A 72,089-nucleotide genomic window follows, 5' to 3' on the forward strand; every position below is an offset into this window, starting at 1 on the left:
TATAGAAAGAGTCCAGGGGTCTTGCGTAAGCTATGTCGATGTTTTTGTTTTGCTTAGTAAGCTTAAAATTCTAACTTCTGGCATCAAAGGGGGATAGCAGTGGAAAGCACTTACAAATCTCTTCTGAAAAATGGCCAGGTTGATCAAACTTCCCAAGCAGAAAATGATGATGACGTTAAACAGAGGATATTGATACCTGCCGGGCAGAAGTTGGTTGTTTCTCGCTCACCCGGTGAACCCTTCTGTACCGCCGCACTTTTTCGGTTGTTTCGCGTAGTACGTTACATTTTGGTGGAGCATTCCTAGGTACGCTTTCCAACCTGCGCATTACGTCCAGCATCATACGGAACTCACACCGCTTCACCAGTGACCCAGCCGCAGTCTCCGCTTTCGCGGTGAGTCGCCTTAATTCGGGCCCCTTCCCACGCCCAGAAGGACGACGTAGTCTCGACCGCCGAGTCGAGCTTACATAGCCACTCACACGACGACCTCGGTGCCGATGCAGCCTAGACCGACCAGTCCAACTGTTATGACCACTGATACCAGCCCTCGACGCCCATCCTCTCGCACGCATCGCGAAGAACGCCAACTTTACAGGGCGATGTGTTCGAAGGCGCTGAGGATTGGCTGGAGAGCTTCGAGAGTGTCGCCCGCAACAAAGGTTGGAGCGACGAGCACAAGCTCAATAATGAATTCTTTGCTCTTAAAGAATTTTCCGTGACGTGGTTTGAAGACCACCAGGCTCACCTTCCCTCCTGGAAGACGTTTTCATGGAATCTCGTGGCCACATTCCCAAACGGCGACCGCCGGCAGAAGGCTGATGCTACGCCCCACTCCCGAAACAACGCATGAACGAGAGTGGGCGCATGTATATAGAAGACTAAGCTCGTCTTTTCAAGGGCACCAAACCCTACATCACGGAGAACAAGCTTCGCCATCTTATGCGTGAGGTTAAGCAGAAGCTGCTCGCTGGCCTTGTGCGCAGCCGAGACCGCACAGTTGCGTAATTTCTTACCGACGCGGCCACCATGGAAACGACGCTGCAACAACGGGCCCGCCATTACAGTCGGGACATTCATAGCAGGGTGCTCAAGGCCTTTTCGTCGTGCCTCGGTGGCAGTGCAGCGCTTTGCGCGAGCTAACGCGCTCCGTTGTCCGCAGGAACTCCAACTCATCCGTCTGCCATAGGTTGCGCCGCTGGCAGCGTCACCCAATTCGTCAGGGACGAGGTGTGGCAGGTTGAGCAGCCACCTCCTGTCCCCGAAGTGCCACCCTTGTTCGATGACAGGCCCACGTACGCATCCGTTATAAGCCTTGCGGCTGGCTGCTGTCCCGTCACTCCGATTTCTCCCGTGAGTAACATATTGTGACGCCCATGAAAAGGAGATACCCATTCTGCGTGGTCGACGTTGCTGGATAAGCCGAAGATGAGGAGAACGAGGTGGGTGGTGTCTCGTGCTCGGCAAAATACACCAGCAACCTTTGGAGGAAAGACCGCTGACGTGGGGACGGGTCAAGATCTTCCATCGCGAAGCCCTCCAACCTACGATTCCCCGACCGGTAGAGGCAGCGACAGTATCCTACATGCTGCATCCGATTTTCATGTGGCAGTTGATGGTACTGACGTTACCGCGCTGCTTGACACCGGTGCAGATTATTCTGTAATGAGCCGTGTTTTTGCTCGAAAGTTAAAAAAAGGTTCTGACACCCTCGACGGGCACCGACACTCGCTCCCCTGGTGCCCACCTAATTACCCCTGTGGGCCATTGCACGGCTAGAGTTGGCATTCGTGGTTTCACGTTCGTCAGTGAAATTTTCGTGTTCCTCGAGTGTTCCAGAGGCTTGATTTCGGGGATCGACATCCTGCAGTCAAATGGCGTTGTGATTGATTTTCAGGACGCCCGCGTCACATTCTCGACCAAATAGGCCGTAGCCCGCTTTGACTCCCGAGATCCCTGCCGCAACACTTTTCGCATTGTCGGGAATGACATCACGGTGACGCCACGCTGCAGTGTTCTGGTGCGCTTGCGGAACAACCCATTTCACGACTAGGTTTAGGCGGGCGGCCATACTCACTGCTACTTGAGCGCGGACTTGTCTTTGCAAGAGATCTCTCTAACTACGTGACGACCATGTCCACGTCCTCCTGAGCAACTTTTCAAACGAATAACAGCACCTCGTTCAAAGGCACGGCTGTCGCCTTCTTCCAAGTTGTGGATAAGGTTCCCAGATCGTGCACTGTGGGAGAGCCCACTCCAGAAAATGCTGGCCCACACCACGTTCTTCAGTCGGCCAAAACAAAAATACCGCCCTGCCATCGGTTCAGAAGGATCTTCTGTCTGACCTCTTAGCAGACTTTGCGGACTGTTTCGCTACGTGCTCAAAGTTCGGCCGAACTGCTCTCGACAAGCAGCGTATCATCAGTGATGAGACTAAGCCACCTGCCTGCAGCGCCGATACCATGTTTCCCCGATTGAACGCAAAGCCATTCAGAATCAGGTTGCCGAAATGCTTCCAGACGATTTTTTTTAGCCGCCCACCACCCCATAGAGGTTCTTGTCAAAAAAAGGACAATACTCAGCGTGTGTTAACTACAGGAAACTTAACGTGACAAAAGAGGTAGGTTGGCCGCTGCCAGGATTGATGATGTGATAGACCTATTGCGGGACGCCCTATACTCCTCGTCATTTGATCTTAAAAGCGGGTACTAGCAAATGGATGTGTAGGAGTGAGACTAGGCGAAGACGGATTTCGTGACGCCCGAGGGGCTGTACGAGCTCATGGTGTTCTCATTTGGTCTGAGCTCCACGCCTGCCATGTTCCAACGCATGATGGACACCGTTCTTTCCGGATTGAAGACGCAGTCTTGCCTCGTGTACTTGGATGTTGTCGTTATATTTTCGACCAACCTTTACCAACACTCGAAGTGGTTGAGCTCTGTGCTACAAGCGCTTAAAGACGCGCAACTCATCATCCAACCCGAGAACTGTAATTTTGCCCTTGAGCAACACTGCTTTCTTGGCCACGTTGCCAGCGCACAAGGTGTTTACCCGGACGCTGAAATGACCGCTGTCATCTCAGGTTTTCCACGCACAACTGAGAAGAGTGCCGTTCGCCGATTTTAATACCTGCACATCTAATATAGACGTTTTGTTCAAGATTTCTTGAAAATTGCTGAACCATTAACGTCACTGACTCATGACGACACGCCCTTCCTGTGGGTAAGCGATCAAGATGCTGCATTCGTCGAGCTTCGCAGCCGTAGTGTGGCATTCTGGCAGAGCGTCTATGAACACGCTGCCACGGACATCCAAACTGATTCCAGCCGTGTTGGCCTTCGTGCGATACTGATAGAGTAGTAAGACGGTGCATAAAGGGTCATCAGTTACGCCGGTATACAATTTACTGCACCGAGACCAATTACTCTGCGACGGAGAAAGGTGGCGAAAGGTTGATGGCGGGCCATCATCAAGTTCCGACTGTACCTGTACAGGCGACCCTTCCGCTTGGCAAGCGAACGCCAATCCTTAGCCTCAAGGAATCCCCAGGCCGCTTGGCTATATGGAGCTTACAAGTAACTTAGCTAGAAATATTTTTCAGGAGGTGTTATACACCGCCTGTAAAAAAAAAGAGAAAGTGCGGGCGCCCAAACAATATCTCTCATTTTTCAGCTTTAATGAACGCGAAGGGCAAGTTCTTTTGTTCACTGTGATATCTACATAAAAATACGAGCGCACGCAGGACGCCGGGGGCATGATTGGTAAAGAACCCGTACGAAAAATCGCTGCTACATAGAATTTTTTTGCTTAATATACAAAAAACACAGAAGCTTTTGCTCCACAACAAACTCGGTAGCTGCGGATGAATGGCATTTGCCAAAACTTCTACCGCATTCATGTCAATGTGCGTCCGACCGCAGAGACGATATGAAAAAGAAAGTTTTTTTTATTTTTGCTATAAATTATGATCATCTGAATAAATTGCAAAGATGAAGCAGTAGGCTGTCACTATGCACCGTCCGCCGGCCATCTTGGAGGCAGCCGGGCACAAGAGGACTCGAAAAAGTACTACTGGCCAGGTTAATCCCATCGGTGCGGGCCTACCCTATTGAAAAAACTCTGCGTGAGTTTGCACGAGAACAGTGATTTTTGTACGATCACGTTTATTTTGCACACGAATGCGCAGAAATTGTGCGTTACCTGTACGCATTTGTGCGTCCTGTGTGTACATGATCGCGTACTGTGAGCTGAAAGACGTACACGCACACTCTTTGTGTGTAAAAAATCGTGGACTCTCGTGGACAACTCTCTGTGCGTGGACATCTGCGTGCTGAGAGGGGGCTTGCCGAAGCTGTGCGTGCTTATGTGCACACTGAGCAAGCTCAGTGAGGCTGCGTGTGGCCATGTGTGCGTTTGCTTGCTTAGTAGCAACTTGTCGAGACTGTAAAGGCCCATTTAGGGTGAAAGCAAACAAAGTTCGAGCATTCAGTTAATGATTACTTCTCAATAATGAGCAATAAGCTCACGTTTTGCTGTTTTATAATTTTCGTCTTGGCGTAAGTACCCATTAATCATTTTCAACTTCAGCAAACAAATAACCAAAAAATTATCTTTTAGTGCAAAATGGTTCCCTTCGAAACTGCAGGGACCTGTACATGACAACATGCCCACTGAGCAAGAACTTGTCAACATTGCAAGTTCATTATAAAATAATGTAAAAAACAAGCTTCTAACGACTCTTACAGCATCCTTCAGTTCTTCCTTTAACCAATTCTGAAAGTTACAGATATCTTATAGATGCATGATGAAAGCCATCCAGAGCATTTATGTTGTCGCCCGTCATGCAGACAGCCATATTTCGAAATCAGAAGCAACACAACCATTTGTTGCTTGCACTCGAAAGGAGTCAATCAATGGAATAACTCTGAAAGGGCAACAGTGTCTGTTAGGTGCAACAAACAAGCTTGGGGATATAATCAGGTTCAATCAAACATGACGTGCAGAAAGCGAATTGTGAGCTGTAACAGGAATGTTACGAGGCAATTTCTAAAACCATTTCCAAAGCAATTTCCAAAGTCATTAGCATAAATTTACATACACGTAAAAAAGCCATGTAAGCCTACATGAAAAGACAGTTTTGAATTCACAGTTGGTGTCAAAAGTTCAGAAATTAGTGCCCTCTCTCAATTTCAGTGACAAATCACAGATCGATTAATTAATTCCCAGTATGGCTCCAGAACAAATCCAATGAATCTCAAATGTGCGAAGTATATATACCACACATGTTGCCTGATTAGCACCAGCATTGCATGATGCATGACGAAGTATCACACTCTTCATTCTTCTTCAATCTGTTTTGAAATTTGCACTACCACAAAGACCATCTGGATGGACTATGATTCCATCATATTGCTGAGAGTCACATTTGGAGACCAAGAGCAACACAACAGTGTGCTGCACATGAGTGGATATAATGCACTGGGACAACTGTGCACAGTAAGGAACGCTTGTAAGGCGTCAGGTATTTGCTTGGGGAATGTAATCAAGTTCAGTCATGTTTCATGTGTAGAAAGGAAGATAAAAGTTGTAGCAGAACTATGAAATCCAACATCCAATACTGAACTTCCCCACGTGATCTACACACACATAAAAAGCACGAAAGGATAAGCTCAGCGGTACTGTTAAGTTTGATGCCCTTTGAGGTTTGACTTGCGCGTCTGTATGCAACCATCAAATACCATCTTGAAGTTACCAGAATGCCCAAAACAACTTTGTTGAACTGTTCTACTCTAAACTGAAATACTTTTCCTTAAAACATTTTTTTTGCAACATGCTGTGTAGCTAATTATAAAATAAAGAAAAGAAGCTGATAAAATTTTCTCATCTCAAACGTACTGATAAGTACACAAATCTGAGTGCTTTCAAGAGAGGTGACGCACCCGGTATTCAGTGTCCAGAAGCATACATAATGCTGCAGAATCCTATAGCAAGAAAATTTCTTTTAGTTGACAAATGGCTATGTCTGGTCACAAAGTCAATACCAAGTAAGGCGCATATCCTAACCTGCAGTTACATGAAGCTGCACGTGCTTCATAGGCTGTAACTCCGCCAATAACTGCTACATATTTCCCGCCTCTAGCACGAGTGCGGAATCAATATACAGCATGGAAACAGCAGTTTTGTTGCTTTAGCTTCTTTACTATGCTGTTTAGGCAAGAGACGAGTTGAAATATTTGCATGGGCAGTTCTCGATTGAAGTAACGTAAAAAACATCCGCACTCCTTTCTGCTGAAGCGACTGGTGGACCACTTTTGCATGTCGCATCTCGTATGACTTGCTAAGGGTCCAGACTGACACACGCACTTCGTCAAACCTTCACAGAAAACACTCTTCGCTTTTGCTATAAGCTCCGGCCACAGGCAGTAAGTGTCCCGTCACCGTTCACATCGCAAAAGAAGGCAGCGCTCGCAGGCGGTCAGTTTGAGCTGACAGCGACAGGCGTTGCAGGCACACCGCCGACTAAGTTTCCAAGGAAGCCACACTGTAGAAGGGCGCCGTCTTGTAATCGAAACACACCACAGAAACAATGGCCACTGTCGCTGCTTATGAGCCAGGCATTTTTGCAACAAAGTTAGCAGAGCAATAGGCCGAAAGGTTCGACTCATCAAACGACGGCACCGCACTGCTGACCTCATTATCGTTGTCGACCAGACAACCATAACACATATGCCCCGACGGATCGCTTAATTGGGAGCTGCTACTACTCTTGGATGAGAGCGCGCCCACCGGCAGCACACACCGGTAATCCTTCTTCTTTTGCGATTCCAGCACAGTAACAGTGGCGCACAAGACCGCCCAGCAGCAGCACCAGAAAACAAGCGAAGCTCACGGCGGTGATCTCAGAAACCATGCAGCATGTCGGATAGGCTTTGGATTTGACGCGCTAGACCTTGCCCACATGTTGCCCACTCACGCACGCACGCACGCACGCATGTACCGACACGCATATTCATGCGTCCACGCGTCACAAATTTCTCAAGTTTTTAATGCTAATATGTGCACAAGAACTTAATTATTTTTGTAACGAAAGTTTCATTTGGTTTTAATCCTTTGCTATCGCACTGCCCAAAAGCATAGAGCCCGAAAGAGACGACCTGGAGGAATGCCTGGAGGCGATGCCTTTCTAAACGGGCCGAAGGAAGCCGGAACTGGCCGAAGCGCTAGCCAACGAACGCAGCGTCTGTATAGAGGCTAGAAGGTTTGACTAGTGTCGTGAACGCGCCAGCGGAGTGGAAATGATTTGCAATGACGGCTCACAGATGGCGCTGCCGCTGGCAGGTGTGTTGTGCGCGCGCTCGGCACCAATGCCGGGAAACGCGTTTCGCTACGCGCATCTCGCTGTAAGGGCTGCGATATTCGTCTGGCCAAAGCATCAAATATAATACGAGTGTCCATGTGTTCTGCGGTGCATGCGGCGTCGGTCAGCAGCGGTATTATCAGCAAACCACTTTCGAAGCTACTGCGTCAGGTGGACACAGACTGTTGAAGCCGCGAGCAATTATATTTTTGCTTTTTTATGCTTTGGTTGACCAATTTTCGCGGAAAAAGGAACGAAAAAGTCTGCAACAAGACAGCGACGAAGGGAAAGAAACGAGCACAACATGACATGCGCAAAAACAAGAAAGGCTCGTCATCCAAGAGATTGAGCTTGTCTGTATAACGACCGAGCGAAATTACGGCCTCACGTGTGGAAGGCACCACTCGCGGATGGTCGTTACAGCCCCGAATACATTAATGTAATCGCATAAATAAGGGAACAGAACACATTAGCACCCCGTCGCGGTGGCTCAGTGGTTACGGCTTTTGGCTGCTGACCCGCAAGACGCGGTTTCTATCCCGGCCGCGGCGGCCAAATTTCGATGAAGGCGAAATTCTAGAGACCCGTGTGCTGTGCGATGTCAGTGCACGTTAAAGAACCCCAGGAGGTGGAAATCTCCGGAGCCCTTCACTACGGCGTCTCTCATAGCCTGAGTCGCTTTGGGACGTCAAACCCCAATAAACCAAACCAGAAAACATTAACGCAATGTTTGTTTACAGGAACATTTCACTGATGCAGTTTCACTGGCACCGCTTCAGTTTGAGAAGCTTTTGCTTCTCGCGATTGGACGCCTTATCTTTGCTCATTGCCTTAGTAAAAAAATGCAACCTCGTCAAAACATATAACTTAAAGTAAGAGCGCGGCAGTGCTCGCTGCAGCCAACTTCTTGGAGTTCATGTCCTTGTAGAAAAAGTAAAAAAGACATCATGCTACCAGCATGCAGCTCGTTTCTGCTGAAAAAGGCACTGAATGCATTTTCTAGTGTATAGTTAGCACTTCAATGCGCTTTGAAGCGTTCACCAAACCTGGTCAGCCTGCCTCGTCAGTGAGATGCATTCTCATTTTTATCAGCCTGTAGGGGCGAAATAGCCAAGGCAGATGCACATGCGCGGTGCATGGGAATATTTTCAGTGATTTCCTGACAACCCAGCCAGCGACATATAATAAATGAGTCCTCTGTCGCTTTTTTTTTCTACACAGCCTTTATGGTCAAACATGCTGTCCTGATCTTGCCGCACTGCTGAAGCATGTGCGAGATTTCCCTCGTCCAAGAGATCATCGATTAGGCTTGTTGTCTGCGCCGCCTTTTCTTTCCTTACATCACAGGGCTGCAGAAGAGAACTCACTACCTCAGCTGGTAAATTTCCATTCCTTGGCGACTTTGCAAAGTTGTAGAAGACAAGGTTATTTACTATATGCAAAAACTGTTCTGAAGAGGTGTGGTCATTGCAGCCAAATGATTGTCTTACAATTCCAAATAAATTCTCCAATTTGTCTTGGCTCAAATTGGCTGTCAGGAGATATTTTTATTTTATAGTGATGACGCGCCACATAGTTCACAAGTGACAGTGTGCTTTTCAGCGTCACACGAAGTCCGAGGGCAGTCCCTGCACTTAGCTGAGCGGCGTACCGTTCCCATTCATTCAAAAAGGCTAGAAATTCTTCTAGAAACCTCGCACTTGCTGAGTCTGGGCGAAGCCCTTTGGAGGGTATCCTTGATGTCATGACAAATATCAAGCGTTCCATGAGCTTCACAAATCGCTCTGTTGGCTCAGTAGTACAGAAAATTGTGTCTAGCTTATCCTTGTAAAAAAAAAAAATAGTCCTTTTAAAACTTCATCACTGAACTGCTGGAAGGCTAGACACGCATTTTATCAAATGCGTTGTACATGCCAGGCAATCAGGAGCTAAGTGAGCGAAGCGGAATCACACGGGAAAGACGCACTCGACGAGCGACACGAGGAGCTGCGGCGGCGGCATCGGTCTTCTCGGCTCGCCTGCCGCGAACAGCGCCACCTACGCTAGCATCGAAACAGGTTTCGGCGCGGCGGCTGGCGAGGGCGCCTGCTCACGACACTAGTCAAAACTTCTAGCCTCTATAGCGTCTGGGAAGGGACAGCATGGCGGACAGCGTTGCTACGTTTGTCGTGGTCGGTCGTGGTCCTCCTTTGTGGTGCCGAGGGCGTGAACCATCGCTGGCATGAGCATTTGTCACTCTTCCGATATGTGATGTGCCGACAGCAGTGAAATTCGCTAAACCTGTGCTTATAGCGTGCGTCAGCGGGCTCGACGGATAGCGCGTCGTCCTTTGCGCGCCTTCACTGGAAACGCTATGCTGACGGCGGGGCTCATTTCCTCCATGGCGGAGCAGCTGGTGGGAGACCACTACCCGGGTGACATCTCGCATCTTGGGGGTAAGTTAATTTTCTTCGAACCTGTTCATTATTTCAAAGCCTTTGCGCACAACTGGCCACGTCAACACAGCTAGTACAGAGACGCGAAGACGCAGTGCCTATCGCGGCAGCACGCAGCGCTGAAAGGTTGTTTGCTGGCGGCACACGGGCATGAATGCGCGTGTAGTGTCAGTGGTCACACGGTCATGGTCAGTATGCCATGCAAATATGCACAGCTGATCCGATCGCGGGGTGCACGATATCGGCGCCGTACTGCCGCCGTACTGCCATTCATCTCTCGCCGAGAATGGAATATGTGCCCGCGAATAGATCTTCGGCCCGGGCTTTGCATTCTCGCCGCATGTTACGCTGTAATTGAAGTAACAGCGCTCGAGCAGTATAACTACGTAGACTGCGATTCAGCTGTATGCCTTAGGATTGAGCTTCCTCCTCTTTCACTTGCAAACCAGCCACATTAATAGCATTTGCTCGTCTGCTTCAAGGAACCTCGGCCTTCTAAGACACAAATTAAAACACGCTCCCTCTGAACTTAAACAACTTGCCTTCAACACACTAATTCGTCCGAAACTTGAGTATGCTTCCGTCGTATGGGATCCGCACTTAAAAAAGGATATAAAGAAACTTGAGATGATCCAAAGAAAAGCCGTCCGTTTCATTTTTAACGCTTACCATAGCTCTATCTCGCCATCCGTTCTGATGTCTACGAAGAACATATCCACTCTAGAAAGAAGGAGAGCACTCGCAAGGCTTAAATTTTTGTACTCATTTTACTCTAGTCAATTTAATATTAATCCTGCTCCCTATATATCCCCCCGTTCTACACGGCAGACACGCAATAGCCACAACCATAACCTTACCCCGTACTTTGCACGCACAAATACGTTCAAAAACTCATTTTTTCCCCGAACAATCACAACATGGAACTCACTGCCAGCAAATGTCTTTTCGGCTCAGGATGCCGCTGCTTTTGAAAAGAGTGTCTTATTGTATGTGTAAACTTAACAATATCATTGCCCTCTGTTTGGTTTTCTTCTTTTATTGTTGCCGGAACGCTGGATTTGCGTAGTGCTTGATATTATTTTTGCTTTTTGAATGTTGCCCCCCCTGCTTGGTCTCTATGACTGCAGTATGTGTAAATAAAAATAAATAAATATTTCACTTGTACTTTTATAAATTGTGTATTTAAGGTACGAAGCTCCGTATGATCCAGCTGCGTTCGTACTTATAGCCGAGCCAGTGTAGTCGAGCCTTGAATAGCAGAACGGTGAGATAAAAACAAATTGCTCTGAAGTTTTTCGCCTCTATTTTGGCATTCGCTTTTTCATACTTTGGCTCGGAGCTGAAATGGTACAGACAACTGCAAAATGCACACAAGTGCCCTAGCTCCATTTGGCCTAAATCCCGAAGTTGCAGTGAAATTTAAGGGTAATTGAGCCTTTAATATGTACGAAGAATAAACTTAATTGTTTCATGATTATAACCAATGGCGCAAATAAATCTGACTTTGACTTAAATATGCTGAGGTACCTCTCCAATACCTTATTTGATGTTAAAGGAAAAAGTGTGGTTTTTCTGCAATTGGCACTATTAATTCATCATACCTGTGAGAATGTGAAATCAGTGCTAATCATGCCAGATTTCAAATTGAGGGACGCATGCAGAATTTGAAGCAAACCAGCCTTCTACTGAAAATATCGTTCTGCTGTGGTCTGTTCTTTTGAATGGTGGCATGTATTGTAGAAACGATGCTGGATATCGATATGCAAGTGATGTCTCGTCTGAGGCTAGCTTGTGAATGACTGCCGTGGTTATGAATTTCTTGTTGCCTGGCCCACTTCGAAATGTGGTTAAACAGTCGTGTTCCATTCTGCGACCGGCTCCTTTTTGTGCCTTGCATTTTGCCTTACATGCTTGATTCTAGTCCATTTTTTGCACTGTGCTGCTGTTAAATGTGTCTTTTTACCTTGCAGCAAGCTCCACATAGCTTTACCAGCAATGCCTCTTCCAAGCTCTCCAGTATAGCTGTGCCAGCCTTTCACTTGGTGCTAGGATGCCCAGCAAGCAAGCAGGCTTTTGAGGTAAGCACTGAAGACATCTTCCGACACAAGTAGCTTTTATTTTCCTAGTCCACTGCTACTTGTGTGACCCCTCGTTATGTTGATTTTTGCAAGTTAGGTTGCCTATTAAGGGCTCTCTTTTGTTTTTCACCTGCTGCTGTGGGCTACTGCATTGGTGTTCGGCTACTGAGCCCAAAGACTGAATTGTGGTGGCTTCGTTTCGACAAGGCGAAATGCATATTTGCTCGTGTGTTATGCAATGTCAGTGCATGTTAAAGAATCTTTGGTGGTCGAAATTTATGCACAGCCCTCCTCTATGAATGGAGCTATTGTTCAACTTTGAGGCATTAAAAGGACACTGATGGCAAGCTGAAGTTGACCTGTGATGATGAAGTTCCGCATCCTAACCACAAAGACGACACTTTTTCTGAAAGTGGAGCTTTATAAGCCAGAGAAAGCAAAACATACAATTGTCATCAGCACCGGCTGATATCGGAAATAAATTGCGATGCGCTGACTCCGTTTTTTTTGGCACAGATTCCAGAGGCTAGGCTGAACTGCCATTCACCTCAGAACGGTTATCATGGAGTCCTTTGTGTAGACTTCATGAGTTCAAATCGAGTGTCGGGAAAATTTTTAAATGTAATTTTTGCGCCAATCATTGTGTTAATGGCCTTTGCGCTGCTGTTAAAACCCGGGATAGCAGTATGGTATCCCATAAAACTAGGTTCAGGACTTGCAGGAAGTGGTTTATCACATTCCGCTAGCTTGTGCAAGAAACTACTTCAGGGATATGTGCAGGTGTCTTTAATGTGTTCCTGAGTGAGCACTAACTCGTTAGGGGGAAGGCAGCTTCTAATCTGGCACTACAGTGCCAATGTCGTGAGTGTAAATCATAAGATGACCCATCAGTGTGTACGCCTGATTTCTGTGACACTTCAGTGGTGTATAGAAGTGGTAAACAAATCTGTAAGGTATTTGATGCATATCTCCAAGGCAATGGCTGTATGAGTAGCGAAGCCATTAGTCAATCTTCAACGGAAAGAATTTTCTCTTTTAGATGACGTGCTTGTATATCAGTGACAGTTATTTGTTGTCCTGCCTTTCGCTGGTGTGGGTCATGTGTGGCGCATCTTCATGCGAGCCTTCTTTTCCTTCACAAAAAATTCAATTGATAGTCCAACCTGTTTTCTTCTCTTTTCCTGTGTTGCATCTTTTGGCTGGTTTTAAATCTGTAACTGAGCTCAGACCGTGATAACTACAGCCGGAAAACAGGGCTACTGAATGTGAGCTTGGCATACATGCGTACTGTATGTGTGAAAGTGCAGTTTACAATATTCAGAAATGCTTGATAGCCTTACAAGAATCTAAAATTTTGTTGGTATTCCTATTTGTTCTCTGTTCAAGTGTCGAGAGTTTTTCCGCTTCATCGTGTGATTAGAGCCACTTTGGTACTTAAGCTGAAATCTTTTCTTTAGCCTGCATGTTTCTCACTTTTGGGACAGAAATGTGGAGGCTAATTAAAAGAGTTCAGCTTAAAAGAGTATAGACACCTAATCTTGGTGGCATGTTTTCTTCTCTATAATGCTGCGGAAGACACTACTATGCATGAATCACCATCTGGTATTCGCGTGAGACCGTTGAATAATTTATAATCAACTTTTTCTGCCATCCTGTTTCGGTGAACAATTTGACTATGGCTATGACATCAAAGAGAGGTTATAGGTCACTTGAGGCGTGGTAAAACTGCACTTATAATCGCTGCTTCATCATTTTAATTCGCTACAGCGCTGACACCAGCATTCCTTAAGAGCCAGAAGTACCAATTGTATTGCAGTTTTTCATGCCTCACGTGACCAATAACCTCGCTTTGACGTCACAGCCATCATTCAGCTGTCGAAACCGAAACAAATACAGCAGGAGAAAGAAATTTGATTATAAATTATTTAGCGGTCATAGGAGGATGCCATGTGGTAATTCATGTATAATACTTTATGCCTTATTACAAAGAAATAAACACGTGCCAAACAATAAGGACAGCAAAGTGTGCTATGGAAAGAAAAATGATAAGTCTAACATTACGAGACCAAAAGGGGGCGGAGTGGGTGAGGGAACAAACGCGGGTTAATGACATGCTACTTGAAATTAAGAGGAAGAAATGGGCCTGGGCGGGGCTTGTAATGGGAAGACAACATAACCGCTGGTCCTTAAGGGTAATGGAGTGGATTCCAAAAGAATGCAAGCATAGCAGGGGGCGGCAGAAACTTAGATGGGCGGATGAGGTTAAGAAGTGTACGGGGATATGGTGGCCACACCTAGCAAAGGACAGGGTTAATGTGGAGACATGGGTGAGTCCTTTGCCCTGCAGTGGGCCTAGTCAGGCTGATGATGATGGTATGTGTCGCACCTGCTGCTTCGTGCTATCAGCTGGCCCATGCTTGGCCGACCAGACTAGCCAAATTTGTGATGTGGGTTTTCTATTGCACCTGCATTTGTGTACACAGAGGACTTGAATGGTAGCAGGCGATCCTGTGCATGTGTTCACGCCACAGCACACATGACCCACACTGAAAGCTTCTCTGCCTTTAGTAAGACAGCTGCATCAGTCTGGGGCATAACGTATCCCAGTGCTAGAGTATGAGTAAATTGCTCTCGAATCTTAATCTGGTATCAGGTAGCATAGCGCAAAAGAAGGCTAGCGCGGCTGCCTAATATTCTCTTGGGCAGCTGTGTTGGATTTTCAGTGCCTGTTAGTGTAATCCGTGAAAGTTCACTGTAAACCATTCGTTTCGATGTAAATTAGGAAGTCCTTAGAGCCCTGTACTTTTTAATGATAACAAGGTAATGCAGTAATTCAATTGTACCTGTTCTCTTTCAACACAGTAAAGTGCTGCTGGGTCGAGTTCACAGTTTTACTTTGTAGGTGTGCTCAGGCTGTCATCATCATCATCAGCAGCAGCCTGACTACACGCACTGCAGGGCAAAACCTCTCCCATGTCTCTCCAATTAACCCTGTCCTCTGCCAATTGTGGCCACCGTATCCCCGCAAACTTCTTAATCTCATCCGCCCACCTAATTTTCTGCCGCCCCCTGCTACATTTACCTTCTCATGGAATCCACTCTGTTACCCTCAAGGACCAGCGGTTGTCTTGCCTTCGCCTTACATTCCCTGCCCGAGCCCATTTCTTCCTTTTGATTTCAAATAGGATTTCATTAACCCGCGTTTTTTCCCTCACCCACTCCGCCCGCTTCCGATCTCTTAACGTTAGACCTATCATTTTTCTTTCCATAGCTCGCTGCGTTGTCCTTGAATTAAGCTGAACCCTCATTGTTAGCCTCCACATTTCTGCCCCATAGGTGAGTACCAGTAAGATACAGCTGTGTTAGACTTTTCTCTTGGGGGATATTGGCAACTGGCTTTCACGATCTGAGAGAACCTGCCATATGCGCTCCACCCCGTTCTTATTCTTCTAGTTATTTCCCTCTCATGATCTGGATCAGCGGTCACTACCTGCACTAAGTATACATATCCTCTTACTACTTCTAGCACCTCGCTACCAATTGTGAACTGCTGTTCCCTTGCTAGGCTGTTGAGCATTACTTTGGTTTTCTGCGTGTTCATTTCTAGCCCCACAATTCTGCTCTGCCTGTCTAACTCATTCATCATGCTTTGCAGTTCATATCCTGAGTGGCTTAGCCAGGCAATGCCATCAGGGAATCTCAAATTACTTAGGTATTCTCCAGTAACTCTTCTCCCCAACTGTTCCCATTTCAGGCCCCGGAATACCTCCTGTAAACAGGCAGTGAATAGCATTGGTGAAATCGTGTCTCCCTGCCTGACACCTTGCCTTATTGGAATTTTATTGCTGACCTTATGGAGAACTATGGTAGCGGTGCAGTCGTTATAAATATCTTCCAATATTTTCACATAACACTCTTCTACACCCTGATTCCACAATGCCTGCATGACAGCTGTGGTTCCACCGAGTCAATTGCTGTCTGGTAGTCAATGAAGGCTATATATTGGGGTTGGTTGTATTCTGCCCATTTCTCTATCACCTGATTGATTGCATGAATGTGGTCTCTCGTTGAGTATCCTTTATGAAAGCCTGCCTGATCATTTGATTGATTGAATTCGAAGGTTGTCCTGAGTCTATTAGTGATTACCTTAGTAAATACCTTGTAGACAATGGATAGTAAGCTGATCGGTCTGTAAATCTTCAAGTCCTTGACATCTTCTTTCTTATGAATTAAAATAATGTTCGCATTCTTTCAAGCTCCTGATACGCTCGTGGTCACGAGGCAAGCGTATGCAGGGTGGCTAGTTTCTCTAGCATAATCTCTCCTCCATCCTTCAACAAATCTGCTGTTACCTGATCCTCACCAGCTGCTTTACCCCTTTGCATTGCTCCTGAGGCTTTCTTTACTTCCTCCCTCGTTACTGGCTGGTGTCCCATTGCTGTGCTCTACTGCCTCTCTCTGTAACCTTCTGATTACATTCACTACTGTAGAGATTTGTGTAGAACTCTTCGGCTACTTTAACTATCTTATCCATATTGCTTATGACATTGCCCTCTTTGTCTTTCAGCGCATACATCTGGTTTTTACCAGTGATTAGTTTTCTCTTCACTGATTTTAGGCTACCTCCATGCTTTAGAGCATGCTAGGTTTTCTCCATGTTAAACTTTCTTATGTTGGCTACCTTGCACTTATAATTAACTTCGATAGCTCTCCTAGTCCTATTCTATCTCTGAAGTTAGACGTCCTGATGCTTTGGCGTTTCTTCATCAGATCTTTCGTCTCCTGAGATAGCTTGCAGGTATCCTCTCGAGTGATCTGACCACATACTTCTGCAGCATGCTGCAATGAATTTAAATATGTATTTAAAGATAACAGTTAAGGTGGGAGATTGAGCTTTGAGATTTGCACTTCAACTCGGGAGTTATGCCGCTGCTACACAGAATACTTGATCGCCGTAGAGATATTTCATCATCTCGCACCAAACTGCTGTGGAGCCACTGTCACAGTTGATAATTTTGCTGGGAAGCTGTTGTAGCACTCACGCAGTTTTGAAAAGGTGGTATTCATTGTTTTTGTGCTATTGGCAACAGTGATAATCCGCTTGCTGCAGTGTTTTGTGGCCAGCCTTCTTTTTTTTCAGTGAAATAAGTTGTACATTTCATGTTGAGTATTCTTTCAGCGATTAAATTGCTTTGATTTTATTCCTTAGTGTAAGTTGCGAGTGCTCCATGTCTGAGTGCAAATTTCTACCACTGAAAAGCCTTCTGTAAGGGTTCGGTAGCGTTCGCGGGGGTCATCGGAACGCGGCTGGGGGTGCTCAAAGCGATGCGTCTCCTTTCTTGGAACGCGGCGCTCGCGAACGCGCCGGCAGGTATACGGGTGTCCCCCCACCCGCGGTACTGATTCGCACACGTGCTGGCACGGATGTCTATTTGTGTTTGTTTTTATTTTGTGGTGGAGAGAGAGCTCTACTTTACGGCAGCTGGAGGGCTGGCCAGGCTCTTGAAGAACCAATCATGTTGAGAGCACAATATGATTGGAAGCTACGAAATGTGGGCCGGGCCTTTAGGGCTTTAAAACCGGGCCCCGGAGCTGGAAGCGGGGTTCTGCGCTAATGTGAGATGCTACGCATCTTCGGCCACGCCGAGTAGGGGCCTCCCCTGGTATTAGCCAGTTCCACCCTTTTTGTTGTTTCTCCTTTTGCCGTTTAATTTGTCTCGAGTGTCTAAACTTCTGTACGCTGTAAATATCTGTACATAAAGCTTCAGTTATTGCCTTTCTTTATCCCTGCGTGTCAACACATCTTGAGACCGTCTCTGACGGGGCCCCGCTGGTGCAGAGATCAAGCTTCAGTCTTCGAGTTGAAACCAACCCGTCTCTGGCGGGGCACCGCTGGTGCAAGGAGAGTAGAAGAACCTGTGAAACTTTACTGGCGCAGTCGGCAGGATCCTGCGGCCATCGGAAGACGGCGCAGGAAGAAGACAAGGCAGGGAGAAAGGTGACGACAAGGCGACAGGTCAGCGTTCGTGAACGGACCTGCGGAGACACGGCGGCAAGGACGCAAGGACCACGGCAGTAGTCCAGCGACGCGGGACTGCGTCCGGTTGAAGGAAGCAGCGCGTCGATAACTTGACGGTCACCGGCGGCGGAGCAGCGGCGTGCGACAGCTCATCGCAGCGTCCGGGGAAAGTGGCGGTGGACTCCGACGCCAAGGAGCTGGCAATGCGGATCGACGCATCGAAACCGTGAGTTTCCTTGGTCGCATTGTTCACGTCCCTGTGTTCGAGCCGGTAGGACAGCTGAGGGGTACGGAAGGCGGTATGGAAAGCTATCCAAGCCGGCCCTCGCTCGATGTGAGGTACCAGGTTGAGTTAGCGAAGGCGCGCTTGGCGGACCTTCAGGCTCAACTTGCGAAAGTAAATGGCGGAAAGGCGCTTCTTCGCGAGGAAGAACCTCAGGATGTTAAGTATGTCTTGGGGGTATTAGAAGCGAGACGCCAGCAGGTAGAGCTCGAGATTTCTAAGATCAAGGAGTCTAGGAGAGCTAGCCAACTAGCCAGGGAGAACTGCTCCGAGTCACGAGCAGAGAGGTCGCCAGTGCGGGAAGGCAACGGCATATGCCTGCCGGGCGCAGGTCAAGAGGACAGCCGGGCAGAGGTAAAGGGTGAGCCAGATTTCTGCGAAGCTGGAGTCGCAGATCAAGAAAGCAGCCTGACGGAACGCAGCGTCGCGGTATTAGAGGCGGTGAACGCGCACGCCGACGACACGGCCGCCCAGGTTAGCTCAATCCCAAATGACACCAGGGACGCGGACGCGTGCTCAGGATTGTTGGAAGTGAGTCTCACAATTCCAAAAACGCAGTCTCAAGCAAGCTGCGGAAAAGAGCATTTAGCTCAGCAGGGAACGGCCAGCGACGACAGATGTCAGATCGCGGACCTAGTGACAGGAGAAAGTCTAGCGTTGCTGGAACCGCACACTGTGTCGGTCATAGGGCATGAAGGGCCCCGTAGCGTCATTGATGGAAAGAGCGTTCCATGCGAGCCAGGGAACGGAGGCGGGCTTGCTGGGCCGACCGGGCAGAGCGCCGCGCAGTTGTCGAACGCACCCGGTGTGTGTCCGGCCAGGTCATTTGAGGACCCGGAAATGAGTGGCGACTTGCCGCAAGGCAAGCTCGGGTCAAGCGACGGCGAGTCAGCTCGTGCAGCAGACGATGCCACGAAGCCGGCCAGCGTCTATCAAGCAGGGAGCGGCGATTTAAATGTTTGCCCGTGCAGGAACGGTGCAAATAGCTCCAAACGCTCCAAAGTACCAGGGGACAGGCGCATAGCCTTCACAGTGAATGTCGGCGCGTGGAACAGTACGTTCCGTGCTGCGGTACGCCAAATTATGTTCAGCAAAGCCGGCCGCACTGTTACAGCTGAACTCGGCAAGAGAGATGTTCCTTACGCAGCACGCGGTTCGTGCCGGCGCGCCAGAGAGAGCGGGCCCTCAGGTGCGTCGTGTAGTGAGGGGTTTGGACCCATCAAAACCCGGGACGTTTTTGATCCTGGAGGGCACCGTCTTTTCAGTTCACGCCCCGTTGTGGCGCCAGCCTAATGAGTGAGTTACCGTTTAGGCGTTAATTGTGTTACAGACAACACGTGGTGGCTCGAATGTTACTACACAGGGACGCTCGGTGCGACTAAGGAGGCTCACGTGGGCGTTGGGCGAGTGCTGTGAACGCTCCAGTCGCGAGTGTCTGTGTCTGTGTGCTCATTCGCGAGCAGGACGACGGCGTGCATGCTGGTGAACTGGGTGCAACGCACCAACTTGGACGCTGTGTTACGACGCACGGCAGGCATGCCACTGTGTGTATTTAAGTGTGCATTTTTTAATGTTGTGTTGGTGCCCGTGTGCATTTTTTTTTGTTTTTGGTTTTGTTCGTGCCAGTGTTTGTGTAGCTGCGGTATGTCACCCACAGGGTGGTTTTGTGACCCGTACCGATCCCTTTGTTATAATTCTAAAAGTGGCATTTGAGCCCTTTGTAGAATCTTGGGAAGGGCGTGTAAGGGTTCGGTAGCGTTCGCGGGGGTCATCGGAACGCGGCTGGGGGTGCTCAAAGCGATGCGTCTCCTTTCTTGGAACGCGGCGCTCGCGAACGCGCCGGCAGGTATACGGGTGTCCCCCCACCCGCGGTACTGATTCGCACACGTGCTGGCACGGATGTCTATTTGTGTTTGTTTTTATTTTGTGGTGGAGAGAGCAGCTGGAGGGCTGGCCAGGCTCTTGAAGAACCAATCATGTTGAGAGCACAATATGATTGGAAGCTACGAAATGTGGGCCGGGCCTTTAGGGCTTTAAAACCGGGCCCCGGAGCTGGAAGCGGGGTTCTGCGCTAATGTGAGATGCTACGCATCTTCGGCCACGCCGAGTAGGGGCCTCCCCTGGTATTAGCCAGTTCCACCCTTTTTGTTGTTTCTCCTTTTGCCGTTTAATTTGTCTCGAGTGTCTAAACTTCTGTACGCTGTAAATATCTGTACATAAAGCTTCAGTTATTGCCTTTCTTTATCCCTGCGTGTCAACACATCTTGAGACCGTCTCTGACGGGGCACCGCTGGTGCAGAGATCAAGCTTCAGTCTTCGAGTTGAAACCAACCCGTCTCTGGCGGGGCACCGCTGGTGCAAGGAGAGTAGAAGAACCTGTGAAACTTTACTCCTTCAAAATCTTGATAGATGTCCACACTGTTCTAGGGACTCTGTGGCTATTGGAAATGCCCATTTAGCTGCATTCAAGTGCCACTGAGTTGATGGCCATTTGAAAGCCTTCAAAATGCCTGTGTGACACGGTTATTAGATTTTGTGCAGGTTTGATGCTGAGCAGCCTGCGTGCTTGAGTCGGGTTTTCCAATGTCTGTATTTCAAACCTGATACTTTTCGAAATCATCATTAGTTCATTAATGGAAGAACTACTTGTGCCCTTTTCTGGAATTTCGAGAAAACAAATTAACTGAATTTTTTTGCATATACTGCTACCTTTTTGCAGGTGCTGCATAGTGAGAACCTGGATCAAGACGCCAACCTGCTGGACTTGGAGAAGCTGAAGAAATTGTTTAGCCACTGTGTGGCACCCGTCATGAGGGATGTGGCATTAATAAAGCCAGTTAAGGTGACCTTATCTATGTCCTTTTGCAAGCATGCTACACACATGAGAGTCATCCCACGAACATTGCTGCAAAGCTTGTTATCTCACAACATGCATGCTGAATGAGGCAGTGACAGACAGGTGAGGAGGCCTTTAGGTAGGGCATTGGCGTAACGTGTTGAGCAGTGATGTAGGAGCCTTGCAGCCATGCAAGGTATTATCGGTATCATGATGGTAACTCCATTTGACACTGTCTAGTGCTCTGTGAGCCAGACAAGGCTCTTGAACATTCTGGGACTCACCCTTGGCTCTCGGACATTCTGGAAGCCCCACCCGGCTTGCGCATATCACGCGAGGATGTCTCCTGCTGTACGAGCCTTACGCGGCTTGTGCACTTTATGTGACAGATGTGTCGCATTTGCGAGCTTGCTCGGCTTGCGCAAATTGTGTGAAATATGTCTCGCGTTCTGCGACCTCGCTCAATCGTCACAATGTGCGTGGCAATAAACACGCAAAGATAGGCACGCAGAATCCACGTTCAGTATTTTCAATAGGGTATGCAAAAACATGCCGTGATAATCCGAGCGTCGGAAGTCTCCTCAATTAAAACCGGCCTTGATTTCTTCGTCCCGTCTATCCACATAAGTCCGCTTTCCACCAAGTGGGCTTGGGCCTCCTTGATCCTTCTCCGAAGTCCTCGCCTGGATAACCTTGGATGGTCGTTGCGGTCGACTACATTACGTGGTACGCTAAGACCATGGATCTTGCCAGAGGCACTGCTGATGGAGTGACGCATTTCTCCGCTCACTACATTCCTGTGCGTCATGAAGCCCCCGCAGTTGTTGTTTCTAGCCGGGGGACTGCTTTCACTGGCCGCTTAACCCAGTCGGGGATGAGTGACACACATCAGCCATCGACGTGGTACAGCGTATCACCAGCGGGCAAATGGGTTGCACTCTAAGAACTGCTACTCCTGCATTAAAAGTAAAAGAGCCTCGCTACTCCTGCAGGTCTCAATCTACTCTCTCTACAAACGAGAAAGAGTGAAAGGTCCTGTTCACTCCTCTTGACAAAAGAGTAAAATGGCATTTCCACTCCTGCATACCCCAAGGGAGTTCAGTGCTTGTTTTACTCCTCCGCCCTTACGGCCATACAATCGTAAGGGCGCGCTAGCTTCTCGGGGCCGGCCTGCCAGCCTGGATGCCGGCGTCAGAAAAATGCACTGGTATTGTTTCTTCACGACCAAAGCTCTGGGATAGAGTATCATTAGCCAATGTCGAGTTGTTGGTAGAAGCGATAACAGCCATACAAATTTCCTCCCATAGCCGCTTTGCTGCTGCTCTGGAGTTCGCCTGGCCTCTGCTATAGCTCCGCTCCTGAAGGGGTCGCGGAAACCGAGCATATATTTATTTCCCTATGACGCGGGGTTCAGAGTAAAACGGTGCCGAGGGTAGCACCTAAGTGCTGGCCAGTTTCGAAGCGCATTCAGCTACAGCATCTATGTGAAATCGGCTAGGTTTAGCGACGACAAGGGCAGCCAGCGAGCAGCGCACAGTTCGTCGCCCGGCGCGATCGCGGGCGCCGTCGTTGCCGAAAGCTCGGCTCGCTCAATGATTCGCTCCGTAGCTTGCGAATCGCGCACGCAAGGCTGGAAAATCGAGCAGCGACTGGCCTGCGATTGAGCGAGCCTTTATGCCCACGTTTGCAGCACAGGTGAACAAATTTAGCACACATGTATGCATGGAATATCGGCGGCGTTGCGGCGATTCTTAAGCTCGTCCTCGACGCCATCATCACCGTTCGGGTGGACCCGAACATATCTTTATTTCACTACGAGACATAGTTCACAATAAAACGTACTTACAATGCAAAGAGTAGCACCTTAGCGCTAGCCAGTTTCAAAGCGCTCTCAGCTCTGGCATCGAAGTGAAACCTCCTAGGCTTAGCTACGAATACGGCAGCCAGGGAGCAGGCCGAAGCTCGTGGCGCGGCGCGCTCGCGAGCAGCGTCATAGCTGAAAGCTCGGCTCGCTCAAAGATTGGCTCAGAAACTTGCGAATTGTACTCGCAAGGCTGGCAAATCGAGCAGCTAGCGGCTGGCCTGCGACTGAGCGCACGTTCGCAGTACAGGTGAACAACAATTAGCGCACGAATTCTTGGGATACCGGCTGCGTTGCGGCCACGTTAAGGCGATTCTTAAGCTCGTCCTCGACGCCATCGTCACCGTACGTGACACACAGGCTGAGAACTTGAATTCGAGTACGTGCTAAAGTAAGCTGCTCGTATTTCTCGGAACAATCTGAACTCGAAAAGACAGTTGCTTCTGTCGGCTTCCATGCTTGTGGGCTCTTGCTAGTGAAAGTACACTCGAACAGGATGCGGCGAGTGCGGGCCGCTGTTGCATATAAGCTAAAGTGTGAAGCAAGTATCGTCGTAGTTCCGTAACGCAGTTGATATCACAGTAATCCGCTTGTACGGGTCACATTTAAGCTCTGTTTCATGTAGATCTCCGTCGAGCATGCCAGTGTCGCGTTGAGTAATGCATCGCAGCTGCTCTTTGTCCTACCGCTCGCGTCGAACATATCCTTGATATGGACCAGTTTGCGATACGGTGCGTTTCTTTGCCTTTTTTGTCGCATTTAAGGGATTTTCGCTGCCGTCAATCGAAATTGCATTCCGTCAACAGCGTCGTCTGCGCCGTCGTCTGCTAGGACACCCGGGGATGGGATCACAGGATCGCAGCTTCTACAAACGACATGTCAGCAAAAGTATCTAAAAGCGCTTTGGTATTCGCATTTAATAAAGAAATAAAATGAAAAAATATAATTTGTTTTTGTTGCGAACACAATTCAAATATTAGTAATAAAAAAAGCGCATTTGTAGGTTTTTTCAACGAAGGAAAACTGCAGCCGTCGTCTCGTTTTGTGTTATTTGGGTTTTCGTAGCATTGTTTGAGTGCTCGTGCGGTGGACGTGTATGAAGAACACAAGTGTGTTTTGGAAACCAACGACGAGAATTACGCCCTGTCAACACTGGTGATTTTGAACGGGTAAAGCCCTGAAGAAAGGTAGCGCTACGACTTCTTGTCATCTGGAGAGGCAACGAAGAAGAATGTGCGGTTTTGCTAAGCCTTGATGAGCCGTCTGAACGGTGAGTCCCGTGTACGTTTCTTTACTTCTGATCTCTATTCGCACGCGTTATTAGTGTGCGCCTATATAGGGATGGCAGTGCAGGCAGTCTGCGTGCGGTTGCCTCAGCTATAATGCGTTAACGCCGATTCACACGACGGTCCGTTCGCCCGCGGCCCGCGCACTACGTATTCATGCGTCACCGCATTGAGAGGCGCGCTGTCGGCCGCGGCAGCGGGCGAACGGAAAATCGTGTGAATCGGCCTTTACCAGAAAAGAACGGGCGTATAGGCCGCATGGCAACTGTTGCTCCATAGTCTCTATCTGTGTTTAGTACTCGGGTGCCGCGGTAAATAAAAATGCCACCAGTTATCACAACAGAGTTATGCGGTCGCTTGCTAGCGCTGCGAAAAACAACAGACAATGTTTACTACATTCCAATAGCATAGATTTGTGCTACATAGGAGAGGATGATGAGCGTGCAGTGCCACGTTAGAGAGCGCTCTTGCTAGGCCAGCTGCGGACAGACAAGGGAACTGACAACGGTCGAGTTGCCTCGCGGCTGGTGCCCGTCGGATTGATTTGTGCTACTTAGAAGATGACGATGAGCGGCAGTGCCGCGCGACAGAGCACTCGCGCTAGGCCAGCTGCCAACAGACAGTGCTCAGTGTGTGTACTCGTGGGATTAGTGCTTACGCCTTAATATTTGTCATACAATTTTTTCGGGGACAATGATCGCGTGTAAAAGGCTGGGGCATATCCCTTGCCTAGTCATTTGTAAATTTTTATCTGTGCTTCCCCATGGAACAGAATTTGACACAGTATTATGTCAAAGTTAGATCGTTCTTGCGTCTGCCCTGAGGTGTAGGTGTCGATGCTTCCTCGCCTTCAGATTTTGAGAACTGTTTGGGATGCAACTGCGCACTTATTTAGGATTTCAAGCTTTTTGCTATATCAATCGTTTGTGCGGCCCGCTTTCAAGTCGTTCGCTATATCGGTGATGGTTTGTTATTGATTTTCACTTTCTCTTATTTATTCTTGGTTGACTGCCACCAGCTGTGCTGCCGGCGATTCTCCGCGCTCGGAACTATTCCCAGGCACGAGACCCTACCCACAGACCTCCCTGCACCACACTCACCAGTTTTCTTCGGTATTTTTTTCCCTTGCTCTTACTTGCATTGCCACTAGGCAGTTTTTATTTCTGTGCAGATTTGTTAAATGCAATACCAATTTTCGTTTCATGCTGTGATGTGAGATATCGTGCTTCTTGCTAATGAATGCATGCCTTTTCCATCCTCTCGTCATTTGTGCAAAGCAGACGGGTCTACTGGTCGCTACGTTCAATTTAAAAATACCTTCGGTGCGGCTGCAAAGCACCCTAGTAGTAATAAAATCCTGTGCATGCTATATTCGAATAGCTACGCTCTTTTCATGATGCATAAAAATAGTGGTATTCCAGCCTGCTCATCTTTCTATGCGGGTGTGACAGTCATGTAAATCTACTGAAAAAATGTATATCGGTGCATCACATACAATCTGTTCATTTCTTTTGTCATGGGCCCTCTCATTGCTTTTTGTGTTCCTATGTTACTACCTTATTCTAATTTATGAAGCAGTAGACAATTTCTTCTCTTGTCATTCATGACATTGTTACGGCCACTGACAACAGTTGCTCTGACATATTTATTTGCCGTTGCCAGCTGCCAGTATCTACTGGGCCATTCGTGCTTCCAGCTTTTGGCTGTGCTATCTCTCCTCAGCTGTTTGTGGTAGGTATTGTTTTCCAGTGATGCATACCTTACCTGCCTATTTAGAAAAATTTCGTAGACATAGGCTCACAGCCGGGTTTAGAAATGCATGCAGAGCTCTACGTGCACTTAGCAGCAGTACCTCCCTGTATAATCACATGCATCTGATCCTGTATTACATGAATGTAATTACATGATCTGTATGAAATAGTCGCTCATGGAGCTTTTGACTGCTGCTGTTAACATAATGGAATTTACACTGCTTCAGGTGCAGAGACTATTTCACACATGTTGCCTCTTATGCATATGTGCCCTCTGAAAGGGCGAACATATTCCTTTATCCCTTTAAAAAACATTGTGTTCTATCATGATGCTTTACCGGTATTTCTGGTGTATAGACCAAAATGTCACTCAGTATTGTAACATGAAGCGGGAACTCAGTTTGTCCAATGTTTTAGAGGTAACATGAAGCGTGAACTGAGTTTGTCCAATGTTTTAGGGGTCCTAAAACATTGGACCAACGCAGTTCCCACTCGAGTTATTGATCACTTCGCTCTCGCCCTACCATAAGCTTGCCGTCCAGGTTGGACAAATTGATAGAGCGACTGCTCCAGTGAAGTGGTGGTTCTGAGTTCGAACACCGGACCAGGACGAATCTTTCTTTAACTACGAAGTTTCTGTGAAAGCTGTATAGCTTTCCTTTGTAGCCATTTGGCTGTGCTCGAGTGGATGTCAATGAGTAATTACTCCTTATTACAGATCTTTTGTCAACGCCAAACTGATTCAGTAGCAACAAATAGTAGAAGGGTAAAAGCATGCTGCTCCCAAAAATTCGTTAAGCATGTTATAAAATGTATGCTGTATTGTTTTAACTGCTGCAAAGAAATAACGGTGATGTTAGATGCCCAGCCCCTATTAGGTAAACATAGCTCGCAATTAACACAGTGGATGGAAAAGAAATATGGACTTCAACCCTCACGACGACCCTCACCCCAGTGGATGGATGATAATGGCTTTACCCCTTGTACCGGGCGGTAGCTTTCGCCACCTAGCCTATACTTCCCCCATTGTTAATTTAATTTTCTTTTCCCTTTCGCTCTTACAATATCTAATCTGTCTATCCTTTTACCCTCAAAATTCACGCCTCCCTTGATTTCCGCCACCAATCCTCCAACCTCTCCCCTTCATCAATGTCACGCTTTTCCCATCCACTCGCCCGTCCTCCCCCAGTAAATCCCAGCGCTATCTCTATGGTCGTTGCTGTCCCCTCTGGGAGGGCTGGGCGGAGTTCTGCGCACCTCAGAACCAAGTGTTCTATGGTCTCCGTTTCCGTTTTACATGCAGAGCACAAAATATCCACTTCTTCAAATTTGGACCTATACGTTTTTGTTCTCAGAGTCCCTGTCCTAGCCTCAAAAAGCAGTGAACTGCCCCGCGAATTATCGAATAATCGCTCTTTTTTGATGTCCTGTTTTCGTGTCCTATATATGCCTAGCGCCGATTTTTCCTGCATTCTGTTTTCCACATCTTTCTTTTCGACTCCTTTACCTCCACTTTCACGTTAGTCTTTTGTTGCGTCCCATCCCTCACCCGTAAATACTTCGTTCTTAGCTTTCGGGTTCTATTAGTCCATTTTGTGTTAATACTTTTCATGTACAGATACTTGTACACCTTTTTTGCCCACCTTGTTTCCTCCATTTGAGTTAGTCTCTGATCATATTTCAGTTTGCTGATGGCCTCCCGAACCTCGAACGACGCCCAACCCATATCTCCCTGGACTCCCTCATTCGGAGTGTTCCCATGGGCTCCCAAGGCTAGCCTTCCTACACTTCTTTGTCTGACCTCTAGCCCTGACTGTACTTCTGATTTCATGCACAGGACTGCATTTCCAAATGTGAGGCCCGGTACCATGATTCCCTTCCATACCCCTCTAACCACCTCATACTTATTATAGTTCCATAGTGCTCTATGCTTCATAATGTCTGAATTCCTTTTTCCTTTATCCTTCAGAATCCTCTCATGCTCTTCCAGATATTTTTTTCCTTCACTTAGCCATACACCTAGATACTTATACGTACTCACATGGTCTATCATAGTGTCTTGTATTTCTAGTGGGTCTCCCTTCTCATCATTATAGACCATTATCCCTGACTTCTCTCTACTGAACTGGAGTCCTAGCTTGTTGCCCTCCTCACCACAGATTTTAACTAGTTCCTGCAGCTTATCTCGCTTGTCTGCTAGTAGAACAATGTCATCCGCATACATTAGTCCAGCCAACACTTGGTTTACCCTCTGACCATCCTGCATATAACTCACGTCAACTCCTACCCTACACTCTTCCAACCTCTTTTCCATTTGGCTCACATATACCATGAAAAGTAGAGGTGACAGTGGGCAGCCCTGCCTTAACCCTCTCTTAATTTTAGCTGGTTTTGTGGTTTCTCCCTCCCAGGTTACCACGACCTCATTGTCTGAATATATACGTTGTAGATATTCAACCAGATTTCTATCAGCGCCATATCCCTTCAATTGGTCCCAAAGTTTTTCCTGATTCACATTGTCATATGCCCCCTTAATGTCTAAAAATGCCATCCATAGAGGCCTCCGACTTGCCTCAGCTATCTCTATACACTGCGTTATGACAAATAGATTGTCCTCCAACCGTCTGTCCCTTCGGAAACCGTTCTGCAACTCTCCCAAGATCTCCTCACGCTCTGCCCATTCTTCCATTCTCATTTTCACCATCTGCATTGCTAGCCTGTAAATAACTGATGTGACCGTAATTGGTCGGTAGGATTTAATGTTGTCCCTGTTTCCCTTGCCTTTGTATATTAGTCTCATCCTGCTCACTTTCCAGTCTTTTGGAACGTCTCCTCCCTCTACCACTTTTTCAATGATCTGTCGTAATTTCAGTTTGCTTTTTTTGCCTAGTATGGTAATTAATCTGATAGGTATGCCGTCTGGTCCTGTCGCTGTTCCGATGGGAACCTTGCCTTCTATTCTGTCCCAGTCCCCTGCTGTTCTCTCCCGAGGCTCTTCCTCCTCTGCCCAATTGCTGTCCCTGCTCTCCCCTAGACCCGCCACAGGCTCTGCAAATGCTGCTTCAATTGTTTGTCTGATAAATTCTTGTGCTTCCTCTCCCTCTACCCTTTTTCCATACTGTGTGGTCAGAGTGTGTTGGATGCCCTCTGTTCTCTTCCCTTGTAGCCTTATGTGCTCCCAAAACCTCTTTGCAGCATTCCTATCTTTCTTATTTACCTCCATCATCCACTGGACTCCTGCCTTTCCTATTTTCCTGATTTCCTATTTTCAGTAAAACAAAAAGTGCCAGTGTTGCCATACTTGAGAGCTTTGCTCTTTAAAATTGCAGTAGACTGCTACTCAAAGTTGACAAAAAAATGCGTCTCGTTTTCTGCATGTGCATTCCACAGTGCTGGTGCCATTTTCACTGGCCATTGACATTCAGTCGCATGATGTGCACCCCGCTCCTCGAGTTGATTTTGTTTGTCTTGTGAACCTGCCGTCAAAATCAGTGCAGGATAATGCTTCCCCAGTTGATCTGCAGTTAACCTTGTCCATTGCCAGCTGCTGTCACCCTTTCTCCACAGAGAAGGGCGGTGGGAGTCCAAGCCAGGTGGAGTTGAAATATTTGACTAGTAGTGGACAGGGATCCTGCGGTTTGTTGAGTACACAGGCAAATTGGAGACTTATGGAAGAATTTTTTTTACCAGCCAAAAAAGACGCATACACAAGAGAACCGCAGAGTACAAGGGCTGGTAAAAGCCGTAGTCCTCTGTGGTTCTCTCTTGTGTATGCGTGTTCCTTGGCGGGTAAAAAAATTCCTCCGTAAGTCTCCAATTTGCCGCTGTCCTCCACAGATTGGAGGATCCCTGTCTGTTACTAGTCAAATTTCACTACTCCACCTGGATTGGACTCCCACTGCCCTTCTCAAACTTTTGAAATCCTGTTGCCCTAGCAGATCATCAGCTGTCGGTTGTATTACTTTCGCTTCAGTGAAATTTGACATGTAGCGGACAGGGATCCTAGAATTTGTGGAGTACACAGGCAAGTATTCGTCTCCAATCGCTAAATAATTACAACCAGATTTCTTTTCTTCCCTGTTTCAATAGCATAGCAATTGCTATGACATCAATGTTCAGTATAGGTTATGGAAGGCACAAAAAAGCTACGATATCGCTACTTCATCGTTTTAATTAGTTACAATGCTAAAGCCAGCCTGCCTTAAGAGTCGGAATCACAATGAATGACGAAGCCGCAATTATATTGCAGTTTTCCTCATGCCTCCCCTGGCTTATACTGACCTTTGATGCCATTGCCAATGCTCAATTTTTAAAAGTGAAGCAGGAGAGAGAAGATATTTAATTACAAATTATTTAGCAGTCATAGGCGAATACTGTGTGGTTATCCGTGCATAGTAATGCCTTATGCATCATTAAAAAAAAAAAAAAAAATGTGCAACTGAAATTTGTTCGGCTGCTGACCCAAAAGACGCGGGTTCGATCCCGGCCGCGGCGGCGGGAATTTCTTTGGAGGAGAAATTCTATAGGCCCGTGTACTGTGCGATGTCAGTGCACGTTAAAGAACCCCAGGTGGTCGAAATTTCCGGAACCCTTCACTACGGCGTCTCTCATAGCCTGGGTCGCTTTGGGACGTTAAACCCCAAAAACCAACCCACACCAAACTGCAATTTGTTGTCTGCCTCTTTGAGATGAAAAATTTTGAATTTTTCCTTCACTATTTTAGAGCATGAAATTCAGTTAATGGTATCTGAGAAACAGGAATTGCAACAGCTATTTCTCTTCAGCAAGAAAACTGTCATTGGTTTAAGTGTTTTCCCGATTCAAGGTTACCCTATATTTTAAACTGCACAATGTATTATGTGACAAGAAATCGTCAAACACAATAGGTGTGGTTTTAGAAATGACTGCAAGTGATAAGGGAATACATTTACTTAGAGCAGGTAGTGACCGCTGATCCGGCTCATGAAGAGTAATAACTAAAGGAATATGAATGGGGTGGAGTGCATATGGCAGGTTCTCTCAGATCATGAATGGCAGTTTTTCAATACCCCTCAAGAGAAAAGTATACAACAGCTGTATCCTACCGGTATTCACCTATGGGGCAGAAACGTGGAGGCTAACGAAGAGGGTTCAGCTTAAGTTAAGGACAACGCAACGAGCTATGGAAATAGAAATGATAGGCGTAACGTTAAGAGATCGGAAGCGGGCGGAGTGGGTGAGGGAACAAACGCGGGTTGAAGACATCCTAGTCGAAATCAGGAGAAAGAAGGGTGCTTGGGCAGGGCATGTAAGACGAAGGCAAGATAATCGCCGGTCCTTAAGGGTAACGGAGTGGATTCCAAGAGAAGGCAGGCGTAGCAGGAAGCAGCAAAATGTTCCATGGGCGAAGGTTTGCAGGAACACGGTGGACATAGCTGGCGAAGGACAGGGTTAATTGGAGAACATGGGAGAGGACTTTGCCTTGCAGTGGGCGTAGTCAGGCTGATCATGATACTTGCAGAAGAGCTTGCTCATGTTAAAATTTTCATTTGGTAAATATGTGCTTGTTTTACATGCACACAGCTTTTGAAAGGACTAGCATAGTGATAATTGTATTGGGCTTCATAAAACTGTAGCTCTGAATGAAGGTTTGCAACGAAAGGTGTCTGCACTTGGTCACAATATAGGTACACACTAGTGGCGACATGACACACACGATCAGTACATCCTAGTTGTATTCTTTCTTTTTTTTCATGGGGTTATATGCAGGATAGTATGAAAAGGGCATTGGAATTGACTCTTACTTGCATTATTTTCATTCATGTTTGCAGGCACCCGGTGAAATGCACTCATAGCCAAAGCTCCTTCACTCAGCCGAGCAAGCTACGGCATCATCCAGCATCTTAGTTTCTTTTGAGCGCTTACAGCTCACTGTGGTGGATTTGGTAGATGGGTTTACTTTGCTTTTGGCAGTGTTCTTGGCATTTGATGTCAAGTACACCCCAAAAATAAAGCGGGCTTTTCTGCTGCTTGAGACACTAATGGGGCTTGATCCTAGCGAGCGCCTCCCGAGCGTGTTTTGGGCAGCCACAGCAATCACAGCAATGACTTGAGAAATAAAAGTTATCAGTGTTGTACATTTGTGTCATTATTTCTTGAACCATTGTTATTCCCAACGCAGACAGAGCACCATACTAATGTGCAAACTGTAGTGTAGCCATAAAGTAGTTTTATGAGCAAAAATTATTCTACTCAAAGATTATAATCCCTTTTGCTCATTACTCTTTTGTAGATGTAGCGCAGGTGGATCCTGCAAAACATATGACCAACTTGCTCTGAAGAATATGTGAAATAAGAAAATTAGTACGATACATTGAAAACACGTGAAACTCCTTTTGAAGGAGTAAAATAAGATCTGGGCTGATACTCCTTGAAGGAGTATAGTCACTCTAACAAACGGAGTCCTGGAACTCTACCTGAAAGAGTAGTAGGATGCTGTTTCAATGTGGTAGCTTTACTCCCTCGGAGGAGTGCCTGTACTCTATGCAGGAGTAGTACAGTACTCCTTGAGTAGGTGTTGGATCACTCTTTGTCCAGAGGGAGTAATTTTATTCTGGAAAAAGGAGTGGAATATGGGACAAGCGAATACTCCTTCAAAGTGTGTTCTGGGCACTCCTCTGCACTCCTTTAGTTCTAAGAGTGTGGTAGAGCGACTCAACCGCACACTAGGCGACATGCTTTCTATGTATGTTGACGTATAGCGTCGAACTTGCGACGCCAGTCTGCGGTACGTAACGTTTGCGTACAACACCGCCCTGCAGGAGACAACCCGACTGACCCCCTTGCAGCTTGTCTTCGGTCGGCAGGTGATCTGTCCGTTGGATGGTGTGTTACCCGTTGACCTCTACTGTGACTCTGACGCTGACCTCGATGTAGACATCGTTCAGCGTACGCAGGAAGCGCGGCAACAGTGCAGCCTGTGAATTTCCAGTCAACAGAAGAGTGACGCCGCTAGGTATATCCTCAGACGCCACTTTGTCAATTAACCGCCCGCTTACTTGATTTGGGTTTGGACACCTGCTTGTCGCCGCGGACTTTCTGAAAAGTTGGAGATCCGTTATGGCTGCCGAGCGGTGCGGACGCGTGTCGCATCGACTCTGCGGTTTCTGACCATTCTGAACCGTACCAATCCACAGCGCCACAAAATTTTATTTGGAGCTCAGAGAACTCACAAGCTGGACCGCCTGGACACCAGATTCTGCACGGTAGGACCAAATGTTGGCTTCCTATCTGACTTGGAAGCGGCGATTCGGGCGGCGTCCCGCCAAGCCTACTGTCAAGGCTAGCATCGACTACGGGAGATCCTGAGCTGCTAGGCCTAACAAGGAAAGGGTGGTGCAGCCAGGAATGGACCTCGCTCTGCGACGTATGCATTCCATCAGACTATGGAAGGATTGCCCCAAAATTTCCCTAACGCCCATGAGAAGGATGAGGAGGACCTCGACACCACTGACTCCGAGAGCTCGGTGAGCAGCGATGACGCGGCGTCCCCTACGCAGGAGCCGCCCAACCCTTGCAACAATGCTGTCAGCTGGGAATTGGCATTGTCCAAACGCTAGAAGAAACTCCAGAGAAACAGCAGACGGATGGCTGTCGGAAACAATCTGACCACCCAAAAAGAATCCCGGTGAAGAAAACTCAAGTTATCCGCACCGACGGACGTGGCGTCGGCAGGCCACCAAACGCTGTCATTCCCTGGAGCCACGATATCATGGGCACACTTCCGGTAGCCGTGAAAATCGTCTGCTCGTGCCACCGTGCGACCCCGTCCGGTGAGCGCGAGCCAGGGCATTGGTTTCGAACATATGGTTTGAGTTTACCTCTGCCGCCTCTTTCTGTCGGGAGTTCGGGAGCCACTCGCAGTGCCTTTGTCGCAGTGACAAGCAAGGAAATCCGACGCGCGCCGCAATCCAGGAGGGCGAAGAGGGACCAGAGAGACGCTGCCGACGCTGCTGCTCGAGGCCATCAAATCAGGGGATTCACCTATCTCGTTTAAATGCCTAAGCAGACGACACACTTCACTCTTGGAAATTTTTCACCGAATTCGGTAACATAGTGAAGCACGAGCAGCGATATAAATTATAGTACGCAGTTCATTGAACAGGGCATTACGTCCATATTCACATATCTTTAGGACAAAGAACCGCGCATACAATCTGCAAGTAATGTTTTCAAGCAGCACAAGGCCAACAAAAGCTCTCACCGAACACAAAAGCACATATTTTTATGAGATAATCTGCCACAGCTTGCCACGGTAACTTTACGATCAAGGCAGAATGCAAGCGACACACGCCCACGGCGACTTGTGATTGCATGCAACGATTCCCAAATTGCCTAGAGCCCGTAACTAAACCGCCTCCCTGTCTCATCCTTTTGCATTCCCTCCCACGCGGTCCGCTCTATTTTTAAGGGGATCGTAGATGGAGAGACTGTGGATATTCCTTCGCCTTCCTGATACCCAATTATAACCCCCCCACCCAAAGTGCACAACAACAGCCATCGCCGAATTCTTTTCCGTTTCGTCATCAGTTACCACCCACTTAGCGCTGCCTCCTTGCAGCAGCATTGAGATTTTTAACAGTGATTTTTATTTCCTTTTCAGAAATTGGACCGCGTCTTTTCGCGATAAAAGATCTTTTTGGGCAAATAATGAAGATGTGCCATGCAGAGATCCTTGTTATTGCAAAGCTAATACCACCCAACAAAGTGCAAGAGGTGAGGTGTTGCTTCTAATCCACAGAACCAAGCTGAACTCTCAAGACATTTCCGTATTATAATAAGAGACAACCAAGAGGACGCCAGAGCTTGGAATTATGGGTTAGACATTAAAGCGCCATGAGTTCAGGAAGGGCAAATGCTTATCTTTTTCCCTACTCTGTGAGCTGGTATTGTTCTTGCAGATTGAGATTGAAGTGAAATGAATTTTGCACAGTCACATACAGAACTTGCTCTAGTGGCTTAGTTCTGACTTTTTCGCGGTGTCGTCGCCGTCGCTGTCCTTATCTGTTGCATATGCCTCCTAGCGAACGAACTCACCAGCGTAGGAAGAGTGTCAATAACATATAGCGCTGTGGCGTCAGTTCTCCAGGGAAAAGTAATTTCGGCAGCAGAGTTCACACCGGACGAGAAAACCAAAGCAATCATGCAGAGTATGCGGCCCTCGAAACGATCGACTCAATCATTACTGCACTACGGCGGTTATCTCTGTATACGATCGTGTTTAGCAGCGCTAGTTGTAACTCTTCCATAACATAAAAACGATTGCGTGTCGCGTCATGCGTGGCGTCAGTTTTGTGTTACTAATGTCTTGAACCATCTATCGCTAGGCACTTTTAGTCTAATGAGGGTAAGCGGCTGTAATTAATTTGTAAATTACGGGCTGATGTCTCTCAAACATTTCATTGGAACATATTTGCTGCGTGGCAGTTCAGAAGCTGCTTGAACCAGTGTGCACGGCGTAAAAAGTAGTGGGAAAAATTTTGTAAGCGCGAGATGAAATGCGGCGGCAGTGCTTTTCGAAAATTGATAAGCTCATTGATGGCTAAGTTTTTGTAGCGTAGGCCGACAGATTTTCATTGAAACTAGGGCAATGCGCTACACATATTTCTAAAGCTTTGACTCAGTTTTATTTTCGAAAATGGCAAAGTACAAGGAGAACACATTACTTGCTTTGGACTGGGCATCGCTCTGATGAACATGAAAGCGCTAACACTAAGGCGTGAAATGAGGCGGTGCGCGGGGCAAAGTGAGACCACCCTCCAGAGGAACAGAATTATTGCAATGAATCTTTGCAATGAATAGTCACTAAGGAAGCTCCGTGTGCACCATCACGATCCTTGCGAACATTTTCGCATGACAACAACTATAATCGGTCACAAATTGGCACTATTTTCTCTCATAACCTCCATCAAAACTCCGTGGCTGCGCAGGCAGGCTTTGCGAACACCTGGGTTCATTGTGTTTATGAATTTTCTACCGCCTTCGCGAAGTGTTCTGCTTTAGTGTCATAGCTGCTGCCCTTTCACTTCTCTCCTCTTGATGGGGACGTGATACTGCTCGATTCGCAGCAGCTGCCTCTGCGATTTTCGATGGAATACCAGGAGATACAGGGCTGAGGTTCGCACACCATCACCACACTTGTAGCACAAGCATCCGTTCTTGCTGGTTGTAAACAGTTCGAAGCTTAGATTCCAAAGAAACGCCGGAGAGTCGGTGCCCTTCGCAATCATTTGTTTTCTTCTTCTACGGAGGGCGTTTTTTGGGGCAGGAAAATGCTTAGAGCACCTTTTCAATCAATGTTGGAATATAATTGCAATATTGCAATTATATTGCAATCAATGATTTTTTCTCGTACACTCGAACCATCATAAAGAGAAAATAAATGCAGAGTTTCGGAGCAAAGTCCGGACCATTCGGTTAATTTCTGTATAAGAGTGTGATCTTGCGACTTGCCCTAAATTTGTCATGTTCCTTAAATAATTTTCCTGTAATAACGTGAAAAACTGACACAGCTAACATTCTCTTCAGAGAATACAACGAGCAATCGCTGTAAATAAAAGGTTAAAACAATTCAAACTGCTTTATGGTCATGCTGCGTAGTATTCAAAGTAGTGCTCTGCGGAAATTCCCTAACATTTTTATACCTTCTCATGCGTCAAGGCTGACTTTGGAGTTTCTTCGTGCGCTTCAAAAATTCAACATCTCTCAGGGTGATGGTGATTTTAACCGGTCACGCGGTGGAAGATGTAAGCTAAATTTTAATTGTTTCAAATCCGATTTATCAATTTGGCGGCGGAAAGAAAAAAATAGGTCGGTGTTTATTCCCATACTGTATTTTATTCGACTTCAATTTTACCCTTCGCTTTTCCATCAAAAGCACAAAAACAGCTTGTCTTAACGCTGCGTTCAACGCACCTATTATTAAAGGCCGTTGTCTCAGAAGGTTTATTTTTGTTGGTTTATAGACTGAAACTTGATGGCATCAGGTCGGTGTGGGCAAGTAGTCTTCAGACGGTTGGCAGCGCTCGAATTCTGCCGTCTGTTCAGCGTAAGGCTTGAAACTTAAAAAAAAATAAATTTTCTAACGCAAATCTCGACCAGGGACTCTCAAGAGCAAGAATCTTGCCATGCAGCTAAACTTTAGGCACCATGATACCATCCGGAACAGTACCCAGACATGAGGTATTGATTCTCGGGTGTAGAGGGAAGCCCTTGCGGCACCCCCAGATACAAACGAACGCGAAGGGAGAGTAGAAAGGTTTGTTTTCCTTACCATAAAAAATTGAGAGCGTAGAAGGTGACGTAAGTACTCCACTATAAGGGTAAGACACAAACCCCCTTGCCTTGTTACTTTTGCCTAAGATGGTAATTGCGCATAAAGTTAATATTAGTCGCTTTGCCCGCAAATGACATTGCAAATTGTGCGAACACTTTCTTGGCCTAGGAAAGGAAGCCTTGTGATTTTCATCGATTTTGGAGGGCTCTTTGCTAAGGCAAGAAGTTATAGCCTCAGTTCTGTGTGTTGTCACATTAAAGAATGCCTTCTTCCACAGACCACTTTCCTGATCTGCAAAGCTTTGAACACCTGCAGAGAATCAATTCCACCTCACAACGGGTCTTCTGTGTTGGCTGGTTTAATGGTATGTACATCTCTGTGATACTCTTCGCTCAAGCTCTCGTGCTATGTGCGGGAAGGATCTAGAAGCTAAAGCATAGCATACTTACGTCCGAGGCAGACGTTGCAATACGCTTACTAACTGGGCAAGAATACCTGTCGTGCGTGTGTTTTGTCGTACCTAGGAAGAAATTGTGATGAAATTCAAGGAGTAAATTGTGATACGCTTGGGAGACTCACTGCGCCTCTCTCCGAAGATACTGAGCACCGCGTAGTCAGTAAAAGGTTTGTGCAAACGACAGACTCCTTGTTCAATCTTTTGTGCGTGACAGTGTAACCTTTATTCCACGCGGAGTATAACCTCCGTTAACTGTCACGCTAGCAGAATTGCCTACAAAAAGAAATTGGAAACAAACTGAACAAAACGAGAGAACCTCAAGACAACAGACATTCATGTAAAACAGGCTAGTGACCAACCCTGTAAACTGGTGACTAGTCTACTGGTGAAGGACGTCCATAGTTGACCTAAATTCAGCTATTCAGCTTTAACCAAGCAAGATGGCACAGGTGTACAAGCCAAGAATTACGGTCTTTCCTGTACATTTCCTTCGTTAGGCACAAAATACGACGTGGGTTAGCCAGCCAGGCTACTGGAAAGCTTCCTCAGGAGGCAACTCAGCTGAATAAAAGATGCCTCATGAAATACTTCTGCCCCATAAATTATACAAAACTAGAAGTGTGAAACCAATTAGAGCAAAGCTAACCACACGCACATCATAAGAGGTAATGCGGACGGCAAAAAGCAGATGCATGCATTCAGAAGGCAGGAGGACATTGTCATTTCTAGTTAGGATGAGATAGTTGACTTAGCAGAGGAATTCAAATTGCGTTTCTACAACAGCTCATAGATAGGTGCTGTAAGAAAGAAAAAGCGGGAAGGATGACACCGATACTCTGTAGGCCGCGAAATAAAAAGTGAAGCAGTTTTAATTATATTGACGCTAGCGCTACTGAAGACGACGACGTGAGGACATTAAGTAAAAAGGACGAAGTTCGCCACCGTCGGACTCGGCACCGGACATTCTTGGGAGCCTTCAAAACCGCCTTGAGCGTTAGCGCGTCTTACACCGACGTGACATCTGGTGGAGGTGCTGGGTACATCTTTCATGTACCGGACGCCCCCATCAAGCCGCGATTCCAGCAGAGGTCGACCACCCCCGGTAGACACGCCCGTTCACCAGGGCAGCCGCCGACTACAAGGCCTATCTCCCGAGTTCGGGCTGCTCCCCGACCACAAGTCGACAAGGAGTGCCGGCGCTGCTGCAATGAATCCTCCAGCATCAACTGCGCCAGTCCTTCTCCACCACCAACGGGATCCCCCGCGTTTCCATGGCCTACCTCATGAAGACGCCGAGCACTGGCTCGACCAGTTCGACCGGGTCGCCACATTCAATTCTTGGGACGGGGACTCAAATATTCGCCATGTCTATTTTGCTCTGGAAGACTCTGCAAGGACATGGTACGTAAACCATGAATCTTGCCTCCAAACATGGGAGACATTCAAAGCAGAATTTCTCCAGGCGTTCACCAGTACGTTTCGCAAGGAGAAGGCCGACCTTCTTTTGCAGAATCGCATCCAACTTCCGAACGAAAGTGTAATGGTGTACGTGGAAGAGCTGACACGCCTCTTCCGCCGCGCAGACCCGAGCATGCCGGAGGAGAAGAAGGTGCGATTGCTGATGAAGGGTGTAAAGGAGCAGCTTTTCGCAGGCCTGGTTCGGAGTCCACCCGCAACAGTAAACGACTTCGTCAAGGAAGCAATGTCCATTGAGAAATCACTCGACATGCGGGCACGACAGTACGAGCGCACTAACGTATCGATGCTCTGCACCCGTACTGAGGGAACCTCCATGACCTCAGGAGAATCGCTGCGTGAGGTCATTCGAGCCATTGTAAGGGAAGAGGTGGCGAAGGCTTTGCAGCACACCCCTGCTCAGCCGCAGATTGCGTCATTTACAGATGTCATTCGCGAGGAGGTCGAACAAGCATTAGGTACGTCGCAGATTCCGGCAGCCACTCCACCGCCGCCACAAACATTGAGTTATGCTGCCGCCGCAAGTCGTTTCCTTCCGGCCTCGACCCAACGATATGAAGCACCTACGCCAGCCGCTCCTCAGCTTCCACTTTCCCAGTCGAACATTGTCCAGCGACCTAGGCGTCGCAGAACTGACGTCTGGAGAACCCCGGACCATCGACCGTTGTGCTACCATTGCGGGGCACCTGGGCACATCTGGCGCCGCTGTCCATATAAGGAGATGGGTCTTCGAGGGTTCCCCTTCGGTGCTCCCCGTCCGCTGCCTGGAGAGCGACCAAGGGAGATCGCAGATTACATCTCCCATGCGGACTCCGGCCAGCGTCGCATGTCGCGATCACCATCTCCGCGGCGCTACAGTTCTCCGGGACCCAGCGACCAGGGCCAGTCTAGAAGTCCCCGTAGGGGAAACTAGACGCGGCAGCCTCTGGAGGTGCGGCTGCTAGACGACAAGAAAAAGACCCTTCAACGCCGCCAGACACATCGCCAATGCCGTGCAACACACCGTCCTCGACGACCCACGAACGACAGCATGTTAAGACAAGCCGACAACCCGCCGCACTTCTTAATAACCACGACGCTTCTCTTCGACGCCGCATCCCTTCGACGCACCAAAGCCGCGATCGGACTCCTCGACTGTACCGCAAGACGCCAGCACCGGCCGATTTAGAAGTTTCAGTAGACGGCACAGCCGTAAATGCTTTAGTTGACACTGGTGCCGATTATTCTGTGCTCAGTAGACAATTCGCCGCTGTGCTCAAAAAGGTTATGACAGCTTGGGACGGCCCGCAGTTACGTACCGCTGGGGGACATTTGATTACGCCAATAGGAATGTGCACGGCTAGGGTCACGGTACAAGGGCAAACGTTCCCTGCAAAGTTTGTTGTCCTTGCTGATTGCTCTCGTGATGTTCTCCTGGGTATGGACTTCCTAACGGACAACGGAGCCATCATCGACCTGCAGTCCTAGTCCGTCCAGTTTTCGACAGCGAATGCCATTGATACCACAGATGCCCTCCCGTCGGCGCTCCATATTCTTGACGAGCAAGTGACCGTGCCTCCCTGCTCCAGTATCCTGGTGACTGTCGGTTCGCATACCATTCGAGACACTGAAGGTATAGTCGAGGGTAAACAACTTTTGCTTCTCGACCGCGGTATTGCAGTACCTCGGGCGGTCGTGTTTCTGGAAGACGGCAAAGTTCATGTACTCCTGACTAATTTCAGCAATGAGCACCAGCACCTGAACAAGGGGACGACTGTCGCTTACATCGATGCCGTCACTGATACCAAGTGCGCACAAAGCCTGACTCGTGTTTCACGACTGGATCCAGAGGACATAGTCGACGTCAAGTACGACATTAATCAGACATTGCCGCAACAACAACAAGGCATGCTGCGTGACCTGCTCAATCGCTACAGACACACATTTGCGTCGTCTCCGCGCGTCGGCAGGACACACCTTGCTAAACATCGGATTATTACGGACGACACGGCGCCACCACTGCGACAGTCACCCTACCGTGTTTCCTCTAGAGAACGCGCCGCCATCAGCACGCAAGTAAAGGAAATGCTTGATAACGACGTCATTCGACCGTCTCGGAGCCCCTGGGCCGCACCTGTCGTGCTCGTAAAGAAAAAGAACGGAACATTGCGGTTCTGCGTTGATTACCGGCGACTGAATAACATCACTAAAAAGGACGTTTACCCTTTGCCCAGAATCGACGACGCTTTGGATCGTTTATGCAACGCCAAGTATTTCTCTTCCATGGATTTGAAGTCTGGGTACTGGCAAATAGAGGTAGACGAGAGGGACCGCGAGAAGACGGCATTCATCACTCCAGACGGGTTGTACGAGTTCCAGGTCATGCCATTTGGTCTTTGCTCCGCCCCAGCGACCTTTCAGAGGCTTATGGACACAGTACTCGTGGACCTGAAATGGCACACTTGCCTCGTATACTTGGACGATGTGATCGTATTCGCCCCAACTTTTGACGAGCACCTTCGTCGCCTCGAGGCGGTGCTGCAGGCCATAAAATCCTCTGGACTCACTCTAAAAGCCGAGAAGTGTCACTTCGGTTACGAGGAGTTGAAGTTTTTGGGTCACCTCGTGAACCAAGAAGGGGTCCTTCCGGACCCTGAAAACACCGTCGCCATCGCGAACTTTCCGACGCCACGCGATCAGAAAGAAGTTCGGCGTTTCCTTGGACTATGTGCGTATTATCGCCGCTTTGTGAAAAACTTCACTAAAATCGCTGCGCCCCTTATTTACCTGACCAAGGCCGATGTCCAGTTCCAGTGGGAAGCGCCGCAACATCAGGCGTTCCTAGAGCTTCAACGCCACTTACAGTCACCACCCATTCTGGCGCACTTTGATGAATATGCTGACATTGAGGTACACACCGACGCTAGCAATGTTGGTTTGGGTGCAGTCCTAGTTCAGGTCTGGAAAAATCAACATCGTGTAATTGCCTGCGCAAGTCGTGCACCCTCTAAGGCCGAAGCAAACTACTCTGCCACCGAAAAAGAATGCCTCGCCATCGTGTGGGCAATTTCCAAGTTTCGACCCATACCTTTACGGTCGACCTTTCAAAGTAGTGACCGACCATCACGCACTTTGTTGGCTGGCCACCTTAAAGGATCCTTCAGGGCGCCTTGCACGATGGAGTCTCCGACTGCAGGAATACGACATTTCTGTAACCTACAAATCCGGCCACAAGCACTTGGACGCCGACTGCCTTTCCCGTGCCCCTGCACAACCAGCTCCTGACGACGCTGCGGACGACGACGCCCTTGTGACCGCCCTAAACTCTACCGACTTTGCTGACCAACAACGCGCCGACCCGGACCTTCGAGACGTCATTGATTATCTTGAAGGTGCCAGTGGCAGAGTACCTGCCGCCTTCCGGCGAGCTTCGTCTTCCCTCTGCCTGCGTGACGGCGTACTCCACAAAAAGAACTTTTCTTCTAACAGTCGCGAGTACTTGCTCGTCGTGCCTGAGAACATACGCCTCGAAATTTTGAATGCCTGCCACGACGAACCTGCGTCCGGCCACCTTGGCGTCACTAGAACGCAAGCCAAGATTCGCGAAAAATACTACTGGTCTCGCCTTGGACATGACGTTACGCATTACGTTCGCTCTTGCCATGACTGTCATCGCCGCAAGGTTCCTCCTGCCAAGCCCGCCGGCTTCCTCAAGCCCATTGACCCGCCGTCCCGACCATTCCAACAAATCGGGATGGACTTGCTCGGCCCGTTCCCCATATCAAACTCCGGAAAGCGGTGGATAATAGTCGCCACAGACTATCTCACGCGTTACGCGGAGACAGCCGCTCTTTCGAGTGGAACCGCTATCGATGTGGCCAAATTTTTTGTGCTTCAGATCGTCCTGCGCCACGGCGCACCCCGGGTTCTCATTACTGACCGAGGAGCTGCCTTTACTGCTGAACTCATGCAGCATATCCTTGCTTTCAGCCACACGAGCCACCGCAGGTCGACCTCATACCTCCCCCAGACGAACGGCCTGACCGAACGTCTGAACAAGACTCTCGCGGATATGCTTTCGATGTACGTTGACGTGGAGCACAAAACGTGGGATGAAGTCCTGCCTTATGTCACGTTCGCCTATAATACCGCCGTCGAGGAAACAACCAACATGACACCGTTCAGTCTCGTCTATGGACGACAGGTGACCACAACACTCGACGCTATGCTTCCCCACGTCGACGACCACCCAAATGCCGACGTTGCCCACTTTTTACAGCGTGCCGACGATGCTCGTCAACTAGCCCGGGTGCGAATTCGCGCTCAGCAGGACCAAGATGCCCGACGGTACAACCTGCGGAGACGGGTGGTCGAATATTTCCCAAGCGACCTCGTCTGGGTTTGGTTCCCAATCCGCCGTCGCAGACTCAGCGACAAGCTCTTACGTCGTTACTTCGGCCCCTACCAAGTCCTGCGGCGCATCGGCGATCTCAACTATGAAGTCATTCCGGATCAAACACCACGCTCACGACGCGACGCGCGCCCCGAGGTGGTCCACGTCGTTCGCCTGAAACCGTATCACGCAAGGACACCGTGACACTCCCTCTGACGCTGGTTTCCTTTTAGCATCGGGACGATGCTTTTCGAACGGGGGGAAGGGGGGGGGGGGGGGGCTAATGACGCTAGCGCTACTGAAGACGACGACGTGAAGACGACGACGACGACAATAATATAAAAGTGCAAAGCGGCAGCGAAAGACGAAAAAACTGGGGCTGGCTTTATTGTGGGCAGAGAAATTGTGCAGAAAAAACATACCAAGGAATAATACCAGTTTTTCAGGACTTTGTATTTACCGCTAGCAAGAAAAACTACAAAGGTCATTATAGTATAGAATAAAGTGCGCCCTGAACATTACAGCACTACTGACCAATGAATATAACGCCTCCTAATTCCAGTGTATTTACATATGTAACGTTTATTAGAATAAGAAAAATTTTATACATATTTAGTGTATCACCAACACTACAACAAAGTATAAAAGAAAGCACCACTTGCCAGCGCCTCTCACCGTGAACTGCCTCATGAGAGCAATGGCTCTACCCATGATTTCAAACGCAACTGGCCGAATCCAAAGCCCGTCTCCCACAAAGTTGTGGTGCTCGCTGTATAGGCAGGGTACTTCGGAACGAAGCTAGTTTTGCTTCCCCTCTTGTCATTTGAGATGCGCAAGCGTCTTATCGAACAAGTTCTTGAAGGAAATGAAGTCTCCCATAGCCACGAGACAGATGTCGATAATCCAAAAAGAAAGCACTACTCCCGCCACTAGTTGGAATAGACGTGAAGATCAGCATAGCGCATAATGCATGGTTACTTTACTGTGTATCAACTTTATACAGTCTACACTTGTATTTATAGTGATAGACACACTTCAATGTTTAGTAGACATCTATATCAAGAGGATATATATGAAAACACTGAGCACACAAAAGGCTTCTGAGGTCCTGCATACTTTTCAGACCCTCTACAACACGTTTTATGACGCGAGTAGCCTGCGGCTAGTGATAAATTCGATCGCAATTTCAAAGCTGGACATGATATTTATCGAAAGCGGCGCAGCAGGAAATGCAGTGATCGTTAAAATTACCACTACATAGGCCTCAACAGCCCAAAAGCTATATTTACGGGATTTGAAATTCTTATATAAGCAAATTATATTGTGTCATTATCAATAGACGCCGAGCGGTATGTGCTGCACAGTTTTAAAAATAACGTTCGCATGAGAATATGTCATTGACTTCTGGGGAATGACGGGTCCATGTGCCGCAGAAGAGACGGGAACTGGGCCAGATGGCATGCACTAACTACGATCCGCGCCGTACAGGAGCGTCGACAAAGGCGCCTGAATAGATTGCAGACCCTGACGGCCTATCAAATCACCTCTAAACTCACAGTATAGTTCAATCTTCTCCGGCGAAAAACTGCAATCTTTTTGAAAGCAATTATGATAGAATGGAGGATACGTATTTACGCGCAAACTAGACGCAACATAGCCCACATGGAAAGCTAATTGGTATCAGCGGATGGAAAGGAGATTTTTTCTCAATCGGCATTTTTGGTCTGAAGCGCTTGGAAACCTTATATAGAGTAAGGAGCCAACTCTAACGATGTTGCTCGGCCAAGCTGTTTTTTTCAATGAAATCATTGTTAACCACTATTAAACGCCACATTTCTTGTTTCTGCGTGAGTTATAACGGACTCTTTTTGCCTTTCAGCTCCATTACTGCACACAAAGTCGCGTGGAAAACCTGGTATGCCCTCTCTTTGCTGAATAATAGTTTTGGTGTTGAAGAGACCTCCGGATAATATCGCAAAAGGAAAACATAACTCAAGCGTCTGACAAATCACAAAAGCAAAGGAGCCTTTTTCATTCAGAGAGATCACCTACCTCTCCATTGCCTACGTGGTATTTACTGAGGCAGGTTTTATATAATCAGTCAGGCTTACACTTAAATCAACCAATGACAACAGAGGCTATGTTAAAAGCTATTGGACTAGAGGCCTTGTGCGCATTAACAATTAGATGATAGGGAAGTGTGCAGAATATATCCGACCCCAATAGATGGCCTTTGATGATTACGAGAAACCACTTGACTCAGTTGAAAAATTCTTCTGGAATGTGCGATTCTCTACTTCTATTGCGTTGGTAAGTGAGTGAGCAGATGAATTGCGAAGGTTGATTAATAATGGGTCTAATAATTAATAAGCAGAAAACTGAAGTAAGGACCAACAACCTCATAAGAAAACAGCAGGTTATGTTGGCGGTCAGGTGCTGAAACTGGTAAGCCAAAATGGAGGTAATTACCACTGAACATTTGGGTATTCCTCAAGAGGAAACAATATAACACTAGGATTTTACCGGTACTTATCCACGGGGCAAAAACATGGATGCCAACGAAAATGGTTGAATCTCAATTCAAGAAAAAGCAGAAGCCTGTGGAAGTGAATACGTTAGGTATAACAGCAATAGAATGCAAGAAAAAGATTGGGACTGAGAACAAACGTGGGTTGATGAGATTCCATCCAAAATCAAGAAATCGGCTTTGATGGGGCATGTAATATGAAGGAGAGATAGTCGATAGCGGTTAAAGGCAATAGACTGATTCCAAATAGAAGCTACCGCTAGTAGGAGCGGTAGAACGTTAGCCGGGCGTATCAGGTTATGAAATCTCTGAAGGTTATGAAGTCTGCAGGGAATGGGTAGCCGCGGCTGGCACATGACTGGGTAAACTGAAGAAACATGGGTGCCCCTTTGTCCTTTAGTGGGGAGCACTCATGCTGTGGCTGATGATGAATATGATGACGATGAGCTCAAATGAAAAACCCCAAATAAACAAGCAGCAAATTTATGAAGGCAATAACAGCAATATGCTTGGTGGCCAACAGAGTAGTCTCTTTCTGGTTCAAGTCTATGTCCATTGGAAGTAAAATGGTAGCGTGATCACCAGAGAAGGACTTTTGGATTCCATCGTATTGTCGCCACTTGCTATGCCTAATGAGGGCGGCTAGTCTGATCTAAAGTTAAGGCCGGTAAGCGAAAAGATTACCGTTTTTTGAAAGCTCCAAAACGATTTTCAGTGATGTAATTTGGATGCTGCGACTTATTATGGTCACTTTGCATTTGCTCTTAATGTCAAGAAAGTAGGAATAAACGAAAATAGCGAGCAGCACCTTTTTGCTTATCCTTTTCTGTCTGACTGCCACGGCACCCTATAAGAGCGATGAAAATGTATCTATCCTTTTTACAGAGGTATCTCTTTCACACCCAGATGCTGCATGTCATGAATAAAAATTATATTAATTGGACCCTAGAATTCACTAATTCTGAGCAGTAAGTTTCTTCAGGATATCATAATGGATCTTCGTTGTTCCCGGATTAGTTATTTCTGTATTAGCTCCTCCTCTCCTCCTCTATGTGGCACATATGTTTCTTTATTTTTTCAGGGTCTGTTATGTATTCAAAGGAGACATAGGGGGCGGAGGCTGTAGACCTCAGCTGTTAATAAAAATTTACAAGGCTAACAGAAGCAGAATGCCGCTCCTATTGTCATTAAAAAAACACGTGCGTAAATAACTAGCATGAACATTATGAGTAAAATTTATAATGAGGGTATTGTTACCTCAGAAAGAATACCCTACACTCTCGCAGTTTGGGCGGTCCGTCATACGGGTAGGCACTATAAAGAAAAAGCGAAAGTTAAAATCATGTATAGGATTTTCAAATAGGCTCTGGGTCGCTAAGATACCATTAAAAATTGGAGACGACCTTAAGGTCTACCTTAAGGGTAGACCGCGATAGCTTAATCGGTCATTCCCCGTATATAAAGAATTCGTGATTCTCTGCTTAACTTTCATAGGTCCCTGGGAGTCCACCTAGGACTCCTGGAGCAGTGGTGCAGCTGTTAAGGGATCTGCCACAGCCGTTCGATCGCATTGGCTGCAACCGGGGGGGTTTGTGCGAGCCAGTTTGCTTTTGCCGAGCAACCTCGACCGGCCAATGATTAGTTTAGCTGCCACTGGACACGGTGCACAGTTTGCTCACAATCCTTCGGGCAAGTTGTGATTAAGCCACAAGGTTATGTGACCTAGGTCGCCCACCTGCCTCCTAGGTTGCGTCTCTGGGATTTTTAGTGGATTTTTCGTGCACGTTCGATGACACCGACGCCGACAACGAATTTTCTGCGGCCCAAGCTGATTACCGCCATCCCATTAATGGCCGTCATGCTTCATCGCATATCGGTGAATCTGCAGCGCAATGCACGTCTCCGTAAAAAGCACCACGTTGCGTTCATAAGAAGCCAAACCGCAAAAATGCACTATGTAAGACAGCCGAAAATGAAACCGCCTTTTTCTGGAACTTAACATTTCTAGACAAACTAGAAGTCCGGAGGCTAAGCAGTTTCATACATTAAAGACTGTAACTTATCGAGCCAGTGCAGTACCATTCACTAATATTTTTTATTCTCTGTTATAACAAAAATTACCTCAAAACTTCTGCATACTTCATGTATCTTCGACCATATTTCAGGTGAGTATTTCCATCAAATTTGGACAATGCCGCTGCAAAACATTACTGTAGCACATATTTACACAAATTCCAACAAGGACCAAGCATATATGGTCTCCAAATTTTCGTCATTATTCCTTAAAGATCTCAATCGACTCAGCTTCACCCCTAAATATTCGACTCAGCTTCACCCCTAAGGACCTAAAGGCGACCGCGGCGACATTTATAAGGAGACTTGCCGAAGAAGGGAGAGCAGTGGAGTTGCAGTGGCAGCGTCCGGCCGTGGATAAGTTGCCAAGCGTTCTAACTAACACGTGCCCACCACTTCGTCTTCATTGCGCCGTGTGCTGAAACATATTGATGATGAAGCATATTCTAGCTGTAAGAATAGAGTAGAAGTTTGATGTTAGTTGGAGCTGCGTGTAAGTTACGTCTCAGAGATTCGAGCATGCGATTAACTTCGCTAGTGATGTGCTCAATGTGCCCGTGATAGCTACGGTTAGACAGACAGACAGACAGATTTATTTGACATCATGTGTACACAATGTCCGGAACATGGGCAAAGAGCCGGAAAAAGCGCGGCTTGACAGGGCCCGTGTTCCCTATTAATAAAGGCTACAGACGTAGTATTAATTCCGATGTACTTATATCTTGTAACTGGTTCAAGTAACACAACACTGATACTATATAAGGGCAAATCGCTATTAACAGCAGTTTGCATTTTTCCGCATTCACCGTCATATTCAAAGTTTTAGACCATGATGAGACAGCGTTAAGGTCTATCTGAATCAGGAGCTTGTCACCATTGTTTGTTATTTCCTGAAAAAGAACGCAGCCATTAGCAAAAAGATGTACGAAAGAAGAAAGATTACTGCATAAGTCGTTAATAAATATAGGAAAAAGCAGGGACCCCAAGACGGTGTTTTGGGGAACACCAGAAAGAACAGGGTGAATGGTGGAATCAACATTGTTCACTGCACCAAATTGCTTAGGATAAGTAAGAAAAACTACGGGCCATTTTATAATTTTAATTTCTAATCCTACCATGGGTAGTTTTATTAATAAAAGATGATGGTAAACATTATGAAATGCCTTCCCGAAATCTACGAACATGCAGTCGGCGATAGAGCGACGGTCTGAAATTGCGTTACTTGCGTTTGAATAAGAGTACCTGTGTTTCATATGGGTAATACTTCCTAAGCCCGTGCTCGGAGGGATGAAAAAACGAGTTTGATGTAAGGAAAGTAACAATATGTGAAAAGAGTATATATTTCAAGATTTTACATGGGATACTGGCAATAGTTATGGGCCGGTAGTTAAAAGGCGAGTGGAGTGTTTATTACCAGATTTACAAACACGAAACGCCTTACCTGTCTTTCAATCGGCCGGTAGTTCACCATTGTCCTATGAATACTGAAATATTTTAGGTAAGGCCAGAGATGAATATGTTTTAGTACATTTTAGGAATTTTGTATTAATACAGTAAACATCAAGAGAAGGGGATGTCTTAATGTTGTCAATTATTTTAGCTGTGCCGTGAGGAGGGATGACTACAGGATACAATGGAAGGAAGTTGTTATGAACCAGTTGAGGCGAATCTGTAGTTTCTGCACTTGAAAAGCTCGAAAATACATCATTCACTGTATTTTCACCGGAACTATCAGATATAGGTTCATCACTTGAATTCGTTCGTATTATTCTAGGCGTGTCCGATGGGTTAATGAAGGTCCAAATTTTTCTCGGGATATTTAGCAACATAACAGGTAAAGTGCTACCAGTTAATTTGTTTTCGCGTTTTTGACCTCAGATTTGTGTCAGCTGCAGAGCGACAACGGGACCAATGATGCTCAGTGCGTGATTCTTTAGCTCATCTGAATAAACGTTTCTTAATGTTGTGCATCATACCATGGCGCATGCAGATGATACTATATATCGCGAGCGGGTATGGCTGGTGAGGTCTATCATCTTTTCTTGAATAAAAGCAAGTTTGCGTTAGCCGTTCGGAAGCGGAATTCATTGAAAAAAAGTGGCCAAGAAATAACCTAGTTCATTAATGATTTTGCTGAAATCAACTAGATGATAAATGCGCATTGTTGCAGTGTGACAAGCAGATATTTGTATGGGCATGATCACAGAAATTTTATCAATGAGTGGTCGCTTAACTGGGGCATGCACGTTATTTCTGAACACAGGTCTAGGCTTGTTGTTAGTACGAGTTCTAATGTATTAGCTGTAACTTCAGTAATTCTTGTAAGCTGAAAAACCATTTGGGTATGCTTAAAAATCGAGCACAAATAATGAATTCCTTGATAGTGTTTAAGATGAGGGAGGTTGTACCAAAGACCAATCGATGCCCGAAAAGTTTAAGTGGCCCAATGGAAAGACAGACGACGAATGGTATCGCGTTACAACGAAACTAATGGCATCATGAAGCCTTGAACAAACATAGGAGAGGCACTGAGCGGTCGATAGCACGCCCCTAGAATTAATCTGTGGTAGCCTAGTTGAAGAGATGCCCATTTAATTTCTACGTTTGATGTTATATCAAAAGAAGAAGACTATTTTTTTTTACTGACTACTATGAGTACACCGCCACCTTGCCGATCTTTCCAGTCACAACGATAGAAGAGGAAATTATTTTTTGAATCGAATATTTCACAGTCACGAGTGCATTCATGTAGCCAAGTTTCAGTTAACACGATGATGTCAGTGCAACTCGCACTCACGGCAGAAGAGAATTCTGTACGTCTTTTGATGACACTTCGGATATTAGTAAATACAACTGAACTTTGAGCCACGCGTAAACACCGGCCACTATCCCTCGGTAACCGGTAGTTAGATTTACCAGGACTCGATGCAGCGGGGAGAGACGAAGGCGCGTATTGGATTATTGTCTTAATGCCTTCTGGGTGAGATTGAAATATTTTATTGTTGACAGGGCCGTACAAGTAGGATCTGTCGTTCGTGACCAATTGTTGTATTTTAGCTTAAAAGATGGGGAGCTGGCTTATTTGATGTTTTTTTTGCATTTCACAATTTTTCTCTCCTTTTGAAGTTGCCAATCTCCGGAATCACCGGACGGCATCCACAATTATAATACCGCCCCAATCCATCCCTATGAGCCTTATGAATATTTCTAGGTGAGACTTCGGGGTCTACATATTTTGGCAGGACGCTTAGAATTTTTTTTACTTGATCCCATGTTTCACGGTCATTGTCATCAGCGATGCCACGAAACACTAAATTGTTTCTACAACTCTGGTCTTCTAATTCATGAATTGTTGCCTGAAACAGTTTATTCCCTTCGCTAATATTCAGAACAGTGCATTGGAAGTGCTGCACTTAGGTAATGGTAACCTTTCAATAGGTAATCGCTAAATAGGTACGTAAAGGCCTGCAAGACAGGTCACAATTGAGGAAGGCCCCCGTGCGGGAGAAACAAGACCAGGTGGTTGAGCCTGACTGCTTTCTCAACGGGCGACGGGTGTACATATATGAGAGTGATGACGCTGGCAGCAGGCGTGAAAAGTCATTCAACTATTGTCGGCGAAATGTTCGTGAAGCAGTCATCAGGGTCAGCCTGTGGGTTTGATTGTGTGCTCGAGGTTGGCCGGAAGATAGAACAGCGACCGGATTTGCGCGCGTGTGGTGTGCGTCGCCCCAGCCAGTGCGGTAGAAGGCACCTCCTTTGCAACTGACGGCGCAGGTGCTGAAAACGAACTCAGCCATCATGGTCAGCCCGTGGGTTTGATTGTGTGCTCGAGGTTGGCCGGAAGATAGAACAGCGACCGGATTTGCGTGCGTGTGGTGTGCGTCGCCCCAGCCAGTCCGGTAGAAGGCACCTCCTTTGCAACTGACGGCGCAGGTGCTGAAAACGGACTCAGCCTTCATGGTCAGCCTGTGGGTTTGATTGTGTGCTCGAGGTTGGCCGGAAGATAGAACAGCGACCGGATTTGCGTGCGTGTGGTGTGCGTCGCCCCAGCCAGTGCGGTAGAAGGCACCTCCTTTGCAACTGACGGCGCAGGTGCTGAAAACGGACTCAGCCATCATGGTCAGCCTGTGGGTTTGATTGTGTGCTCGAGGTTGGCCGGAAGATAGAACAGCGACCGGATTTGCGTGCGTGTGGTGTGCGTCGCCCCAGCCAGTGCGGTAGAAGGCACCTCCTTTGCAACTGACGGCGCAGGTGCTGAAAACGGACTCAGTCATCATGGTCAGCCTGTGGGTTTGATTGTGTGCTCGAGGTTGGCCGGAAGATAGAACAGCGACCGGATTTGCGTGCGTGTGGTGTGCGTCGCCCCAGCCAGTGCGGTAGAAGGCACCTCCTTTGAAACTGACGGCGCAGGTGCTGAAAACGGACTCAGCCATCATGGTCAGCCTGTGGGTTTGATTGTGTGCTCGAGGTTGGCCGGAAGATAGAACAGCGACCGGATTTGCGTGCGTGTGGTGTGCGTCGCCCCAGCCAGTGCGGTAGAAGGCACCTCCTTTGCAACTGACGGCGCAGGTGCTGAAAACGGACTCAGCCATCATGGTCAGCCTGTGGGTTTGATTGTGTGCTCGAGGTTGGCCGGAAGATAGAACAGCGACCGGATTTGCGTGCGTGTGGTGTGCGTCGCCCCAGCCAGTACGGTAGAAGGCACCTCCTTTGGAACTGACGGCGCAGGTGCTGAAAACGGCAAAACAATGTCAAGGCAAGCGAAGCCGGAGCGAGTAACGGGTAGGTGCAAGCTTATATGAAGCCCGGGGCCGCTTTATACTGGAAGTGGTGGCCGTAGGCCCAGAACGGAAGTCCGCCACTTTAGCGCCGAAATTAGCGGGACGCCTTGGTGCTGAGACCACAAGCTGTATTGCACGGAACATGCTGTAGTCCGTGGGGGTCTTACGCATAGCACCTCCTTCGGCGGCTATCTGATTTTTCTGGCAGGCAGAGCCACTGGCTGAGTCGTCTCATGTCCAATCAGCTGTGGACGCAGCGTTCGGCGGGGCTTCACCGGAGAGATATCACCAAGGTGATGGGAAGCAGTAGTGCTCTATAAGAAGACTGTCGCGGAAAGCTGTAATTCCGGTGAGTGCCCGTACAGACGCCGATTCAAAAGCACGCACAGCACTGTTGAGGGTGGAGGAGGTGATGTAGAGCACGTTCCAAGAAAACCTGGTGTGTCGTGACAAGGTACAGACGGCCTGAGATGCTGGCTAAAAGTGGCAGGGAGACGATCAGTGGCAGCTCAGATGTGCCTGTGTCCCGATGGAGACCGTGAAGTAAACAGCAGGACTGGCGCTGAGTCGGACTCTGGCAGCAGCAAAAGCGGGACTCACGCGTCGTAGAGCGGCAGCGGGAAGTAAGAGTCAATTATGGTGCTTGAATGGCCGCGCGCAGCTCGTCGTAAGACCGGCATCCCAAGGCAGAACAGGCGATGCGTAGCAACAGGGCGGGTGTTAGGATGTCGCGGAGTACTGCGTGTTTGAAAGACTTAAGGTAATGTCGTTTAGGTAAAGCGCTGCCTCCAGCTGAGCCAACAATCCACCGACACCTTGGGACGTGAACGCCGAAAGCGGCCGGCCAAAGTCTGGATCCGGCGTGCTTGCGATCCTTGAACACCACTGATGGAGAAGGTGCGGCTCCCCGGGTCACGACGATGTGGGGGTCGCCTATGAGGCAACCGCGCCTGTAGAAAGCTTGCCGAAGAAAGAAGAGTGGCAAAGCGGCAGTGACAGCTTGCGTGCGAAGCCAAGATACCGAGCATTGCAGCTGTTGTTGCCTTTCGGAGTATCGCAACTAGCGTGTTCCAACCGCTTCGTTATGACTTCGTCTTCCTAGTGCACAACATCCTTAAACGTCCGTGCTACAACGTTTCAAAAATTACCTGGTGGTTCCGCACCCGCCGCGGTGGCTGAGTGGTAAAGGTGCTCGGCTAATGAGCCATAGTTTCGGGGTTCAAACTCGGCTACGGCGGCCGCGTTTCCATGCAGGTCAAACGCAAAGCCGCCCATGTGCTGCGCAGTATCACGGCACGTTAAAGATTTCCGGTTCGTCGAAATTATTCACAAGCCTTCCGCACCGGCACGTCTTTCTCTCTTCGCTCCCTCCCCCCCTCCCCACTTTCCTCCGTTCTCTTACTGCGCGGCTCGGGATACCACCCTGATGTCAGACAATCACTGCACCATTTACTTCCCTTAAAAATCAATTTTTTCAACTTTTTGAAGGTTTAGCACTTATAAATGCCAAATATTGTGGGAAAGCGACCGCTACCGGCCCGTGGCACTGCAAAAACCGACTTCCACATACCTGTAAGAGCGGTTTAGGTCTCTCCTCACCCTGAGAGCCAGTTTTGCACGATTCAACTTTTTCATTGTCACTGCCAATTTACCTAATTTACGACGCGCGCTGCCAATGCTCCCGTTCCACGTTTCTGCAGCAATCTTGCCAACTCCAAAGCGTGTTGCTCTAGTGGGGTGTTTCTGCCACAACGTTGTCCACGCCAGCGCATGCAGCGCACGTCTCATGTCACAACCACCGCATTACTCAAAATGCGAACACTAGAGTGGTATTAGAAAGAGTTCATGAAGAACTCGACGGGCAATGCACCGCACGAGAGTGTGCTGCCCTTTAACAAGAGGCGTGATCGGCGGTGGTGATAGCCTAGCGCTCTCCTGCAGTAGCCAGCCAATCTGATCTGGTCGTGCCACCACAAGTTTGAATGCTAGTCGCGCAAATATTTATTAAGGCTATAGTGAACTAGAATACTTCTAGTTCAATATAATTAAGGCGAAAGCCTTTAATATCTCATCGTTGTAAGCAGCAGTTGTCGACAGAAATGTGACGTTTTTCAGTTGGTCGAAACGATCGTGACGTTACAGTGCGGCAATTTCAAACGGGGCCAATTGTACTTTGGCTAGTAAACATGCAAACAATTGAAGGGATCATATAGTGATGCTCCAAGTAAGTGGGACTGAGCTTAGTTAATTCCTAAATTACCCAATTAGCCTAATTAACTTTTCTAGTCAGGCCATATAAATAAATAAACCCGAGTAGGAAATTGGTCGAGCTCGGGAATCGAACCCCGGTCTTCGGAGTGCGAGACGAGCATGCTATCCACTCCGCCATGCCAACTTTTTTTTTCTTTCTTTATTGCCTGTCTTTGGCTCATGACATCGCACAACAAAAATACACACAACGCTATATACATACGACACTGTCGTGGTCAGCCAGCACGAGACTGGCTTCGTCAGCTTAAAATTCCCGCAACATACACAACGGCTCTAGTCTTGAGAGCCACTCGGGAGGCTCCGCAGCTGCTTTTTGGATTGCAAGAAACCAGTCCACGCTTTCCCGAAAATAAATTCGGGCTGGTCGTGCGTCTTTGTCACAATGGTAGCCTGCCATTCTGGAGCGCCATATACAGTGGAGGCCCAAGAGCATTATGAGATCAAAAGGTGCCCCATCCTCATTATCAGTGCTTAAATAGCGAATTCCGTGCGCGTCAAGTGGTAGCTCTTTCTTTATGGTCCTTTGTAACACGTCCCAAAAATAAACCGCTTCCCAGCAATGCAAAAAAACATGGTCTATTGTTTCAGGCTGTTTACAAATTAAGCAGTTCGATCCCCACGGTAAAAAGAAATCCTTTCCCTCTAGAAACTTTTTAACTGGTAACGTCCCGGTGTGTAACTTAAAAAAGAAAGTCCTGGTGGCACCTGCATTTTCTTCACCCTTTTTAAAACATCCCCTCCCGGGCCTCCACTGTACAAGGCCCTGTACATGGGCTCTGGGAAAACAATATCACAAAGATCATTGTACAACTTTTTCCTTTTGCTTTTCCACAAATAATCGGTGGAAAAACGTGCCGAAAGAAACCGAACGCTTGCTACAATCTCTTTGTAGTAACCAAAAGTTCCACCAGAGAGCTCTTCTGTGGATACCACAAACCCCGGCAGCAATCGCCGCAGCTTCACTTGGCACACGGTGCGCAAGAACGGGTCTGTGACGTCGCGAAAAAACAAAAAACGGTTCACCAGCTGCCTTAAAAAGAGGTGCCCTAGCCCTAGCCCCCCCTCTTTTACCCGCCGGAACAGGTTCGTTCTGCTACAACGTTCCCATTCGGACGCCCATATGAAAACTGCAAAAATCCTGTGTAGCTTCTGAACGTTCACACGCGAGCAATGCAAAACCTGCATCACATACCAGAGTTTGCTAATAAAAAAAAATTGCAGACTGTAGCTCTGGCGAAAATTGATAGGTTGGTGCCTTTCCATTTCCCAGCTCGGTCACGTGCGTCTTTAATTTGCTCTTTCCAATAGTCTTCACTATCGCGATAAGTATCGAGCGGAACGCCCAAATACTTGCCCGGGGTCGTCGCCCACGGTTGGCCATACCATGCTGAATACGCCGGTTCTCGTCCGCCATGCCAACTCGATGGTTTGGTACGAACAAAGGCGCGTCTAGTGAATGCGGTGTCTTCGCTCACTGCCATCCTCCTCCCTTCCCTTCCGGCGAGGTTTAGGTGTCCACCGAGATATGAGAGACAGATACATTTCCTTTCCTCAAAAACCAATTTACCGACGAGCGAGGCGTAGAACGGAATGGGCGATGGCGCTCTATGGACTCCCTGGCAGCGTTGCAAGACGCTTTCGCGTTCCACTCTTAGAGGCGAAGCTTAACATCTTAACCACACATCAGTGACCGCACTTTAGGTCAAAAAGTGCACCCCCCCCCCCCTGTATTTTCACGGGTGTCCACCGAGATATGTGAGACAGTTACTGCGTAATTTCCTTTCCTCAAATACAATTTTAATTTTCTTCATTACGGGCCATCGTTGTCTTCCTTCTTTCACTCCCACTTCCTCCCTTCCTCTACGGTTCGGTTCAGGTGTCTACCGAGATGACAGAGAATAACTGCGCCATTTCCTTTCCTCAAAAACCCATTGCGTTCAAAGGGCAAGGCATCGCGCCAAACGGGTGGTGGCGTTCCGTGGACTCCCTGGCAGCGCTACAACACGCTGTCGCGTTCCACTCCTAAAGGCGAAGCTTAAGCGTCATTAATTAGCAGTTACTTAGTATTCAGGCATCAGTCGGTAATTAACAATTAATTAGTGATTTGCCATCACCTAATATTTAGTCCTCAATTCCATGCGACTCCACCAGCGCCACAGAAGCAGTCAAAGTGGTGCGGAAAACGCTTTCGCCTCTACGCACTTTAGACAGTCAAAGTGCCCCTGAATTTTTTACCTTTATTTATTTAAGTTTTGCGAAAGGTCACCTCAAGGTCGAGCTTCACATAACCCGATAAACTGGTTTCACCTGCTGTAGTAGAGCTCACCCACTAGAATTGCAGCAAAATCTTTTTTTTGAGCACTCTTGGACCTGTTAGCTGTAATGAGGAAAACAAAGCCACTGCGGTGACTTAGTCTCTGTGGTGTTCACTGCTAACTAGAAAGACGCGTCTATGATCCCTGCCACAGAGGTCTAGAGGCCCGAGTCGCCTGCTATGTCAGTGCACGCAAAGGAAGCGGATATCCGGTCCCCGCCAAAGCGTCGTCCCTTTTAGCCTGAGTTTGAGATGTTAAACCCCATAAAGCAAACCAGTCAAAAACGAGGAAAGTGCAGGGCCTATAGAATGACATAAGCGTGCATGCTATATCTGCATTGTGCTGACGAGAAGGTACAAATAAAGTGGCTCATGCTGGTTGAGGCAAAAATTAAAAGAAGATAAGGCTGAACCACGCCCCACGTCTTTCAGCTTCAACCCAAAGGCGGTCGAAGCCTTGATGGTCGTTTTCACTGAGGTTACAACTCCTCTCAGATTGCTTAATTATTCAGTTCTCAAGCGTATCTACCTTATTACATTCAAAGATGTGTGACCTTTTCAACTACCACTCATTTTAGTTTGTGCACAAGAACAGCGAATTTATTTTTAAAAAAAGTGAACCTAAAATACTTTATAAAAATTTTAACTGCTTGCATCCCCTGCTCGTGCGCCCAAACTGGCATAATTCTGGCCCCTGTGCCAATAAATGCTCCAAAACGTGTCTACATGCTGTGTCATTGTCCATTTCAAACAGAATGGGCCTATATATACACAACTAGGACTGCCCGAAGAATTTGCTGTCGCAGTTTCAAACTTCACGGTAAGATTTGTCCATCACCTCTTGTGAAATATAGCACTGCAAAAACAAAAAAGGAACATTGAACCAATCCGCAAATTTCGTCTAACCTGATGCGAACAGAATAGATTTCGTGTGCAATGAAGAAGTCGTGAGTCGCGATTTGATGTTAAGAAAAAACTGAACAACTCCTAGAAAGTTTCTGCTTTAATGAAAAGTATACAATGACAGACAGGTATTGAGATTTGAGATAATTCTCTTTAAGTGGCCTGGGAACACGCCTGGAGACTGTAGTTACCTGGCTTCATGGTGCGTTTTTCAGCAAGAGTGCTTAGGTTTACTCTAGGAGCATAAAAGATATGATATTGTTTTGTAGTACAAGATGATCCCTTTAATATGGAACACCTATTTGGTGTAAATACGAATTGATGTAAAATTGTAAAAACATCCCAGGCTAGCACATAGACTCCCTTGTGGGATAAAACTCAGCTTTCAAACATACAATTTGGCTGTTCCAATTAAATCGCTGCATGTTCAGTACGTTCCGTATGCATGACCGGTATGAATTATCAGCGGCGCAGTAGTACTACCACAGCCCTACCTATGGCAGTGCGGCAAATAGCCTAGTCACTCGACGGGTCCTTTGGACGATTGGACCTTCAGAAAACGCTGACCTGAATTTTTCAGAGTAGTCAGCAAACCTGTCACTTGTTTCCATGCGTACAGCAAGAGAGGCAACTTAGGGGACTGCGGAAAGTTGTATGCGCTCTGATTACTTTTATATTGTCACAGGCCAGACGGAGAACAGTCGCAGACGTAGAGGGGGACCGCAGAACGGCCGAGGTTTTTAATCGCCCAGAACAGAGCCAGCTCGAGCGCGCCTCACGCGAACGCGACCACTTCGTCCTCGTCACGGCTTAGCGCGCAGGTAGCTCGAACCAGGTCCGTGGCATTAGTCCCCCGAAAAAGAAGACCATCGTCCCGATGCGAGGATATGTACAAAGCAGAAAACGAACAGGAAAAGCAGGAAGACAATGTTAAAAAAACGAACAAAAAGAAATAAATTAAAACGCAGAACCCGAACACAGTTTAAAGTGGAGCGTCATCGCTCTCACGCGAGAAGTATGGCTTAAGTCGCATTACATGCACAATGTCAGTCCGTGGTTGCCGACGACCGCTAGCCACAGTTCCACGTGGAACAACCTCATAACCCACGTTTCCAACACGAGGGAGCACCTCATAAGGTCCGAAATATCGGTGAAGCAGTTTTTCGGACAATCCCTTTTGGCGGACAGGTGTCCACACCCACACACGGTCACCGATGTTGTAGGTAACCTCCCTGTGGCGCCGGTTGTAACGTCTGGAGTCCGTGTCTTGTTGAGCTGTGATGTGCAAACGAGCCAGCTGGCGAGCTTGCTCGGCTTGTTCGACAAAGGAGCCCGCATCTGGTGTCCAGTCATCATCCACGCACGGGAGCATGGCGCCCAGCATCATCCGCACTTCTCTGCCGTAGACTAGACAGAACGGTGTAACGCGGGTTGTTTCTTGAGTCGCAGTGTTGTACGCGAATGTGATGTACGGGAGTATTTGGTCCCAGGTTCTGTGCTCCACATCCACGTACATGGAAATCATGTCGGCCAGTGCTTTATTCAGGTGTTCTGTGAGCCCATTCGTTTGGGGATGGTATGCTGTCGTTGTTCGATGGCTGGTGTGACTCAGCTCAAAGATGTCGTGGACAAGCTGAGCTGTGAATGCCTTCCCTCGGTCTGTGATGACGACGGACGGAGCGCCGTGTCGAAGCACTATTGCACGCATAAAGAAGTGCGCAACTTCGAACGCTGTGCCTTGAGGGAGAGCCTGCGTTTCGGCGTAACGCGTCAGGTAATCGGTTGCAACAGCTATCCATCTGTTTCCTCCCGACGACAAGGGAAATGGTCCGAGGAGGTCCATGCCGACTTGTTCAAAGGGTGTGTTAGGAGGCATGATAGGCTGCAACATGCCAGGCGGTTTCAGAGGCGGCGTCTTCCTACGCTGGCACTCACGGAAGGTCCGAATGTATCGCTTCACACATGAGGCAAGGTTGGGCCAATAGTAGTTCTGCCGCACTCTGGCAAGTGTTCGCGTGAATCCAAGGTGCCCAGAGGTCGGCTCGTCGTGGCAGGCGAGGAGGATCTCGTGGCGGAGGGCGGCTGGTATAACCAGAAGGTAACTCTTACCACTGGAGGCGGAGTTTTTCTTATACAGCACTCCGCCTCGAAGACATAGGGATGGCAGCCTGCGAGCCAGGTGGGAGGGTATCGAGGGATGGTGACCTTCTAGATGCTCTATGAGCAGCTTCAACTCGTCGTCCGCACGTTGTTGTGCGATGATGTCGGACGACGTGACTGCACCAAGGAATGCATCGTCTTCTGCGTTACCTTCGTAAGGTTGCACAGGTGAACGCGACAAGCTGTCAGCGTCGGTGTGCTTGCGACCAGACTTGTAGATGATGGTGAAGTCAAATTCCTGTAAGCGTAATGCCCAACGTGCTAGGCGGCCACATGGGTCCTTCAAGTTTGTCAACCAGCACAATGAGTGGTGGTTAGTAATAACCTGGAACTGCCTGCCATACAGATAGGGGCGGAACTTTGTGATGGCCCATACTACGGCCAAACATTCCTTCTCAGTTGTAGAGTAGTTACACTCTGCACGGGAAAGTGCACGGCTAGCATAAGCGATCACTTTTTCGACACCGTTCGGACGCTGGACGAGAACCGCTCCAAGACCGACGTTGCTGGCGTCCGTGTGAATTTCAGTGGCATCATCATCGTCAAAATGGGCTAGTACTGGTGGTGATTGTAGCCGACGCCGTAGATCGTCAAAAGCTGTTTGCTGCTCGGCACCCCACAAAAATGGCTCCTCATCTCGTGTCAAGCGCGTCAGAGGACTGGCCAGCTTGGCAAAGTTTTTTATGAGACGTCGGTAGTACGAACAAAGGCCTATGAATCGTCGGACGGCTTTTTTATCAGTGGGAACCGGGAAGTCCGCGACGGCAGAAATTTTGTCAGGGTCTGGCCGGATGCCCTCGGAGCTGACGACATGCCCGAGAAACTTCAATTCAGTAAATCCAAAATGGCATTTTTGCGGCTTTAGAGAAAGATGAGCTGATCGGACGGCTTCTAACACCACTCTGAGCCGCTGCAAATGTTCCGAAAACGTTGTTGAAAAAATGATTACATCATCCAGGTATACTAGACATGTTTGCCATTTAAGGCCGGTGAGCACGGTATCCATCATTCGCTGGAACGTTGCTGGAGCACAGCAGAGTCCGAAGGGGAGCACACGAAATTCATAGAGGCCGTCCGGGGTGACAAAGGCGGTTTTCTCACGGTCTCTCTCATCAACTTCTATTTGCCAATATCCGCTGCGCAGATCTACCGAAGAAAAGTATTTTGCTTGGCGCAGTCTGTCGAGGGAATCATCTATACGAGGTAGCGGATAGACATCATTTTTGTTACGCTGTTAAGTTTTCTGTAATTCACACAGAAGTCCAGCGTGCCATCCTTCTTTTTTACGAGAACGACAGGAGACGACCAGGGACTATTCGATGGCTGGATTATGCTGTCATTGAGCATTTTCTTCACTTGCGTTTGGATGGCCTCCCGCTCTCGGGGAGATACGCGATAAGGCTGTTGATGTATTGGGCGCGCGCCATCGTGCATGACTATCCGATGCTTAGTGATGGGCATCTGACGTACCTTAGACGACGAGGTAAAGCAGTCCTTAAACTGCAGCAACAATTCTAGCAATTGCTGCCTTTCTGTGGGCGGGAGGCCCTCGTTTATGTGAACGGCGCGTACTGCCTCTTCGTCAACTTCACCAGGCGTGTCTTCTAGGCATGCGAAACACTCAGCCACCTCTTGGACGGGGTCGACGTGGGCGACGGCTGTGCCACCAAATAAATGGCGGTGTTCATTACTGAAATTGGTCACGAGGACTTCAGTGCGACCGTCAGATAGAAAGGCGAGCCCTCTTGCTACGCAAACACCCATGGTGAGCAAAACAGAGACATTTGGCTCAACAACACGTTGTCCGCAATGTGCTGCGTCGCAAGTGACCCTAGCCAGAATACTCGCCCGTGGAGGCACCGTTAAGGCACCGTCGGATATACGCAGTGCGGCTCTGCAATTCTCGGGGGCGGGTTTGGTGGCGGCGAGTTCAGTTGAAAATGTAACCAATCGATTTCGAAGGTCTATAGTCGCACCATTTTCTCGAAGAAAGTCGAGACCGAGAATGACGTCTCGTGAGCATTCAGGCAGAATGAGGAACGTTGCCACGAACGTGCATCCGCGCACCGTAATTCTGGCCGTAGACATTCCGAGCGGCGTAACCACGTGGCCACCAGCCGTACGTATCTGTGACCCTGCCCACGGCATCATAACTTTCTTCAGCACCTTAGCCATCCTACCGCTCATTATCGAGTAGTCCGCACCCGTATCCACTAGTGCGCTAACCTCCTTAGAGTCAATCAGCATGGGTACGTCAAGGGAGACCTTGGTCTTACCAGACCCAGTAGTCGGCGCCGTCTTCGTTGTCGTCGTCGTCGTCATCATCGGTATCGTGGTCGTCAATTCGGGAAGGGTCAGTCGGCGCGTCGGTGGAAGCTTTTCGGCAATACGGCGTTCGGCGGCCTCGCCTCCAAAGGTCGCCTGTTCTAGTTTTCCCGGTGCGGGCTCGAGGACCCACGCTGTGCACCAGGTCCATAACCGGACTGATGAGGCGACGAATGGCGAGGTGAAGGCGATCGGGACGTTCGGCGCGGAGGAGGTGGTGAACCACGCCGGCGGGTGACGTATTCGTCAAACTCCTGAGGCTGTTCGGCATGCCGCGGACGGGGACTACCTGCAGACAAGCCTCGGAATCCCAGAGGCCGATATGGACACCGCCGGAAGATGTGACCGGCCTCGCCACAATGGTAACACAGGGGACGTCGGTCTGGCGCACGCCAAATATCGGTCTTTCTCGGCGCGTGTCCTCGAGCTTGCCAGTAGGGAACCGGCTGCTCGGCGTGTACTGCGACTACCGAAGGGGCATACGGTGGTGCGCAGGGAACCGGCGCAGGACGGCGCAGCACGTCCGCATACGTCGCTGGCGGCCAAGCAGCTGGCTGTGGTGGCGGCTCTACTGGAGCGACGGGTGGTCTGAGCGCCTGCTGAACTTCCTCCCGAATGGCGCTAGTCAGAGAGTCCACAGGAAAAATCCCCTGAAGTTTCTGCAGCTCCTCACGGACCACAGAACGCATGATGTCCCGAAGGGAGCTTGTATTGGCCCCCGAAGCAGCATCCAGGGGGTGTAGAGCCGAGATAGGGTTTAGCTGCCGGTCGTAGAACAGATGGATAGCTGTTGCAACCGATTACCTGACGCGTTACGCCGAAACGCAGGCTCTCCCTCAAGGCACAGCGTTCGAAGTTGCGCACTTCTTTATGCGTGCAATAGTGCTTCGACACGGCGCTCCGTCCGTCGTCATCACAGACCGAGGGAAGGCATTCACAGCTCAGCTTGTCCACGACATCTTTGAGCTGAGTCACACCAGCCATCGAACGACGACAGCATACCATCCCCAAACAAATGGGCTCACAGAACGCCTGAATCAAACACTGGCCGACATGATTTCCATGTACGTGGATGTGGAGCACAGAACCTGGGACCAAATACTCCCGTACATCGCTACGTTCTCATTTGGTAGCTGAATGCGAGCGGTCAATTCACTCTCGGCCCGTTCACGGCGATCGCTGCTGGTGTAAGTCTCCAACAGCTGGCGACGAAAGTCCTGCCACGTCGTCAGACTCGTCTCGCGGTTTTCGTACCAGATCCGAGCGGCGTCTTCAAAGCTGAAGTAGACGTTCCGGATCTTAGCACTGTCGTCCCAGCCGTTGAAACGCGCAACGCGCTCGAACTGATCAAGCCAGACTTGGGCGTCCTCCGAGTATCCGCCGTGAAAGGGCTTCGAGATCCGGGGATTTTGCAGGCTCACAAAAGAAGCAGGTATGAACGGGGCGCTGTCTGACCTTGCTGCTGTGGTCGTAGCCATGGGTGCGCTCTCTTGAGGCCGGAGTCCGAATTCTGGAGACAAGCCGCGGAGCCTGCGGCTGACACGATGGACGGGGGTTCGCACAAGAGGCACCGGGCTTGTGTTTCGGCTCTCCGAGGAAGGATGGAGCATCAGCCGAGAATACCCCGCACCTCCACCAGATGTCACAGGCCAGACGGAGAACAGTCGTAGACGTAGAGGGGGACCGCAGAACGGCCGAGGTTTTTAATCGCCCAGAACAGAGCCAGCTCGAGCGCGCCTCACGCGAACGCGACCACTTCGTCCTCGTCACGGCTTAGCGCGCAGGTAGCTCGAGCCAGGTCCGTGGCAATATCATGCAAAAGCGTCTTAAATGCATTCATGTATTTCTTATTTGCTATACGGAGGAATGCTCCCATGCCCCTGAACAACAAACAATACTGTACAGAGAAGCGAAAATACCCTCAGTCAATACTTTGCGCTCGTTCGTTGTAAGAACCAAGTAATACGTATTCATGAGATCGTATGCAATGCCCACTGGATTGTTTTAACCGGAGCCGTATTATTGTTCTGTTTCAGCGATGCGTTAGGTACGTCAACATCACATCGCTTCCTATCGGTACTGTCATGGATGCGATAGCATTTACCCGGAAAGCTGTTTTGTCGTATGGATAAAAGCAAAGGGCAGAATTCTTTTGCCGGCCATTCCACCTTGTTCTGGATTCAAGTTCTTGCCTTACTCCAGAGTTAAATTGACGACGCTTTGTAGTATTCACGAAAATAAAACTCCTTGGCTGCTGATTTGCTTCAAGACCCTTATCGTAAGCCTTTTGGATGTCTCTTTCCTGGCGTTCGTTTCATATGCGACAATCTCTCTGCGGAAAAAATCCCCAACGGAACTAACTGTTATAGTTCCATAGTTGCCCTAGTCACATGAATTATGCTCGTGCATCTCAGTTACTACTCTTAAAGGTGGCAATTACCTTACGAAGAGCTACGAAAGTACTCGAAAAATGGTTCCCGTTTTACGCCTTAGCAGACTAGCCCACTTCACAGCAGTACTCAACTTGCACCACCAGTCGGGTGGTGATATACATGCGTATGATATTGTAGTGATTAAACGCAGTCCATACCAGGCTGCGGTTATCTTGAAACATTAGGGTGGAGTCTTCGCTAGGTCCCAATTGAAAGCTTTGTGAAATTTGCAAGCCAGATTGCCCGGAAAATGTTTTTCAACAGAAACTGTTCACAGCTTCATTCAAGCTGCCTGGTTGCTTTATAAAAGGAAACCCCTACATAGTATATTTTCTCATAAAAGAGACGGTTTGCTCTCTAGAACTAATTTTTCATTAAAAGAAATTTATAACTGTGTTTCTGAGTTGTAATAATTAAAAATATATATGGACTCGGCAATACATATATTCAAAATTTACTTCTGTATTTAAATTTTGAATTTGAATTGAAAAAAATTTATTGAAAACTATAGGTATTTATTTGTAAATCAATTCCAATTTGTAATACTGATACTTTTCACTTTTTGATGGCCCATCGGCCATCATTACTGACCGAGGCAAGGCGTTTACAGCCCGACTCCTACGTGACATCTTAGCGCTTAGCCATACTGCTCATCGACCAACAACAGCTTATCATCCCCAAACCAATGGTCTAACGGAACGGCTCAACAAAACATTGGCGGACATGATCTCGATGTACGTCGACGTTGAACACAAAACCTGGGATGAGGTCTTGCCGTACGTCACCTTCGCATATAATACCGCGACGCAGGAAACCACCCAGTTCACCCCGTTCCGTCTCGTGTATGGCAGAGAGGTCCGCATGATGCTAGACGCCATGCTGCCGTACGGCGACGCAGAGCTTCCCCCTGAAGCTGGCCACTTCGTGGAGCAAGCAGAGCAGGCCCGTCAGCTGGCCCGCTTGCACATCAAGGACCAGCAATCCGCCGATGCCCGACACTATAACCTTCGGCACAGGGACGTGCACTACGAGCCGGGCGACCACGTGTGGGTGTGGACACCTGTGCGCCACAAGGGATTGTGCGAAAAGCTTTTAAATAGGTATTTTGGCCCGTACAGAGTCCTGCGCCGCCTGAACAGCGTCAACTACGAGGTTGTCCCCCATGGAACTGTGGTCGCCGGCCCTCAGCGTCAACGGCCTGAAATCGTGCATGTAGTGCGCTTAAAGCCGTACTTTTCGCGTGACTGAGCGCTGTGTTCACGCTGTTTCGTGCCTTTTCCCCTTACCCCACGTGTGAACTTGACTCTCCCTGCATGTCATCTAGCGCGCACTGTATAGTTCACCTCACCCCCAGTCTTTTTTTTTTGTTCCTCCTCCCCTCACTGTACATACCCCATTCCACATCGAGACGATGTTTGCTTTCGCGGGGGGGAATAATGCCACGCGCCTAACGCGCCGCGCGGCCTCCGCGCTGAGTCGAAGACGACGACGAAGCGGCGGTGGGCTCTCGTGGCGCACTGTTCTGTTCTGTGTCGTGGAAGCTGGCTCGATAATTAAAAGAAGGTTCCCGGTCTTGGGTTCTTCCCGACGTCTACCTTCACGGCTCCTCTGGTCGTGACAATATATCCAACATGTGAGCGTTCAATTTGAATTGTATTTTTATTATTATTATTTCATTTCATTTTCTCACAACAGAGAAAAAAGGAGCTGGAGCTAAAGGCTCATAGCCTGACAGAGGCTCCTGCCCCAGGTAGCACAATTCGGCATTTCAGTGCAGACTTAATAAAAAGAAAAGATAGACAGGGAAACAGCTCTCAATTACAAAAAACACATTTGAAGATATAAATATTTCAACATATAAAAGTGAACATATATATATACAGGATTAGACAACACTTAGTAGAATTTAAGGGAAAAAAGAAACGCTAAATGCAAATTATATTGGAATATAGTTTCAGTTTCAAAATTAGGACTCTTAAATTAAAACCTTATATCACCTTTTACTTCAAATAACTGCATACTTGAATTTAGTTTTGCATTTTAAATAAGATAAAGCGTCATCTTCGACCAAATTTCAATTTGCTGGAAAAAAATAACCAAGGCGTTACTCATTGCTTGGCTTCAAAGATGGCTTAGGGAAGCTTTCGAGAACGAATGCCGCTGGAAAAAAAAGAAATTTTTTTGCACAAATATTAAGCGCCCAGGGTGAGAGGAGCTATGGAGAGCAAATTACATGTGTGATGTTAAGAGATCGGAAGCAGGCAGAGTGCGTGAGCGAAAAAACGCGGGTTAAAGACATCCTAGTCCCAATCATGAACAAGAAATGGGCTTCGGTACGGCATGTATTGCGAAAGCAAGATTGCGAAAGCAAGGGTTAACGGATTGGATTCCAAGAGAAGGCAAGCGTAGCACGGGGCGGCGGAAAATTAGGTGGGCGCATGAGTGTAAGAAGTTTCCTTGGATAGGGTGGTCGTAGCAGGCAATAGACAGGCGATTAATCCCGTTTGTTCCAAAAATGATGGGGTGAGTACTTAGTAAAAGCACAGTCCTTCAATGCTTTCATGATCATTAAACTTCTCCTTAACGCTAAGGGAGAGCTTCATATATTGACCGCGCCTTCCACGAGGTGGCGCTAAGATTCGTGTGGGGGCAACGACGCGAGGAAGCCAGCTTCTCTACGGCCGCGAGTTTACGGGCGGAATGGGACGCCGGTTTTGCGGCAGCAACTATTTTCTCTTCTCACTTTGCCTTCGTTTGCAAAACAAGTACAGTGCACGTGACGCGCAAGCCTGCGATGCCGAATACTCGCTGCGTGACGAATTGCCGCTCCGGCTACGTAGGTACGCAGGAAAAGGTCTCGCTGTCCTGTCTGCCGAGCGACGCCGAGCAGCGTAAAATGCGGAAACGGGCGATACCCCGACAGGAAAGCGGTGCCTTTAGCTTCGGCTCCAAGCGTATCCGTGTCCGCGAGAGGCATTTTGCCACGCTAATTTTATTGGGCCTCACGAGTTCGTGATCAACGGAGAACCAGTGTCGCCGCAACGCGAGAAGCTGAAACTCGGGCCCGGCGCCGTCCCACGGATATTCGAAGGCCAACCAGCGTGCTTCAGCACGAATCTGTGAAGATGTTGCATTTAAGACAGCTGTACTCTTCAATGTGCTGGTGGCTTTTGGTGCGAAAGCACTACTTCACGGGGTCAAACCCAACCAAGAATCTTTTGGCATCCCTGACTTTCGAGGTGCAGAAATAAAATCAATATTGTCGCGACTGGAACTTTCGAAACACCGGTGGCGCGAACGGATCAGCTTCGTTGTCCACTACACGTGAGCACTAAGCTATCGCAGCAGCCGATCACGCCTCGTGTTGTTGTTGTTGTGGCCTCAAAAACGATGCACATATCCACGGTGGGAGACTGGCCAGATTTTGGTGCAGACCCAAACAGGAAAAAAGTAAACTGCAACACACTCTTACCCTGCGCGCGTCCCACACCATCGTCTTCATAAACTTCCACCTTCGGAAGGAACACATCAGACCAGCTTAACCTTGATCGGAGCTTAACTCGAGTCTAATATCGTTGCCAGACGTGCCAACGACCTATCAAAACAAAACCATGCATGAGCCAAACAGGCTAAACACAAGCGTTCGCACATTTGCTCGGTTTAACTACGTTAGACCCCTAGCGCTTTTTTATTTTTGTACATGCTTCTCCGTGATTCCTATCATTGCTCATTTTTGGATTATTGCGGGGCCGCTCACAGCATGTCTGTTATTTTGCTAGCGCGAAGCCAGCACATGAGCAATGAACAACAAAAATTCGAAATTTCCTTGCACTCGCCAGCGCGCCTCAGTAATCACAGTTTGACACAGTGTACATAAATGGCTTATGCAGCAAGAGTCTTCAGCAACTGGCTTTGTAACCTCCGAAAATGTCAGCAAAAAAAAAAAACTTTTCAGATAGCACCCTCAAACTACCGGTGCATTGATCATGTCATCGCTTTTGTAGCGCGCACCCCGGTGCTTAAAATGCCGCCATAACGTCTTGTTTTCAGCATTACTGAGATCGCTGTATTTCTCACAAGGTAAACGCCAGCCTTAAGTGGCCTTATGCACTTAGATGAAAGTGAGGACTCGGCCAAGACAGGCGCCACCCAGGCACATACAGATATGTTGCTGACCACTACGCTAGATCTTCCAGAGTGACATCGCAAGCACGTTGCAGTGAAAATGAATGCGCAGGCTGGCCCCATGTACAAAAGTCGCTTTTTTGCAAAACGCAACGATTCAAAATAAGCGTGTTAATAGTTTGCCAGAAAAGAGTCGCTAAAAAGGTTCACTAGCGGCCGCCCTTGATCGAACAAGGTTTTAACGTCTCACTGTTGCAGCCAAGCTTTCAAGTGGTAACCATTAAAGTACCGTTCGTCCTAATCCCAAATAACGATCCCCAGAAAGCGCAAATATCAAGCAAATATGAGCCTGTTGGCCGGAAAACAGCCGCTGCGAGCAGGTCTCGCGCAGCGACCCGTGCCCCCTCGCCGACAGCCGCGCCACTAGCGGCGCGCCTTGTCCCTATATGAAACTTTGGCCTCAGTTTCGTGACCAGAAAAAACATTGAAGGACTATGGTAAGAGCCTGGGCATGACCTAATCAAATACCTAAGGTGCTAGCCCCTTTCGAGAAACTGAGTGTTTGTCACCCCTGGCGCCAATAAATGAGCTATCGGAGTATCATAAACAAAACACATGGGTTTTCAAATTTAGTACATACGATGAAGCCTAATGTGATATTATGTTAAGAATCGTGGTTAGAAACTGGTATAACCTAGAGACGAGTTTTTCTTACGTATTCATATACTATCAATTACACCGCGATGGTCATGCGTAGGCGTTTTTATTTTGGTTAGTAAAGATCATTTCACGTACCATAAGCAATTGAGTCGGTGAAATGAAGGCAGTGTGGGCACAAAACAGATTACAAAAGGGAAACATGGTGTCGGTATGTCCTTTTTACCCGGCTTCAGGTCGTCTAACTGACGTCTTTTGCAAATTTAAACAACCAATAGGAAGAATAACCAATGGCGATTTGGTCATTGGTGCGGATTTCAATCGCACCGAAATAAATTGGTTTATTGTTTATGGCGGTATAACGTCCCAAAGCGACTCAGGCTATGAGGGACGCCGTTATGAGGCGCTCCGGAAATTTCGACCACCTTCGGTTCTTTAACGTCCACTGACATCGTACAGTAACGACCCTCTGGAATTTCCCCGCCTCAAAATTTGACCGCCGAGGCAGGGATCGAACTCGCGTCTTTTGGGTCAGCAACCGAGCGCTATAACCACGGAAACACCACGGCGACCTGACAGAAATAAATTGGCCACAGGAGACTCTTCCCCAATTATGCATAGAAAGTCCAGAAAGGAAGTGCGGGCATGTAGCTCATCTCGACGGACTGAATTGGGTGCGAACCCAACGTGGAAGTAGTAATTTAGACCCGTTTCTTACTGACCAAACTCAACATTGGAGTTTCCAGGTATAAACGATCACATCCCGGTCATGACCAACATACTTGCAGCATATAAGTTTAGCAAATAGGAAACAGCAGCGCACATATACGGTCGCGAAAACGCGCACGCCAGATATCTCGTTTTCACTTGATAGATGGATGTGTTTCAAGCATTACCTGAAACTGGAAGATATCCGCAATCATAAAGCACATTAAAAAAAAAACTTTTTGAACTGCTTGACAGATATGTGCCGTCTTAAGTACTGGCGTAGAGGCGCCGCAGAAGCACACCTCGGTGCACATGAGAGGTATGGAAAGTAACCCCGAAAAAAAAATAGCATACGCAGCCTTCTAAGTCAACCCTCCGTTTCAACGAAAGCAACAATTACATTATATTTTAAAAATGATGTTTTTGCTTTCGTAATAAAATCATAATTAAAATTGCTTTTTAAATCCCAATCTTACAGAAGCGAAGTGTTCATATTTTGTCTCATCGCATTTATGAGAAAGAGAACGCCTCAAAGAAATATTACAGTTTATCACGTTTTCATTCCGGCAGTTTGGTCAACCACGTCATTATTCACGAAAATCTTCAGGCAGATTGCCTTATATCATTTTTGAAGTCTGTGTTTTCTGCCCGTAGGTACGGCAACCGAACATTATTTTTTCCGGGTACACTACTCGGTGAGCCAATGGATCCTATGGGATCGATGAATGTGGCAATGACACATTATTACAGCTCCCCAATAAGTCCAAAGCCACTGGCCACGGCGGATTGGCTGCGGCTTTGTCGTAATTCTTTTTTCAAATGTGGGACATTAAGTTTTGTACATCAATGCGAGAGAGCGTTTTGCCTCTATATTGGAAAGTTGCTGATATCGCGGCAATGCGCATGTAAGGACTTCGTAATGTTGTAAACAATTACCTTCCATAAGTGTCGCTTGTAGACTGCTCGAGCATGAATTCGACACTAATATCACGCAACACTCTTTACTCAATCTTCGACAACAAGGTATCTGAAGCAGTTCTTTATGTATTGCCGAACTTACAGAATTAAGCCATAATGTAAGGTGTTTCAGGGAAGACAGTGATTTTCAAAAATGGGCTTTTTGAGGTAAACATATGGATTTTGCAGCATAGTATAGCCAGTATTGGCGGACACTTCAAAGCAGGTGAATTGTTTTAAGTATTAAGGTAGTTAACTAATTTGAATAATTAACTTTTTAACTATCACATCTAGGCAAACTGGTTGCAATTAGAGATTTGTAGTCGGTC

At 47.8% G+C, this 72,089-nt stretch overlaps 1 protein-coding gene and 2 long non-coding RNA genes across 5 annotated transcripts; all 3 read left to right on the forward strand.

Annotated features, from left to right (window-relative positions):
* Positions 1 to 9,486: 9,486 nt before the first annotated feature.
* LOC149369822 (uncharacterized) lies at positions 9,487 to 21,017 on the forward strand. Of its 3 annotated transcripts, none has more exons than XR_016285442.1 (3): positions 9,487 to 9,791; positions 11,762 to 11,869; positions 20,891 to 21,017. XR_016285442.1 is itself a non-coding variant. In XM_089559489.1 (3 exons), exon 3 carries the CDS (start codon positions 18,190 to 18,192, stop codon positions 19,462 to 19,464), a length of 1,275 nt encoding a protein of 424 aa, XP_089415615.1. In that variant the 5' UTR covers positions 9,487 to 9,791; positions 11,762 to 11,869; positions 17,709 to 18,189; the 3' UTR covers positions 19,465 to 21,017. The 3 variants fall into 3 exon arrangements, 2 of the variants coding, with proteins under 2 accessions (XP_089415615.1, XP_089415622.1); XM_089559489.1 differs by having other exon boundaries at positions 17,709 to 21,017; XM_089559496.1 differs by having other exon boundaries at positions 17,808 to 21,017.
* A 2,896-nt stretch (positions 21,018 to 23,913) lies between these two features.
* On the forward strand, positions 23,914 to 32,008 carry LOC149369823 (uncharacterized). The gene is made up of 4 exons (XR_016290125.1): positions 23,914 to 24,138; positions 25,173 to 25,264; positions 25,808 to 25,885; positions 31,716 to 32,008. It is a non-coding gene; the product is annotated as an uncharacterized LOC149369823 (long non-coding RNA).
* A 13,394-nt stretch (positions 32,009 to 45,402) lies between these two features.
* LOC149369824 (uncharacterized) lies at positions 45,403 to 65,049 on the forward strand. Its single transcript, XR_016290128.1, has 3 exons — positions 45,403 to 45,439; positions 58,248 to 58,313; positions 64,918 to 65,049. It is a non-coding gene; the product is annotated as an uncharacterized LOC149369824 (long non-coding RNA).
* Positions 65,050 to 72,089: the final 7,040 nt, after the last annotated feature.

This window comes from Amblyomma mixtum, chromosome 1 (assembly GCF_055824585.1).
Source record: "Amblyomma mixtum isolate Tamu chromosome 1, ASM5582458v1, whole genome shotgun sequence".
NCBI classification, from domain to species: domain Eukaryota; kingdom Metazoa; phylum Arthropoda; class Arachnida; order Ixodida; family Ixodidae; genus Amblyomma; species Amblyomma mixtum.

Coding starts and splice junctions, on each gene's coding strand:
- LOC149369822 (XM_089559489.1), top strand. CDS start 18,190: ATGGAAAGCTATCCAAGCCGGCCCTCGCTCGATGTGAGGTACCAGGTT.